General features: G+C 44.7%; 1 protein-coding gene across 1 annotated transcript; it reads left to right on the top strand.

Moving 5' to 3' along the window:
* The first annotated feature begins 14,900 nt into the window (after positions 1-14,900).
* CHP1 (calcineurin like EF-hand protein 1) lies at positions 14,901-71,676 on the top strand. The gene is given in 9 exon segments (XM_040333362.1): positions 14,901-15,074; positions 28,531-28,603; positions 58,246-58,326; positions 58,917-59,044; positions 66,881-66,942; positions 68,712-68,732; positions 68,735-68,747; positions 68,750-68,836; positions 71,443-71,676. Coding segments are annotated over 9 exon segments (564 nt in total). The 5' UTR covers positions 14,901-15,007; the 3' UTR covers positions 71,475-71,676.
* The last annotated feature ends 413 nt before the right edge of the window (positions 71,677-72,089 follow it).

The following is a 72,089-nucleotide window of genomic DNA, read 5'->3' as shown; positions in this document are numbered from 1 at the left end:
GTAAATGTATGGTATTCAACAATTGGAAGCATTCTCGCCTTATTAATCAATGACAGGGGTAACATGACAGATTTTATATCCTGCCATTTCGGTCGCCACCTTTTTTGCATAAATATAGCAGCCATTATGATTTGCATAATTATGTATATATGATTAACAACACAGGATACACGTATAGGGGAGATATGCGTTGCTATTCATCTGACCGCTATAATTTTTTTGGGACACTGTAATGGGCCTGTACAATAGATTATTTTTTTTCATCCCTATCTTTATATAGGAACAAGAATATGTTTGTTTCTTTGACTTTTTGATTAATTAATTTAGAATAAATAATGGAGTTGATGTTATTTAACAACTACAACTACCAGCATGCTCTGATACACCATGTAGCTCATCCGTCACCAGCTGTACAACAATTATACTTTAACTCCCAGCATGCCTGGACAGTTAATGGCTGTCCAGTAATAACGGGGAGTTGTTTTGCAACAGCTGTAGGCTCCGTTTAGGAAACAGTGCCGTACAAGATGTTTTCTTTTAATGTGGAGGTGAGGGTGGTTATGTAGGGGTATGTGTATATGTTATGTTTTTTCATTTATATTTAGTGTGGTGTAGTGTTTTTAAGGTACAGTCAGAGGGGCATGGGGTTCACAGTAGTTTCCCGCTGAGGGTTTGAGCTGCAGCGCCGAATTTGCTTCAGCTAGAAGCACACAGCCCATGTGAATATACCCTGTACATTCACATTGGGGGAGAGGGGGGGGGGGGTAATTGCAGCCAGTTGCATGCAGGGAGTTTTAGTTTTGCAACAGCTGGAGGCAGAATTATTTCACATTGGTCACTTTCCTCACTCTCCCATCTTCCTTTTCCCCACTTTCTTTTATTATTTTTCCATGTGTTCTGTTTTGTTTGTCACTCTTTTTGTTTTGGTGCTTGCACTTTATGTGTGGCGAGTAGGGTGCTGGTCCTCGGGCCGGTCTCTGAAAGTCTTGGAGTTGGTAGACTCGGCCTTCTGGTTAGGTTCACCGCTCTCATGGGGTCTCCCTTCGGGGGAGCCTCACCGAGGAGGGTTCTGTTTCGGCAGTCCCTCCGAGGATGTTGGGTCCTTGTGGCTTCGGCTGCTTGGACCGAGATGGGTCCATATGGCTTCGGCTGTATGGACCACAGTAACTCTTTTCCCTGTCAGGAGCCTAACGCCCCGGGGGGTCAGAGACGGGACCTTTTCGGAGGACCACTGACGTATGCAACCGTCGCAGTTTTTTGTGATGTCACTCTTTAGGTGTGTGCAAATTTTTCCCTGCACCGGGTGGAGTTTTTGGGTTGTGTTTTGCACGCCACAGGCTTTTCAACAGAAAAAAAACAGCTGGAGGCAGAATGGTTGCAAAACACTACGGGTTTGTTACCTAACTCAGGGTTTCAAGACCAGTCCACCTCCAGCTGTTGCAAAACTACTACTCCCCATCAGCCACGGTCTGTCAGTGCATGCTAAGAATTTTACTTTTGCTGCATCTAGGGTGCCACAGTTTAGAGACCCGTGCATAAAGGCCTGAAAAATGTGGGCCTGCAGAACTTACAATACTAGAAGTGCCAGCATTCCCAGGCATGCTGGAAGTTGTAGTTCTGCAACATCTAAAGGGCAATATGTATTCGAACGTCCTTGGGCCTTGAGGACCCTGAAGTCAGGACGTTCGCATACGTCCTATGTCCAAAAAAATGTTAAATTCATTATGCTAAATAACAAGGAAAAGTGCCTAAATACACATTTACCAACCAGGGTGTCTGCAGCTGTCCAGGCATGCTGGGACTTGTAGTTTTGTAAAAGCAGGAGACACATTGTTTGTGAAATACTAATATCTGATCATATATACTAACTTTTAAACTAGACTAAAATGCAGTTGAAGATAATGAAATAACAGTGGTCAAAATACTTACACAAATCAGCATCTTTTCCTCAGATACAGTGAAATTACTTCCAACCATCTTGCTCTGCGATTGCGTTGCGATCATAAAGTTTGAAACTGGCAAGGGTCCAGGAAATGGTCGCGTGTTGTTCGCGTGTTGTTCGCGCGATTGCGCTGCTTGGACCGAGATGGGTCCATATGGCTTCGGCTGTATGGACCACAGTAACTTTTTTCCCTGTCAGGAGCCTAACGCCCCGGGGGGTCAGAGACGGGACCTTTTCGGAGGACCACTGACGTATGCAACCGTCGCAGTTTTTTGTGATGTCACTCTTTAGGTGTGTGCAAATTTTTCCCTGCACCGGGTGGAGTTTTTGGGTTGTGTTTTGCACGCCACAGGCTTTTCAACAGAAAAAAAACAGCTGGAGGCAGAATGGTTGCAAAACACTACGGGTTTGTTACCTAACTCAGGGTTTCAAGACCAGTCCACCTCCAGCTGTTGCAAAACTACTACTCCCATCAGCCACGGTCTGTCAGTGCATGCTAAGAATTTTACTTTTGCTGCATCTAGGGTGCCACAGTTTAGAGACCCGTGCATAAACGCCTGAAAAATGTGGGCCTGCAGAACTTACAATACTAGAAGTGCCAGCATTCCCAGGCATGCTGGAAGTTGTAGTTCTGCAACATCTAAGGGCAATATGTATTCGAACGTCCTTGGGCCTTGAGGACCCTGAAGTCAGGACGTTCGCATATGTCCTATGTCCAAAAAAATGTTAAATTCATTATGCTAAATAACAAGGAAAAGTGCCTAAATACACATTTACCAACCAGGGTGTCTGCAGCTGTCCAGGCATGCTGGGACTTGTAGTTTTGTAAAATCAGGAGACACATTTTTTGTGAAATACTAATATCTGATCATATATACTAACTTTTAAACTAGACTAAAATGCAGTTGAAGATAATGAAATAACAGTGGTCAAAATACTTACACAAATCATCATCTTTTCCTCAGAGAGTGTGAAATTACTTCCAACCATCTTGCTCTTCGATTGCGATGCGATCATAAAGTTGGAAACTGGCAAGGGTCCAGGAAATGGTCGCGTGTTGGGCGCGTGTTGTTCGCGCGATTGCGCATGGGCGATCGAAAAATCGCAATATTTTTTGGCTAAAATATCACAAATATTCTATTTCAGAGTGCTCCTACAGCAGTTTTCGAAATATCTGCAAACAATTTCGCATTCGCATTTAGTGAATTGCGCTAAAATATCTCGAATATTCGATTTCAGAATGAGCCAATCAGAGCGCTCCTACAGCATTTGGGGAAATTCCGCAATAATCATCGCAATCGCAATATTGCGAAATTTCGATAAAATATAACGAATATTCTAGGCCAATCAGAGTGCTCCTACAGCATTTGTCGAAATTGCGCAATAAATATCGCATTCGCATTTTGCGAAATTTCGACAAAATATCACGAATATTCTGAGCCAATCAGAGTGCTCCTCCAGCATTTCTCGAAATTGCGCAATAAATATCGCATTCGCATTTTGCGAAATTTCGACAAAATATCAAGAATATTATGAGCCAATCAGAGTGCTCCTACCGCAGTTATTAAAAATTCGCAATTATTTTCGCATTCGCAATAGCGAAAAATCGCAATCATTTAATTTCGATAAAATATCACGAATATTCGAATTTAGCGAATATATCTCGAATATTCGAATATATATTCGAGATATATCGCGAAATCGAATATGGCATATTCTGCTCAACACTATATACCACTATGACATCACACCACTATGACATCACACCACTATGACATCACTATACCACTATGACACCACACCACTATGACATCACACCACTATGACATCACTATACCACTCATTTTTTCTCTAAAAAATATAGTTTATTTAGTTGTTATTGAGACTGCAGTATAACTGCCTATACAGCAGTAGACTGTCATTTGAAAATCTTTGTTTTCAAAACAGTCATTCAATTTTCTAATAGTTAGTGGAATCAAATCAACGATCATTCTTGACTGTAGCAATGGAACAGGATGGAATTTTTTTCTTGAAAGATCAAAATTCTAACAGTTAGCCGTGGTTCACATTGATGATGTGATAGACTTGTGATGTCATAGTGATGTGATGTCATAGTGATATAGTGGTGTGATGTCATAGTGGTATAGTGATGACAGTGGTATAGTGATGTCATAGTGGTGTGATGTCATAGTGGTGTGATGTCATAGTGGTATAGTGATGTCATAGTGGTGTGATGTCATAGTGGTATAGTGATGTCATAGTGATGTGATGTCACAGTGATATAGTGGTGTGATGTCATAGTGGTATAGTGATGTCATAGTGGTATAGTGATGTCATAGTGGTGTCATAGTTGTATAGTGGTGTGATGTCATAGTGGTGTGATGTCATAGTGGTATAGTGATGTCATAGTTGTATAGTGGTGTGATGTCATAGTGGGTATAGTGATGTCATAGTGATGTGATGTCATAGTGATATAGTGGTGTAATGTCATAGTGGTATAGTGATGTCATAGTGATATAGTGATGTCATAGTGGTATAGTGATGTCATAGTGGTGTCATAGTTGTATAGTGGTGTGATGTCATAGTGGTATAGTGATGTCATAGTGGTATAGTGATGTCATAGTGGTATAGTGATGTGATATCATAGTGATATAGTGGTATAATGTCATAGTGGTATAGTGATGACATAGTGGTATAGTGATGTCATAGTGGTGTGATGTCATAGTGGTACAGTGATGTCATAGTGGTGTGATGTCATAGTGGTATAGTGATGTCATAGTGGTATAATGTCATAGTGGTATAGTGATGTCATAGTGATGTGATGTCATAGTGATATAGTGGTGTGATGTCATAGTGGTGTGATGTCATAGTGATATAGTGATGTCATAGTGGTGTGATGTCATAGTGGTATAGTGATGTCATAGTGGTATAGTGATGTCATAGTGATATAGTGATGTCATAGTGGTATAGTGATGTCATAGTGGTATAGTTGTATAGTGGTGTGATGTCATAGTGGTATAGTGATGTCATAGTGGTGTGATGTCATAGTGGTATAGTGATGTAATAGTGGTGTCATAGTTGTATAGTGGTGTGATGTCATAGTGGTATAGTGATGTCATAGTGGTATAGTGAGGTCATAGTGGTATAGTGATGTCATAGTGGTGTGATGTCATAGTGGTGTGATGTCATAGTGGTATAGTGATGTCATAGTGGTATAGTGATGTCACATCACATGTCATAGTGATATAGTGGTGTGATGTCATAGTGGTGTGATGTCATAGTGGTATAGTGATGTCATAGTGGTGTGATGTCATAGTGGTATAGTGATGTCATAGTGGTATAATGTCATAGTGGTATAGTGATGTCATAGTGATGTGATGTCATAGTGATATAGTGGTGTGATGTCATAGTGGTATAGTGATGACATAGTGGTATAGTGATGTCATAGTGGTGTGATGTCATAGTGGTGTGATGTCATAGTGATATAGTGGTATAATGTCATAGTGGTATAGTGATGACATAGTGGTATAGTGATGTCATAGTGGTGTGATGTCATAGTGATATAGTGGTATAATGTCATAGTGGCATAGTGATGACATAGTGGTATAGTGATGTCATAGTGGTGTGATGTCATAGTGGTGTGATGTCATAGTGGTATAGTGATGTCATAGTGGTGTGATGTCATAGTGGTATAGTGATGTCATAGTGGTATAATGTCATAGTGGTATAGTGATGTCATAGTGATGTGATGTCATAGTGATATAGTGGTGTGATGTCATAGTGGTATAGTGATGACATAGTGGTATAGTGATGTCATAGTGGTGTGATGTCATAGTGGTATAGTGATGTCATAGTGGTATGATGTCATAGTGGTATAGTGATGTCATAGTGATGTGATGTCATAGTGATATAGTGATGACTATGCAGTCACTCAGTAGGTCTGCCTCAGACCTAAAGTAGAACTACAGGCAAAACGTTTTTGTATTTAATTTTGGATAGAGTAAGGGAGAGTTATAACCCTGGTCAGATATTTTTTCCCATCTGGGTCCCATTTGAGAGATTTCCCTTCACTTTTTGTCCCATAGCCAAACAGGAAGTGAGAGGAAATCCCAACAAATTAAGGGAATTCCTTGGGGATCCCCAGGTCACCAGAACTAGTGTCCCCAATGGAAGATCTCCCCCCTTTTACTTTTCAGGGTACAGACCTTTTTCTTTCAATTTAAATTATAATGGTAAACGGTATAAATAGGGTGAATCTAATGGGAGCACAGACAGCAATAAAAGCCTGACAGGGGTTCTAATCTCTCTCCACTCCATTTAAAACTAAAAAAAAAGTTGTGTCTTTGGTTATACTTTAAGCAAAGATTATGTGACCAATGATCTGTTAGTAGTTACATTATGGACACTGAAGGGTGCCTGGAGCTATTATTTCTGTATATTGGAAACCATTTATGAATTTTAAGGGGCAGAAAAGAAGATGCCACCAGACAATTGGTCTATGGTCTAGGATTTCTACCTGACTTAAAGAGGTTGTAACCCTAAAAAAAAAAAAAGTAAAAAGTATTCTGTTCCTATAACGCATGAATACAGTCTAAAATACCGGGTTGATCCCGCCTGGTGCTGCTGCCCTCCCCTCTGTAAACTGACCACGTCTATCATGGCTGCTGATTCATGATACCGTGGTCAGTTTATGTGCCTCCATCAGCCCACTGTCTCTCCTCTCCCCCTCCCTCCCTGCCTGTCAGCTAGTCTCAGTGCTGATCTGCTCCCCGCCCCTACCCTCCTGCTGCTATGATACGAAATCCTGCTAAAATAAATGTTTTATTCCTAGAATCCCATGTGCTAGATTAAGTTATGTGCCCTAGGGTATGTGCCATATAAAAAATATGCAGCTTCATACCTTATTTTAGAGCGCCGCTCTGTGCTCACGTGACTCCCCCCCCCCCCGCTCTCCTCCTCTCCTCGCAGACATCAGCGGGGGATTCTTAGCCCTTCCTGCTATAGTTCTTAGATCGGGGAAGGAGCGCGGCTGAATAAAGATATGAAGCTGCATATTTTTTTGTAAAGCACATACACTGGGGCACATAACTTAATCTAACACAGGGGATTCTATGAATAAGACAAAGTGGCTTTACAACCACTTTTAACATTCTTTATTTAGTTGGGGCCAATTCGCACCATTGCTGCATGTTAAAATGTATTTGATTAGGACAGCTAAGTTATTGAAATAGGGTGCTTAATGCACCAAAAAAGTACAAGTAGCACTTTTGGCAGCACACTGCACTACAATGCATGTTAGTGCTTGCACATCAATCAGCATTGTGTGTTGGGATGCCATTTAGGATGAACAGCACTGAATGGCATCTCCACGCATAATGCATGCTACCACATGCATGTGTGCATTACCGCAGAGCAATATTGTAAACAGGCCCTTAATGTGGGGTATAAACTGGTGAATATGTGAATTACTAAAGCTAGCAAAATACTTTCTGGTATTAAAAGAGGTATAGACTACAGAGAGAGCCTCATTTGCAATATGCAGTTCAGTTTTGGGCACTAGTTCACAAAAGGGATATTAGGGAACAGGAGAAAGTGCAAAGAAGGACAACCAAACTAATAAGAAACAAGGAGGAGCTCAGCTATGAGGAAAGATGAGCAGAATTGAATGTATTCTCTCTTGAGAAGACGCAATTAAGGGGGATGTAATAACAATTTATAATTATAAATACAAGTGGTCCATATAATGAACTGAAGATAAGGTTGGGACTAATGCCGCGTACACACGATCATTTTTCAGCATGAAGAAAAAACTATGTTTTTCCAACTTCATCATTAAAACGACGTTGCCCACACACCATCGTTTAAAAAAATTATCTAGCAAAGCGCGGTGACGTACAACACGTACGACGGCACTATAAAGGGGAAGTTCCATTCGCCTTTGGGCTGCTTTAGCTGATTCCGTGTTAGTAAAAGATGATTCACGCTTTTTTGTCTGTTACAGCGTGATGAATGTGCTTACTCCATTATGAACAGTAGTTTTACGAGCGCTCCCGTCTCATAACTTGCTTCTGAGCATGCGTGGGTTTTTAACATCCTTTTAGCCCACACACAATAATTTTTTACAACCCGAAAAACGACATGGTTTAAAACTACGTTAAAAAATGCAGCATGTTCGAATAATTTTTTTGTCGTTTTTCAGAACCTAAAAAATGATGTGAAGCCCACACACGATCATTTAAAATTACATTTTTTAAAAACAACGTTTTTTTCATGCCGAAAAATGATCGTGTGTACGCATCATTAGGTAGATTCAGGTACAATGGCTTAAAGTTACGGCGGCGTAGCGTAGCCTGTTTAGGCTACGCCGCGGTAAATTAGCTAGGCTAGTAATGATTCTCTATATACTTGCCTGCTTATATACGGCGGCGTAGCCTAAATCGAGCGGGCGTAAGGGCGCCTAATTCAAATGGGTTGGGGGGGTGTGTTTAATGGTAATGAGGCTTGACCTCACGTTTTTGAAATTTTTTTTCTCACTGCGCATGCGCCGGAGGCCTACATCTCCCAGTGCGCATTGCGGCTAAGTACGCCATACGGGCCTATTGATTTAGACGTGGACGTAAACAACGTAACTCCCGATTCGCGGACGACTTATGCAAACGACATAAAAAATTCGAACCTCGCGGCGGGAACGGCGGCCATTCTTTAACATTGTTATTCCACCTTATAGGTGGAATAACTTTAGGCCTGTAAAGGCCTTACGGAAACGGCGTAAATCGACTGCGGCGGCCGGGCGTACGTTCGTGAATCGGCGTACAAACTCATTTACATAATCTACGCCGGCCGCAATGGAAGAGCCACCTAGCGGCCATCCGAAAAATTGCAATCTAAGATAGGACGGCGCAAGTCGTCCTATCTTAGATATGTTTAAGTGTATCTCTGTTTGAGCATACGCTTAAACATACGTCGGCGTAGATTCTGAGTTAGGTCGACTTATCTACTGATAAGCCGGCCTAACTCTTACTGAATCTACATACATGAGTCTTCAACCGGCATGTAAGCCAACTCAGAGCACCAACACACTGCAGCTCTGAACCCAGAAGTGCTCAACTCTGAGTGAGTTCAATGTATACAGAGTTGATTGGTGAATGGCAGGGGAGGGGGAACAGAACATGGCAGAGGCCTGGAGTGGGCAAAACCTGAAAAACATTCAGTGTACATTTGTCTGTTACCAGTTTGCGGCAGCTTCTGGTTTTAGTTAATTTATACTGTATGTTCATGGCTACATGCACACTCCATTTCTAATTGTAGTAAATAAAATATTTTCAGTCAGCATCACATTAGATTTCTTTGTTCGTAAGGACCTTTAAGAAAATGCAAGTTTGTTAAGATTCAGTAAGGGACCGCCCTAGTATCTCTACTGAACAAAGGACTCAATAGCAGTTAATGATAAAAGTGTTGACCTAAGAAGTGTATACTAATTAAAGGATAGCTAATAGGATGTTTCAGGAAGTAGCATTATCATTGTATTACAAAATGTTCTATTTACATACAGTTGTGACAATGACTAGTGAAGTTAAACAGAATGTAAACTGACTAGTTGTTACAGTATGCATTTTTTGCCCATTGTATATGTGGCTTGCTTGGACTTGTATTTTGCTTGCAAAAAGTTCAGGTGGACATTTATATGATGGGTGAAATGTAGGGTTGTCCCGATACCACTTTTTTAAGACCGAGTAGAAGTACTGATACTTTTTTTCAAGTTCTTGCCAATACCGATTACCGATACATTTTTTTCAATGTCATGTGACAGTTTGACAGATGGGGACTTATAGGTGGCACTGACAGGTGGCTGGCACTGATAGGCGGCATTTATGGGCACTGATAGATGCCACTGATTTCACTGATAGGTGGCACTTGTGGACACTGATAGATGGCACTGATTGCACTGATAGGTGGCACTTGTGGGCACTGATAGACAGCACTCTCCATCCACAGACTCTGCCTGCCCTCTCCAGCCACTGACTCCACCCGCACTCTCCGGCCATTGACTCCACCCACCCTCTCCAGTCACTGACTCCTCCCGCCCTCTCCGGCCACTGACTCTACCCGCCAACCAGGTATCAGGTAAGGCATCGGGAGCATTTGCGCGCAAATGTACTCGCGCAAATGCTCAGTATCGGTCCCGATAACGATGCTAGTATCAGTATCGGGACAACCCTAGTACAGAGTGCAGGTGGGTGCAGGGTGCAGAGTGCAGGTGGGGGCAGAGTGCGGAGTGCAGGGGAGGAGCTCAGCGAAGTGGGTGCAGGTGGGTACAGGTTGCAGGTGGGCAGTGGGTGTAGGTGGGTGCAGGTGGGTGCAGGGTGCAGAATGCAGGTGGGTGGTGGATGCAGGGTGCAGGTGGGTGGTGGATGCAGGTGGGTGCAGGTGAATTCAGGGTGCAGGTGGATGCAGGGTGCAGGTGGGTACAGAGTGCAGGTGGGTGCAGTAATGTCTTCCCTCTCCCAGCTCAGACACACATCCCCCTTCCTGTAAAATAAGCACACTTAAAAAATCACCCCTCCAAACACAGACCTCATATACAGCGCTGCTCAATCCAGTGGGAGAGCTGCCCCTCCTCCCAGGCTCTTCCTCATGACCTGTAAGACACGTCAGAGCCGGGAAGGAGCCGCCTAGGAAAAGCTTTCCATCTCAGCTCTAGTATGATGCTCTAGTGAGCGATGCTGCGGGAGTGCGGGCGGGTGCAGAGAATCCGGCTGAACAGGAGCGCATTGCTGTGTCACTTCTAAATACAGAAGCCTGGTTTTCACCCACCCTCTCGAGCCACTGACTCCTCCCACCCTCTCCAGCCACTGACCCCTCCCGCCCTCTCCAGCCACTGACTCCTCCCGCCCTCTCCAGCCACTGACCCCTCCCGCCCTCTCCGGCCACTGACTTTACTCGCTAACCAGGTATCAGGTAAGGCATCGGGAGCATTTGTGCTAGTACAAGTACTCGCGCAAATGCTCAGTATCGGTCCCGATACCGATACTAGTATCGGTATCGGGACAACCCTAGTGAAATGTATTTATGTCTGGTGTCTTAGTGCATATTACATCTGAAAAAATCTGTACAATATTCGTTTCCTACAGGTATGTAGTACAAGGGCCTAATTTAGCAATAACATTTATATTCAATTAGGTATGTCCTTACACACATGGTGGTAAATAAAGGGCTTCAGTCACATGGGCATATGCATACTTTTTAAATCCAGCTTTAATTACACGCCTAAAGTACATGCGTTTGGACTCATATAGACACGTACAGTTCATCCAATGACTTTATGTCGCATCGGAGCCTTGTACTAAGGATGGAGAGATGGCGAAGGTATTACATTTATTCTTCTCCTCCGTCAATGTTAATCCTCATGAAGCGTCACAGGAAGCACCCTCATGGCTAACAGAGGACAGAATAAAAAATTTACTTGAAAAACGTAACTTTAATAAGTCACCGGGACCAGATGGCTTGCACCCAAGGGTCCTAATGGAACTCAGTCAAGTAATTGCCAGTTCCTAATTTTTACGAACAGTCTACTGACTGGAATGGTACCAGCTGATTGGAGAAAAGCCAATGTAGCACCAATTTTTTCAAAAAGGGCCCAAATTACATTCCTGGGAATTTCAGACCAGTTAGCCTAACATCAATTGTATGCAAGCTCTTAGAGGGGGTGATAAGGGACTATATACAAGAGTTTTCATTAGCAGTAATCAGCATGGATTCTTGAAGAATCGTTCTTGCCAAACCAATCTATTAATGTTCTATGAGGAGGTGAGCTGCTTTCTAGATAAAGGAAGGCCCGTAGATGTGCTGTATCTGGATTTTGCAAAAGCATTTGATACAATTCCCCATAAACGTTTACTGTACAAAGTAAGGTCTGTTGCCATGGACCATAGGGTGAGTACATGGATTGAAAACTGGCTACAGGGGTGAGTTAAAAAATTAGTGATAAATGAGGAATACTCAGAGTGGTCCGGGGTGGAAAGTGGGGTCCCCCAGGGTTCTGTCCTGGAACCAATCCTATTTAATTTATTCATAAATGACCTGAAGGATGGGATAAACAGCTCAATCTCTGTATTTGAGGACGATACTAAGCTAAGCAGGGCAATAACTTCTCCGCAGGATGTATGGGGTAGGCAACTACATGGCAAATGAGGTTTAATGTAAAATAATGCATTTGGGTGGCAAAAATATTGAATGCAATCTACTCAAAAAGGGGTGAACCTCTGGGGGAATCTAGGATGGAAAAAGACCTGGGGGTCCTAGTAGATGACAGACTCAGAAATGGCATGCGATGCCAAGCTGCTGCAAGCAAAGCAAATAGAATATTGGCATGCATTAAAAAGGAAATTACCTCTAGAGATAGAATGATAATTCTGCCACTCTACAGGACTCTGGTCCGGCTGCACCTGGAGTATGCCGTCCAGTTCTTGGCACCAGTCTTCAGGAAGGATGTGCTGGAACTGGAGAGGCCAGAGAATGACAACAAAACTAATAAAGGGACTGGAGGACATTAGTTATGAGGAAAGGTTACAAGCACTGAACTTATTCTCTCTGGAGAAGAGACGCTTGAGAGGGGATATGATTTCAATCTACAAATACCGTCATGGTAACCCCACAACAGGGATAAGACACGTGGCCATTCACTAAGATTAGAAGAAATGCGGTTTAACCTTAAACTGCGTAGAAGGTTCTTTACTGTAAGAGAAGTAAGGATGTGGAATTCTATCCACAGGCAGTGGTTTCAGCAGGGAGCATCGATAAATTAAAAAAACTTTTAGATAAGCACATAAATGACCACAACATACAGGGATATACAATGTAATACTGACATAAAATCACACACATAGTTTCAACCTCGCCTACTATGTACCGTAACTATTTATTTTCCTTAATAGCCACAAAGGATATAAATCCACTTTGTGTGCACCAAATGCCTTTGCAAACCCAGATACAAGACCAATCACTCTGCATAATGTGAGAGAGCAGCACTGACTGGTCTTTATAACCAGCACCGAGGCCAAGCTTCACAACGGATTACTGCACAGATCTGAAAGAAATACAAAAAGCACACCAAGATTTAGGAAAGAACACAAAAGCCTCTTGTATTTAGGCAAAAAAAAATTATTCCGGAGTTCATATTTAAAGCTTCAAATGCTTTTTATACTTTTCTGATGCTGAACACTCAATAAAACCTGTTTGCAGCCAGTTTGAAACCCTGCCTCCTGTGCTACCTGAACAAAAAAAAAAAAAGATTGGAACAATCTACCCCTAAATATGTCAAATGTGTTGCACCCTTTAGTGTGCTAGGTGTAATAGATAGGTTTCTTGTTAGTATAGGCAAATATATGCAGGCTTGGCTGGAAGCAGATGGCACCTTCCTACAACCAACGGAGGTGTCATGGACAGGAGGCAGAGGAGCGAGGAGAGGACAGCAGGAGAAGGCAAGTCTGCAAGTCTCCAGGAGGAACAACAAGGTGCAGCCAAGAGGGCTGGTGAGTGGCACGCTGTGAGGCATGTCTGAGAGGACTGGGTGCAAGCAGTCTGGGATGGGAGCAGAATCGGTAAAGAGGACTGTGGTGGCATGGGCAGTGGAAAGAGACAGCTGCAACAAGGAGGACTGGCAGGCCCTGAAGACGTGGTACTGGGATCAGTAGCCACGTGAGACAGCTAGAACCAGGACTTCCATTTTTGCTACACTATAGGGGCCCGCGGTCCCTGCCTGCCTCAAACTACAGTGCTAGCTGGTCCTGGGGAGTGATAGGCCCGGATTCGCAGAGGACCTACGACGGCGTAGCGCCATGTACACCGTCATAAGTCCGAATCCGACCCGTCGTATCTATGCGCCTGATTCTTAGAATCAGTTACGCATAGATATCCATTAGATCCGACAGGCGTAAGTCTCTTACGCCGTCGGATCTAAACTGCATTTATTTTTTGACCGCTAGGTGGCGCTTCCGTCGAATTCCGCGTTGAGTATGCAAATGAGCTAGATACGCGAATTCCCGAACGTACGCGCGGCCGACGCAGTAAAGTTACATCGTTTACGTTAGGCTTTTCCCGGCGCATAGTTGCCCCTGCTATATGAGGTGCAGCCAATGTTAAGTATGGCTGTCGTTCCCGCGTCGAAATTTGAAAAAGTTACGTTGTTTGCGTAAGTCGTCCGTGAATGGGGCTGGACGTCATTTACGTTCACGTCGAAACCAATACGTCCTTGCGGCGTACTTTGGAGCAATTCACACACAGGTTGGACTTGATGGACTTTTTCAAACTCACCTACTATGTAACTCTTGCACTGGTGTCAGTTGCCACAATAAAATCCCCTGGTTGCTGTCTGTCTACTGATTTCCAATTCCACTTTATTGTACAAACATTATAAAAAAATACAGCTAGAACACTTTTGTGTGTGTTTTTGCCACAATGTGCATAGAGCAGCCCCTTTACCTTCTTGGTCGGTGAGCTTCTCGCATTTTGTTGCGTGTCCGCTAGCTTTGTTTGGGGTGCCATGAAGAATGACACTGCAAGCGCGATTTTTCATGTGTTTCCAGAACACACAGATGTGAATGGGGTCTAAGAATGCTAGAATTACATATGGACTTTTCAACCAATGACAGTATCTGTTTTGGTGCAATCTAATCTAAATAAAAGTATCTGGAGATGCTACAAATGCAGAATAATTATTACAAGTGAAAACAGACGCCTACAGAGTGACTAACGTTATCAGAAACCTATTCCTAGTTCAATTGAACTTGTAATGTAAAATAAAGCTCTGTTAAAAAAAAAAAAAAAGTTATGAGCATAAATGGTGGGCGGGGCCCTAGTTAGAAGGCGGTTGGCACTTTGGGCGTGACCTGCAGTGTGGGCGGCATTATTACAGCCAATCGAAGCTGAAGAAAATGTCGCTGAGCCTGTTGTGGGTGTATTTGTACGGCTCGTCACTAGACACGCCTTCTGGATAAATAATAGAGGTTCAGCCTGTGTGTGGTATAGAGCGGGTGTCGCAGTGGTCGGGAAGGTCTATCTGTCAGCATGGGTTCCAGAGCGTCCACATTACTGAGGGATGAGGAGCTGGAAGAGATCAAGAAGGAGACTGGCTGTAAGTGGCGGGGGGAGCAGTAATGACAGTCCGGGCCTGACACGGTCCGTGTTATCAGCCTGTGCTATGTGTTTGTATGTCGTGTCTTCTGTGGTTCCGGGTCCTCCTGTCCCCGGGCAGAGTCTATAAGATAAGCCGGCTCTTATCTCCATATCGCTTCCGGAGTCCCGTGATGGCAGCTGCCGGCCCTGGAGGGGACAGATCCGAGTGTCTCACCTCCTATCTCCTTATCTCCAGCTAGGAAATCATTGTATTGGGCCAGCTTGGCACGGTGTATGGCACACCTGATCGGCCTCTGTGGAAGCTGGAGATTCCTGTACTAGCCTGAGATACTGGATCAGGGTCTCCAAACTACACAGAGGACCTGAGTACTGTCCTTCACACTTTATGGCAGGAGGAATAGTGTGCCCCCCCCCCCCCCAATGTTTGTGGGAGAAGTGCCCCCCCACCCCCATCAATGGTATTGTTGGGAGGAATAGTGCCCCCTCCCTGTCAATGGTGATGGCAGGAGCAATAGTGACCCCCCACCTCCCCGTCAATGGTGACGGCAGGAGGAATAGTGTGTCCCCCCATCAATGGTATTGTTGGGAGGAATAGTGCCCCCTCCCTGTCAATGGTGACGGCAGGAGAAATAGTGCCCCCCCCCGGTCAATGGTGATGGCAGGAGGAATAGTGCCCCCCCCTCCCCGTCAATGGTGATGGCAGGATGAATAGTGCCCCCCCCCCACCTCCCAGTCAATGGTGCCGGCGGCAGGAAGAATGGTGTCCCCCCTTGTTGACTGGTGTTGGCAAAATCAAAATCAAATTTATTTTAATAGATGTTTTACTCTAAAAGCATTTTATCTGAAGCGTTTTCTATTTAGGATCCATTAATTGGTTTATTTAGCATATAATGAAGCTTAGTTATGTAGCAGGAGGCTGTATTTTCTCCAGTATTTTGGTAAACTCATTCTATGAATCCAAGCTGAGATAACATGCACGGTGTTGATGCATGCACACAATTTCCCGGTAACTGTGATGAAACCAAGTTCAGGAATATTCCTTTATCCCATTGTTCTGAAAAATCTCTGTCCACTAAACTGTACGACTGAATGGGTTCTGACATCGCTGGTTTTCTAACCTGACAGCTTATTATTCTAAATGGGAAACCTTCATCTTGTTTGCAAATATTAAAGATTGTAATTACCAGCAACAACGAGTCCTTACATCTAAAGAGCACCTGTCATTTCAGGTCCATCCCGGCAGGACATCACTCACCAGCTGCCTTCATGCCCCTCACCTTGTTGTGTCTCTGCTGCATCACCAGCCGTCCCATTAAAGTGAATGGGACTGTCGGTGGGTCAGAGGAGAAGCCACTGCGGGACAGAGATGACAATGGTGGTTCTATAAAAATTCAGATTTAGCCTTTTTACTAAATTGGGCTTTAAATCAAATTCCCCCCCCCCCCCCCCCCTGTCAGGAATAGAGTGGTGCCCGCTGTCTTCAGGGTGCCATGTTGAGCAGCTGCCTAGTAACCACTGGAAATGGCATGAGGTAAACTCGGAGCTCCCGCTATTTTGTATTTTTACTCCTGTGAGCTGTGGGTAGGATTTTACCCTACAGCTCATGTAAGATAAGAGGTGAGAATGATCTGACCCAGAGCCCTCTGGAATAAAAGTGAGTGAGTTTCTCTGGCAGTGACTTTGGCGAACATTAGGGCTCATCTTTAGCAGCCGTAGGGGGCAGTTGCAAAGTACAGCTCCCATTCACAGGATGCTTTGTATCTTTCTCAAAAAATACAAAGGGCTACATTCAGCAAAGAATTACGCCGGCATATCCATATTTACGCCGCGTAAATTCAAAGCTGCGCCGGCATATCTACTTTCTGTATTCAGAAAGCTAGATACGCCGACATTAGCCTAAGATACGACTGGCATAAGTCTCTTAGGCCCCATACACACGAGAGGATTTATCCGCGGATACGGTCCACCGGACCGTTTCCGCGGATAAATCCTCTCAAGGATTTTCGAGGATTTTGATCCGATGGAGTGTACTCACCATCGGATCGAAATCCGCGCCGAAATCCCATCGCGATGACGTGTTGCGCCGTCGCCGCGATGATGACGCGGCGACGTGCGCGACGCTGTCATATAAGGAATTCCACGCATGCGTCGAATCATTACGATGCATGCGGGGGATTGATCCGGTGAGTCTGTACAGACCAGCGGATCAATCCGTTGGGATGGATTCAAGCGGATAGATTTGAAAGCATGTCATCAAATTTTTATCCGCTGGAAATCCATCCCAGGGGATAAAAATCCGCGGAAACAGATCCGCTGGAGCCGGTCCGCGGATCAATTCCAGCGGATGGATCCTCTCGTGTGTATGGGGCCTTACACCGTCGTATCTCAGGGTGCATTGTGACGCTGGCCGCTAGGTGGCGCTCCTGTCGTTTTTGGCGGAGAGTATGCAAATTACCTAGATACGCCGATTCACAAACGTACGTGCGCCCGGCGTTCGTTTTTTACGTTGTTTGCGTAAGGCTTTTTCGCCGTAACGTTGTGCCTGCTTCTATGAGGCGCACTCAATGTTGAGTATGGACGTCGTTCCCGCTTTGATTTTTAATTTTTTTACGTCGTTTGCGTAAGTCGTTCGCGTATAGGGCTGGATGTAATTTATGTTCAAGTCTAAACCAATGACGTCCTTGCGACGTCATTTGGAGCACACATTACCATAAAACACGCCCCCCCCTACACATTTGAATTGCGCGCGCCGCAGCAACATGCGGAGCAAGTGCTTTGTGAATACTGCACTTGCTCCTGTAACTTGCGGCGGCGTAGCGTAAATACGATACGCCGCCGTTAGATTGCGCGCCCCTACCTGAATCTAGCCCAAAGCGTTCTCTGGATGAGGTGGAGAGGAGCGGCGGTGACATCAGCCTCCAACTCATTTAAACAGAGAATGCATTGCGTTCAGAGAGGGGGGAAAAAAACAAGGTGTTCTGTGAATTGCAGCTGTGCCAGGCGTTCAACCCCCCCCCCCCCCCCCCCACACACACAGCACCTGGAAGATTGGGACCATTACTGTAGCAGTCCAGGCCACCTACGTTGTGACAAGCTTGACCAGTGTGAATATGCACAATGTATTATCCCTGGAGTTCAGATTTAAAGCAGGCCTAATGTTCCGCTGGTACCTACTGTGAAAGCAGGCTTCTTATTGCAGAAGAGGCCTGAAGTGTCTCCCACAACAAACTACACCTATTTGCAACCTACTACAGGCGCCGGTATCGTCACTTAGGGAAACCCAGCACTGAAGGCTTGCAGCTTTACAGCTGACTTCCAACTGCGCATTTCAGTGTCGCTGCGCTTTGTGATTGGTCCTGTAGTCCTCTGTGACCTGTGATGGTGTCCCAGAAGGTGGTGGAGGAAGGATGAGGGACACCGTGGCGATCTGACCGGAAGTGGGGGAGCGGGTACCTGCCAGCCCCCCCATAAAGTGCCAAATGTAAAAGCGGGAGGGGTAGAAGGAAGAACGGAACGTCCCCTTTTGAGTAAAGTTCAGCTTTAAGGGCCTATTCACACCAGTGTGCTGTGCTTAAAGCATTGGCTATCTAAACAGTATGAAATTGTGAGACCGTCGCATTACTTTTTTCCACAGAACTTTTATTGAAATTTCCTGAGTTATAATTCAATCAGGGCTGAAACAACTAATCGATTATGAAATTAATCGATTACAATTTTCATAATCGATTAATCGGCCAGTAACATAATGGGGTTTTAAAAAACTAAAATTAGCCCTATATAGTACAAAAGAGCAAATCGCTACTGTAAATATTACTTTCCCGAGGCGTCTTTCAGGACAGCACCTTGAGATATCATGATCCTCCCACTCCATCAGGAAACACCTTCTTTCATCCTTTTAAAAGGAGGCCCCTCCTTGCACTCCTCAGTTTTTGTGTTTCCTCCTCCGGAGGGAGCATCTTCTTGGGAAGGGTCTGATGTCTCAGGTGCTGCCTGAAAAAAACGGACCTTTCCTCTTACCTTTTTTTCAGGGACTGTCCGCTCTCCCGTACCACCCGAGCGGCGGTGATGGTAGTCGGGCTCCTCTCTCTCCCGGTGTTCAGTGGAACCAGCCTTCGGCGATCGTGAGGTGCCTCGTTTTTTTTGCGGGGCGTCGCCATTTTGGCGTAGCCTGGTCGCCGGAGAGGCGCGTCATTTCCGGCGCGCCAGGAGGAGGGGTAGGGCGGACGCTGGAGCCTACTTCCGCTTCCTGGTCCGGCGCAGCGGCGCTATTGGAGTCCGGGAAGCGCCGTGGATGCCACAGAGAACGCCGATTCCTGCGATGGAGACTGCAGATGCATCAGCGGTGGAGACAGGCACGGGCACCAGCAGGACCTCGGCGGGAAGCAGCAACGTAAGTCTGTTTTTCCCCAGGGGTGAGGGTTCTCTCCTTTTTGGGATTTCTCTCTCGGTCTCTTCACTTTTTCCCTCCAGTGGCATGGGGGCCTGTCAGGGCACGGGTGGACACCTTTTGTTCCTAAGTGCACCTAGGTGAGGGGGGGGGTCATGTTTGTTTATTGAGACCGGGTCTCATGCTGGATCCCCCTATATTTTTTTCTTCTCTCCCTGTTCCTTTTTTTTAGGTCAAACCTGAAAAAAAGAGATGTCCTTCTTGTAAGGAGAAAATGGGGGAAAGTTGGAAGAAGCCATGGTGTAAGGCATGTATAGCAGCCTTAGTACAGAAGGAGTCAGCCTCAGTCAGAGAGGAATTGATGGCTTCTGTCAAAGATGAGCTTTTAGCCACTTTTCAGACTATGAGAGAGTCATTAGCTCCTGTCACCATTTCTCAGCCCTCCACATCACAGTCTTCTCAGGAGACAGGGTGGGCCCCTAGGCCCTCTGATAACGAGGGGTCCAGGGAGAGTCAGCCTCAGGCCCCCTCTAGTGAGGACTCAGAAAATGAGGAATAGAGTCTCCCTCAAAATTTAAACTGTCCCTGGAGGATGTGGATGGCCTCCTCAGGGCTATTTATGCCACTTTAGGTCTCAGTGAGGAAAAGAGGGACTTAAGCCTGCACGATCGCATGTATGCCGGTCTCTGCGAGCCCAAGGGGCGTACATTTCCAGTTCACCCGGTCATCTCCGAAACAATCTTGCGGGAATGGCAGGATCCAGAAAAGAAACCATTTTTTTCAAAATCCCACAAAAGGAGGTTTCCCTTTGGAGAAGATCCATCAGTCGTGTGGAACAAAAGTCCTAAACTCGACGCAGCTTTTTCCCAGGTGTCTAGGTCCACAGATTTATCCTTTGAGGATATGGGGATCCTGAAGGACCCGATGGATAAGCGAATGGATCTTCTCCTTAAAAAAGCCTGGCAGTCTATTATGGTTAACCTCAAGCCTGCCATGGCTACCACCTGTGTGGCACGCAACTTAGAGTTCTGGTTAGACAAACTCAAAGCTCATATTGAGGCAGACTCCCCAAAACAGGACATTTTGGACTCTTTTTCTACCATTTCTGCAGCCGTAGCCTATATGGCAGATGCCTCGGCCGAGGCGATAAAAATGTCCGCTAGATCCGCTGCTTTAGCCAACTCAGCCAGAAGGGCTTTATGGCTCAAGACCTGGCCTGGTGACACAGCCTCCAAAAGCAAGCTGTGTGGAATCCCGTTCTCTGGGGATCTTCTCTTCGGCCCTGAACTGGATAGTATCCTGGACAGGACGGCCGACAAGAAAAAGGCCTTCCCGGTCAAAAATAAGAACCCCCCTCCCAAGCGTTTTTTTCGGACCTTTAAGCAGCAGGATAAGGGGAAAAGACCACAAGGTAAAAGGAACTGGGCAGCACAGAAAGGTAAAGGAAAGGGAGTCCTTTTCCATCCTCCTGCGCCGGCCAATAAGCCGCAATGACTCGACCCTGAGGGTAGGCGGGAGGTTACAGGGGTTCCTTCCGCAGTGGTCAGCTGTATCAAACAACCAGTACATACTGACCACTCTAGCTCAGGGTTACGCTATAGAATTCTCAGAAACCCCGCCAAAGAGATTTCTGGTCACCCAGGCCCCAAGGGATCCAGTGAAGTACATCGCACTAAAGTCCTCGTTGTTGGAACTTCAACAGCAGGGGGTATTGGTCAGGGTTCCCCTAGTAGAACAGGGCAGAGGGTTCTATTCCCATGTATTCCTAGTAAGGAAACCTACGGGGAAGTTCAGGCTGATATTAAACTTAAAGCCCTTAAACAAATGTGTCCTGTACAGGAGATTCAAAATGGATTCAATATTCTCAATCCGGAATCTACTGACACCAGATTGCTATATGGCGTCGATAGACCTGAGGGATGCGTACCTTCACGTACCTATCTCCCCTCAGTCCCAGACGTTTCTCAGGCTGGCGGTAGAGATGGGGGGTCAAGTTCAGCACTTCCAGTACAGGGCCCTCCCCTTCGGGCTGTCATCATCACCTCGGATCTTCACGAAGGTGCTGGCCGAAGCCTTAGCCCCGCTACGGCTACAAGGAATAGCAGTCATCCCTTACTTGGACGACCTTCTCTTCTTTGCCCCCTCAGAGGAAAAATTGTTGAGGGATCTTTCTCTGGCGCGAACCCATTTGGAATCCCTAGGATGGATTTTAAACCTTCAAAAATCCGCCCTGGTTCCTTCTCAAAAGATTCGTTTTCTGGGATACCAGGTGGATTCACGGAACCAGAGAATTTTTCTCCCCCCAGAAAAAGCATCCAAGGTCTTGGACACTGTTCGGTTGCTTCAGTCCCATCAGTCTTTGACGGTCAGGCAGGTAATGGCATCCCTAGGAATTTTGACCTCCACCATGCCGGCGGTTCAATGGGCGAGGTTACATTTCAGGCCCCTGCAGGCTTTTCTTTTAAAGACATGGGATCGGAAAACCAGTTCTCTGGACACCCGGGTAAAAATTCCGGCCCGGGTAGTAAGATCCCTTTACTGGTGGAAAAACCAGCGAGTGCTTGCAGAGGGTCTGGAGTGGTCCTTCCCCGTGGGACTAAGGCTCACCACGGATGCCAGCGCCTGGGGATGGGGAGCGCACCTAGAAGAGAAATTTTCACAGGGGAGGTGGTCAAGGGAGGAAGCCCTGCGTTCCTCAAATTGGAGGGAACTAAAGACGGTGGCCCTGGCACTAGTGGAGTTTGCTCCACGTCTCAGAGGCCATCATGTTCAGGTCCTATCGGACAACGCTACAACAGTAGCATACTTGAACAGGCAGGGGGGTACAAGAAGCCCTTCGCTTCTGTCCCTGGCCACAGAGATTCTCTCCTGGGTAGAGAGCAATTTACTCTCCTTGTCAGCCCTACACCTAAAGGGGTCCCTCAATACGGTGGCGGATTTCTTAAGCAGACACCAGATTCGGGAGTCAGAGTGGTCCCTGAATGCGGAGGTCTTCTCAGAGATCACCAGCAGGTGGGGTCTCCCAGAGGTAGACTTATTTGCCTCGAGGGAGAACTCCCAGGTAGGGAAATACTTTTCGCTGAGTCGGGGGGATGGGTCCCTAGGGGTAGACGCTCTGTCGCATCCCTGGGATTTCCGCCTCTGCTTTGCCTTTCCCCCGTTTCAGCTGATTCCCCTAGTTCTGAGGAAAGTTCAGAGAGAAAGTGTGCCAGTCATTCTCATCGCCCCATTCTGGCCCAAGAGGGCATGGTTTGCAACGCTTCTAGCCTTGTCAACCAGGCCTTACTGGCACCTGCCCCTCAGGCAGGACCTCCTAGTTCAGGGTCCAATTTCTCACCCAGATGTGGCACGGCTGTCCTTGACCGCGTGGCTTCTGAAAGGGAAATCCTGAGTGGAAAGGGGTTCTCCGACCGCTTGGTTTCCACCTTACTCAACAGCAGGAAGAAAGTAACCCGAGCCATTTACACCAAGGTTTGGAAAGTTTTTTCCTCTTGGTGTACCTCTTCGAGTCAGGACCCTAGGGAGCTAAAATCCATCCTGGAATTTTTACAGGAGGGGGCTGATAAGGGCTTGGCTGTTAGCACCCTTAAGGTACAGGTATCCGCACTTTCAGTTTTTTTGGAAAGATCTGTAGCCATAGAACCATTGGTGGTGAGATTTTTTAGATCTCTTTTGAGGTCTAGACCACCAAGGTTAAAGGGTTTCCCAAAGTGGGAACTCTCAGTGGTCTTGAGATCTTTGGCAAGCAAGCCTTTTGAACCCTTAGGGGAAGCTTCAGTTAGGAACCTTACCTTTAAAACTTTATTTTTAATCGCTATTACCTCAGCACGTAGGATCAGCGAGTTGCAGGCCCTGTCAGTGAAGGAGCCTTATTTATGTATATTCTCAGATAGGGTAGTGCTTAAAACTGACCCTAAATTTTTGCCCAAAGTGGCTTCTAACAGTAATCGTGTACAGGACATTGTACTTCCCACTTTTTGTTCTAACCCTTCGGGTGAAAAAGAGTTATTTTTTCATATGTTGGATGTCAAACGGGTCTTGTTGTATTATTTAGAAATAACAAACCCGTTTAGACGCTCGGATTCTTTATTTGTCCTTTTTGGGGGTAACAAAAGGGGTCAGCAGGCATCTAGGGGAACACTAGCTAGATGGCTGAAGCTGGCTATCAGGGAGGCTTATTTACAGTCAGGCCTGACTCCGCCAGAAGGTATCCGTGCCCATTCGACCAGAGCTCTCGCAACTTCCTGGGCAGAAAGAGCTGGTGCCACGCCGGAGCAAATCTGCAGGGCAGCGACGTGGTCAAGTTTCCACACGTTCGTGCGACACTATAGGTTGGACCTCGCCTCAGCTAGTGATCAGGCTTTTGGCAGGAAGGTCCTACAAGCTGTCGTCCCGCCCTAAGGTAGTAAGTCTCTGTGGTCCTCTCAAGGTGCTGTCCTGAAAGACGCCTCGGGAAAATACAAGTTAGGCTTACCGGTAACTTGTTTTCCAGAAGTCTTTCAGGACAGCAACGACCCGCCCTATTTTGTTTGTGATGTACTATGCTGTGACTAACATATATGCTTGTGTGTTCCAGCCGGGGCCGGAGGTTTTCTCTATAACAACTGAGGAGTGCAAGGAGGGGCCTCCTTTTAAAAGGATGAAAGAAGGTGTTTCCTGATGGAGTGGGAGGATCATGATATCTCAAGGTGCTGTCCTGAAAGACTTCTGGAAAACAAGTTACCGGTAAGCCTAACTTGTATTTTCGCTGTCCCACAGTAAAAAAAATGAACCCCTTGCAGTAGCGATTATTTGCTTTTTTGTACTTATTTTTGTTTTTTTAACCCCATTATGTTACTAAACATCTCAGGCCTGGGTCACACCTCTGTTTTTTGGTGCTTTTTGCAGAAACCCACTACAGTTCATTTACATGTTTTCCTATGGGACACGTTCACAACCATGATTTTTTTTTCAGCTGCTGCGTATTTGGAAAGGGCGAGGACTTTTTAACGCAAAACTGTGCCATTTTGTTTTTTTTTGGTTCAATATACTTCAATGGAGAAGCTGCAGAAAAGCATGTAATGTGTTTTTGTGGCAATTTGTGTTTTGTAATCTGCTCAACAACAAATTGGCCCCAAAAAAATTAAAAATAAAAATATTTTTTTTTATAGGCTATTTATCCGATTAATCGAAACAATAATCGACCAACTAATCGATTATGAAAATAATCGTTAGTTGCAGCCCTAAATTCAATAAGAGATTACTCACTGTAGTGGCACAATGTGCTGCAAGTGCTGCAAGCATTGACACAATTGGATACAAGGCTTTTTACCTGATATGGTATTGGGTGGGGGAGAAAAAAGGCGCCAAGCAAGGGATGATCATCACTTCATATATAGTATGAAATCTAAGTAATTGGGGGAGGGGGGAAGGTTGGGTATAGGAGCGGTGGGTGGGGATTAAACTTCAGCTTTAACTAGTCTTCACTAGAATAAGGTTTATCCAGTGTTCAAGGGTGGGAGTTCAGGTGGCTACACACAGAGTGCAGAGCTGTCACTTGTAAACACAGAAACCAGACTTCTGTGTTTACAAGTGATTGTGGTGAGCAGGCACCAAAAAGGGTCTGAGCCAAAGGTGGTGGAACTCAGTTCCCCCGGGAAAAAAGCCCTGGTTTTACTCCAATATCAACAAAGTGATAAAGTCTTCTTAAAATATATTTAGAAACTGTGTGCCTCTGTAACTACAGCCTTACCACTTCAATACTGGGCACTTGTACACCTTCCTGCCCAGACCAATTGTCAGATTTTTGGCGCTATGACATTTTGAATGACCATTGCACAATCATGTGACGCTGTACCCAAACAAAGTTTATCATTCCCCCCCCCCCCCCCCCCACAAATACAGCGTTCTTTTGGTGGCAGTTGAACACCGCTGGGGTTTTCCTTTGTAAATAAGTTTTCTCCTTCACTGATGAAGCAGTACTTCTTTTTTTTTTTTTTTTTTTTTTTTTTTTTTATCTTCATGTATTCCATGCATGAAGATATATATATATATATATATATATATATATATATATATATATATATATATATATATATATATATATATATATATATATATATATATATATATATATATATATATATATATATATATATATATAAAAAAAACTGTTAAGCAGCCTCCCCACCACCCATTAATGACTTGCCTGAGCCCCATCTCTCTTCAGCAATGTCTACGAGTGTAGCCATCCAGGACTCTCCTCCTGATTGGCTGAGACACGGCAGCAGTGCCACTGGCTCCTGCAGCTGTCAAAGTCAATCAGGGGACAAGGGGGCGGGGTCAGGACTGGGCTCTGTGTCTGAATGGACGCAGGGAGCTGTGACTCGGCTTGGGAGCCCCCATAGCAAGCTGCTTGCTGTGGGGACACTGGATAGGAGGGAGGGGCCACGAGCAGTGACAAGAGTCCCAAGAAGAGGAGGATCCAGGTGGCTCTGTACAAAACTAACTGCAGAGGTAAGTATAACATTATTATTATTATTATTATTATTATTATTATTATTATTATTATTATTATTATTATTATTATTATTATTATTATTATTATTATTATTAATAAAAATAAAATAAAAATTAAACTCAAGACTTTACGATCTCTTTAAGCTTTTGTGCAAGTTGTCAATTAAGGATGTTGCACAGATGCTCGCCTAAGTTTAGCAAAACGAAAAAAAAATCGATATAAAGAACAGTACTTTAGTCAGTTTGAAGTGTGAAATTCAATCTATGAATGGAGGAGGTGTACCTTTTTTTTTTTTTTTTTTTTTTTTTTTTTTGCCCATCATTCAACCATAAATTGTTTTTCATTTATGGAATCTGAAGAACAGCTTTCAATGAATGGAGGAAGGGCCAGAAAAAGACAGGCATAAGTATCTCTCGGGGAGGAAAAATATGTAGTTGTGGCGCTATTCCTGTGTTGTGAGTTGAGGATATGTCCATGAGACTCTCTCTCCTCACTAGGGTGATCATGTCTCAGACCCCAATCTAAAGTGGAAACATAACTCATGTGCAAAATGTAATTAAAATTGAAAATGCATAAATTCAAGTGTGCTCAAAGTGCCAAGTGGTGAGTGGTTCAGTAGTATAATCCAGTGCTGGTATCGCACATATTCATAACATTGTGAACAACTAAACGGTAATCGGATACTGTCCAATTGAAAAAACTAATTTATAAGATATAAAGTGACAGGTGCTCTTCAAGTTCGTGCCTTTGTGATCCTTATAGTGCCCCCTATAGGTATTGCACTCACCAGAACGACTCGCCCCTTGCAGGGGTACCTCGCTTTCACGGTATTTGCTACTGTAGCAATCTCCGAATCCGTGCTTTCAGTGTCAGTTTTTCCTTTCTATTTAGTTCTTGCACCGCATAACCTTAACAGGTGGAGCCACAATCCTCTCTCGGGATGTCTACTGACCCTGGTGTTAAGGTTATGCGGAGCAAGAACTAAATAGAATTTTTTTTTTTTTTTTTTAATTGGACAGACAGTATATGATCACGGTTTATTTAGTTCACAATGTTATGAATATGTGATGCCAGCACTGGCTTGTACTACTGAACCACTTGGCACTTTGAGCACACTTTATTTTACACATGTTCGATTTTTATTTAATTTTGCACATGAGTTATGTTTCCACTTTAGATTGGGATCTGAGACATGATCACCCTAGTGAGGAGAGAGTGTCTCACCAACATGTCCTCAACTCACACCGGAGTCGCAACACCTACCCTCTAATTTTTTTTGTTTACATTTACACTCCACCCAGATGGTTGTACGGCGTAGTGGCAGCAGTTAATTTCCAGTAATCACTACTGGCCATAAGCGCGGGATCACTTTATACCCATAGTTATCTCTCGACAAGTGGCTGTAACAGATCAATCAGCTCATATTACCACCGCTGCAACAGAAGACTGACTGCTGGGCAGGGGGCATCAAAGAATTTAGGCTTTTTCACACTGGCGGCGTCTGCCAGCAGGTCCACTGGCTCAGCAGGAGATCTCTCCACTAATCAGGCGGGTGACAGGTCTGTGTCTGCCTGCTAATGCAAAGCAGACACAGCCTCCTGTTCTCTATTGGCTGTCGGATGGAAACGGACTGCCTGTCTGTTTCCATCTGACTGTCATCCAATCCAGTTCACCAGACTGGTGGGGAATGAATTGTCTGTTGTTGGGGGGTCAACAGAAAAATGTCCCTGACATTGGCCGCTCCATAGTGAGCAATGGATGGTCCGATAGGGTCCAACTAAAAAACTGACAGGTGAACCTGATCGGTCCATCAGTGTGAAAGGGACCTTAGGATTCTAACTAAAACCATAGCCAGCAGCAGAAGGGACACCTCATTGACTGTCGTTCCTTGTCCCGATTTAAAAAAAATTGTATATGTATATGTATATGTGTATATATATATATATATATATATATATATATATATATATATATATATATATATATATATATATATATATTATGTTTTAGGCCCCTTTCACACGACAAGCCCGCTCAGATCCGCCAGGCCGTTTTTACAGGCATATCCAAGCGGGCCACCTATTGACTCCTATGGGCAGGTGGGTATCAGCTGAGATGTGTCTGCTGACACCTGCCTGCCATCCGATCTGCTCAAGACAAACTTGCATTCAGACATCCGTCAGCGGATTGGATGAGATATGATGAAAATGGACATGCTGTCTGCTTTCCCCATAGCAATCAGTGGGGCTCTGGCAGGTCCCTCCCCGCTCAGTGAGCAGAGACGGACCTGTCATCTGCTGGCTCAGCGGAGATCAAGGGAGCGCTCTCCCACTGAGCTGGTGGACTTTGTCCCCATGTTAAAGGGGCCTTAAAAAATGGTGCTTTGTGAACCTACATTTCAGAATTTGTTTAGAAATAACCAGTTTATTTAGTTCTCAAACTGAACTGGAAAAATTCTTTTGTCATTTTTGAATGCCAAGTGCAACACCTCCAAGCCTAAATTTAATAGTGCAAATATTTGTGTAAAACATAACTTTCTAACTTATGTTTTTTTTCTTTTTTCCTCAGTCTCTCACAGCCAAATAACACGTCTATACAGCCGGTTCACCAGCCTCGATAAGGGCGAAAATGGAACCTTAAGGTGGGTGTTTCATAATTGCAAGAATATCCACCCAAATCACTTGCCTACAAATGGAAATCACTTTGTCATTCTTCAAATCTACAAAACGGATTATCCTACAGTATATGTTTAATTACATGGGATCTCTTTCCACATTACATGACTTAACAGGGGATTATAAAAGCAGATCAGTCTTGGCTGCTTGTAGATTGCAGAGAAGTCTGATTGTGCGAGTTGAGCTGAACTCCTATGATTTCAAGCCTGCATTTCAGAGTGAGTTCGGGGCAGTTTGAGCCCGGGTTCACACTGAGTACGATTTCCTTCGATTTGAGATGCGATTTCACATGTGAAATCGCATCTCAAATCGGCGGCATTTGCCGGCAATAACACTGTCCTAATCGGTGCGACGCCGCATCTGCGGCGCTGCACTGATTTAAAAAAGTAGTTCCTGTACTACTTTTTGCGATTTCGGGCCGCGATTTACATAGACATCTGTGCAGAAACCTGCACAGATGTCTCTTAAATCGCGGGCGAAATCGGGACTGCCAGCGGGAGTGAAATCGTGCGAGTTCAGCTGAACTCGCACGGCTTCACTCCCGCAGCCCAGTGTGAACCAGGGCTTAAAGACATCTGTGTGGCTTCAGGGGCAATTTCAATAGACATCTGTGCATGAAGTCACCAAAAGTAGTGCAGGAACTACTTTTGGGAATCTGTGCAGTGCTGCAAAGTTAGTGTCACACCGATTCGGGCGTTGCCAACAATAGGCTCAGATTTGGCATGCGATTCGTGAACGGGGGCTCAATGAGTCAAGTGAGTTTCGGTACCTCCTTTCATTTTTTTTTTTTTTTTTTTTCCATTTTCCCACTCCTGGCTGCCAATGAAGGGTAGCTGAAATACTCATGCTTGCTTTTCCATATAGAAAAAGCTTATTTTTGCTGTAATGGTTAACTGAATGGTGGAAGAATTGTTCAGATACAAAGACTATTCATGAATGAAGGAAGCATGTGGAATGATTAACTCAAAGCCATGTACCTTCCATGTTTTAGGATCTGGGTTTTATTTGTACATCAAGGATACTGTCTGCATGGAGTTGGCACAGGAGATTTACTAAAACTGTGCATGGTAGCCAATCGGCTTCTAACTTCAGCTTGTTCAATTGAAGCTGTGACAAAAAACCCTGAAGATGATTGGTTTCTATGAAGACCTGCACCAGTTTTAGTAAACAACCCCAACATGTCCTTCCCTTGTTTTTATAGATTTCCTCCAGGTGACAAATGTGGTGTCTTCCTCCTAAGGGCCCTTTCACACGGAGCGGATCAGTAATGATCTGCTCCGTGTGTCCGTAAAATCCCCGCTGAGCTGGCAGCTGACAGGGCGATCCCCGCACACTGTGCAGGGACCGCCCTGTCTTTCCTCTGCTCTACCCTATGGGGGATCGGACGAACACGGACCGTATGTCCGTGTTCATCCGATCCGGCAGACGGAAAAAAAATAGGATTTCTTCTGTCTGCAAATGCGGATCTTTGTGGAGGCGGACAAATTACGGGTGTCAGCGGATGTTCATCCGCTGACACCCGTAATCACATAGGGACCCATGTATGTCCCGTTTTCATCCGCAAACAGGCGGATGAAAATGCGGACATACGTTCCGCACGTGTGAAAGGGCCCTTAATTGGTACTAGTAAACCTCTGGTAGGAATTTTAAGCTTCTACGTAAGCAAAGATTTATTAGTATTATATTGCATAAATCTTGTCTGTGCTTTAGATGTGAAATAAACATTCTGAAGCCTAACTTGCAGAGACTATGCAGTGTATGACCAGTTACCTGTAACGGCTAATTCCCTAAGGCGTGTGTGTGTGTGTGTGTGTTGTTTTTTTTTTTTTCCGTTCAGGTGTATAGAAATATGCTGCATTGATTCATAACAAAAAACAAAATTGTGCCACATAAATACAAATAATCCGTTCCAGGAGAATGCTCTTAATCCAAAGTACTTGCGTAGCAAAGTGAGTTTCCCCATAGAAGTCAATGGAAACTAAAATATCTTCCGCATTGACTTCAATTGCATGCAATACCACATGTGGCTAGAGCTGGGGGGGAGGGTGCCGGAGAGCCTCGGAAACACCCGGGAAGGCCCAGGGATAGCTTGGCTGAACTCTGAAAGGCTCAGGAACTGAGTATTTCTGAGGTTTTCCTATTGGCTCGGCCCCCCCCCCACACCTCAGGCCAAAACGCAGTACTGCACAGCGCTTTGACTTGAATCCTGCTCCTTTTGCGAGACAACACTTGCAAACCGAGTCGGGATTTTTCAAAATACAGTGCTCCTATTGCGAAACGCTCGTTAACCGCATTGCTCGCAATCCGAGGTTCCACTGCAAGTATATAATTTATAGATTGGAAGCTAACAAGCAGGGCCCTCTAATCCCTCCTGTATTGAATTGTATGGTAACTGTACTGTGTGTCCCCATGTTGTAAAGCACTGCACTTTTGGCGCTATATAAATCCTGAAGAAGAATAATACAAAATCGCCATGTAACAGTCCTAATACAATCCACCAATCCAGATAAAGTCCACATAAACCGTTCAATTCGGTGAAAACAGATTGTGTGATAGCAGACACCTCCAGCAATTCTCTTTTTGAGTTGGGCGCACACTCACCTTCTGGATTGACCCTCATTAGGAATGTCTTATTGCACCTTTAATAAAATGAATCGGACTCGAATAGAATAGGGAAAGGTGGGGCTTGGTGGAAAACATTGCTGCTTTTTAACCCCCCCTACCATTACCACCACATGTGCCTAGGCATATTTATAGTCGGGCATCGTAGCAGGCGGTCTTGCTGTCTGTGTAATGTTCATGCCTCCCAAAAGACCCACTAACCATCCATGCCCTGTAGGCTGCAAGCAGTGTCTGCTGCAACTGATGTGCTCTGTGTGGTACAGACAACTTCCATAGAGCCAGTTTTATCTGGATTTTAAAGAATTGGCTGCATAGCCCCTTTTTATTTATTTTTTATTATTTTTATACATGGAACCCAAAAGTTTTTTTGCAGCATTTCTTATGTTGCTCAGATTTGTCTGTACAGTGTGTCCCAAGCACAAAAAGAGCCCGTAGGTAGTTTGATTGGCAGAGGCGCCCAATGAGGTTGTTCAAAGGATAGACATGAGGAGTCTGCTTTAGTAAAACATCCAATTACTTTATTTCACCAAATAAAATGCGTTTTGTGGCTTTAAATTGCCACTTCCTCAGTTCAAGGTGATAAAATTGGTGTCTGGATAAAGTTTTCATTGGTTTCCATAGGTATTTAACAGAACCTTAAATGTTCTTTAACCACTTAAGGACCCGCTTACGTAAAAATATACGTCATAATTTTAAAGATGGATATCTCGGTAACGACAGCAGCCGCTGCCACAACCGAGATATCCATCTTTCCTGTGAGCGAGATCAGTTTTCGCCAAGGGTATAGGCTGCTCTCCCGTGCCCTCCGCCGCTTACTGGAGCTGTCGGCAGCGGCGAAGGCGATCATGTCCTGTCCCCTGCTCGGCTGGGATACGAGTGAGGGCAAGATGGCCCCCACCTGTCTCAATAGCGGGGCGGAAGCAAAGTCAAAACGTCACTTCCGCCCATGCTGCTTAAAGCGATTTTTTTTATTTATTTTTTTTTTATTTTTTTTTTTAAACCTGCAAGGCAAAAGGCATAATCGGCTAGTATGTACCGCATAATAGCTGATTATGAAATGCTTACCTCAGGACGAGGTGAAGAACACTTGCCTGGTCCACGCCGAGCGAGATGTCGTCTTGCTCAAGGCGTGTCTTCCGGGTATCGCCGCTCCAGCGCTGTGATTGGCTGGAGCGGCGATGACGTCACTCCCGCGCGTGGAAGATTTAAAATCGACAAGGTCCGGCGGCTGCTGGTCCTTTCGCCGTGGATTCCCCCTGCGCATGCGCTGCTGCAATCAGCGGTGCATTGCGAGGGGAATATCTCCTAAACCGTACAGGTTTAGGAGATATTCATACCTACAGGTAAGCCTTATTATAGACTTACCTGTAGGTAAAAGTGAAAAATAAGGGTTTACAACCACTTTAAAGGCATATTTTCTCGTCCTTTTTTCAAATGACACTTTTTTTTTTTTTTTTGCTCTTTAGTCTAAATATGAGATCTGAGGTCTTTTTGACCCCCAGATCTCATATTTAAGAGGACCTGTCATGCTTTTTTCTATTACAAGGGATGTTTACATTCCTTGTAATAGGAATAAAAGTGACCCTTTTTACACAAAAAAAAAGAAGAAAACAAAATAAAAAATATTTTTCTTTAAAGCTCCCGGTCCTGACGAGCTCGCGCGCAGAAGCGAACGCATACGTTCAAACCACACAAATGAGGTATAACCGTGATCGTTAGAGCGAGAGCAATAATTCTAGCCCTAGACCCCCTCTGTAGCTCAAAAGATGCAACCTGTAGAATTGTTTTTTAAATGTCGCCTATGGAGATTTTCAAGGGTAAAATTTTGAGGCCATTCCACGAGCGGGCGCAATTTTGAAGCGTGACATGTTGGCTATCATTTTACTTGGCGTAACATTAACTTTCACAATATATAAAATATCAAAAAAAATTGGCTAACTTTACTGTTTTTTTTTTTTTTTTTTTAATTAAAAAAAGTGAATTTTTTCCAAAAAAAGTGCGCTTGTAAGACCGCTGCGCAAATACGGTGTGACAAAAAGTATTGCAATGACCGCCATTTTATTCTCTAGGGTGTTAGAAAAAAAATATATATAATGTTTGGGGGTTTTAAGTAATTTTCTAGCAAAAAAAAGTTTTAATGTTGTAAACACCAAGTCTGAAAAACAGGCAAGATCCTTAAGTGGTTAATGTCAAAGCAATCAAATATGCAAAGTGTGCAACACTGCTACACTATAATATTTACATGTCAATCTTTTGTCTGATACATTTGATAGCTGAGGCACTCTCTGACAGCTAATTTTTTTTTATTTATTTTTTTGGACACTTCTCCACATAGTGTGTGTGTGTGTGTGTGTGTGTGTGTGTGTGTGTGTGTGTCTTTTAGTTATGTATCCTCTATAATCCGTAAACTGCTTTAGTCTGGTTTTCCTCAGTAGGAGTGGAACTTTATTTGCCTTTAAACCTTCAAGTAAAAGTTTGTGAGATGACGGGTGTATAGCCATATATTGAAACACTGGCAGAACCTCTTGTATATGCGTGGTCTTCAAGGAACCAAACTGCCTTTTTTTTTCTGGAGCATTGTCTTCCTATGGATAATGTGTAGGGGTCCTTGTGTGATTTTATATATATTTTTGAGAGAGATATTCTCTATCTCTCCATCCTATCTTTATGTGAGAAACGTTGCCCCAAATCTATACCCCCTCTTGCCCGTGTCCATTTATCTTTACTTTTGAGAGGGGAGAGCTTCCCATCTCTCTGTCCCATTACTATCCTTCAAATTGTGCAAAGAGAAAAAAAGGAAGGAGTTTCCTTCTTTCCTTTTCACCTTCTTATAGCTTTATGTGAACTACATTACCCCAATATAAACACATCTATACCCCTCTTACTAGGGTTGTCCCGATACTAGTATCGGTATCGGGACCGATACAGAGTATTTGCGGGAGTACTTGTACTCCCGCAAATACCGCCGATGCCTAAATAGAATACTCAGCCCCCCCGCTGCCGCCGCCGTCGCTGCCGCTACACCGCATCCCGTCGGCCGCCTGGTTAATACGAGCGGGGAACATTATAGCTTTCATTTGAATAGCTGTAATGTTCCCGCCGCGCCGCGTATAGACACTCCCCCTTGCTCGGGTGATCTGTCCAATCCCGAGCAAGGGGGAGTGTCTAGAAGCAGTGTGGCGCGAATCATTACAGCTATTCAAATGAAAGCGTAATGTTCCCCGCTCGTATTAGCGGCGCGGCAGCATGCAGGTAAGGGGGGGGGGGGGGGGACATGGCTGCTTATATGGGGGGACATGGCTGCATATATGGGGGGACATGGCTGCATATATGGGGGGACATGGCTGCATATATGGGGGGACATGGCTGCATATATGGGGGGACATGGCTGCTTATATGGGGGGACATGGCTGCATCTGTGGGGGGACATGGCTGCATCTGTGGGGGGACATGGCTGCATCTGTGGGGGGACATGGCTGCATCTGTGGGGGGACATGGCTGCATCTGTGGGGGGACATGGCTGCATCTGTGGGGGGACATGGCGGCATCTGTGGGGGGGACATGGCGGCATCTGTGGGGGGGACATGGCGGCATCTGTGGGGGGGACATGGCGGCATCTGTGGGGGGGAAATGGCTGCATATGGGGGGGGGGGCATGGCTGCATATGGGAGGACATGGCTGCATTTGGGGACACATTTAAAAAAAAGTATCTGTATTCGGTATCGGCGAGTACTTGAAAAAAAGCATCGGTACTTGTACTCAGTCTTAAAAAAGTGGTATCGGGACAACCCTACCTCTTACCCATGTCTTTTTCTCTTTACTTTCAAGGGGTATAGAGGAGAGATTCTCATCTCTCTATCCCCATTACTTTCCTCCTTCAAATTGTGCAAAGAAAAAAAGGGGGGGGGGGGATTAATTCCTTTCCTTCATGAGGGGGGGAGGTGGGCATCAGGGGACAAGCCCTAAGTACTCCCTCCATTCCCCATAATTCCCAGATAATTCGGGGAATGTTTAAATTCTAGCCATTTCTTCCAAGTATCCTAAAATCTTGTTTTCTGCGTCCCTTTGGAAACATATAAACCAGGGGTCTACAAACTGCGGCCCGCTGGAATGTCTTTTCCGGCCCGCAGCTTGAGTCCTCACTCACTGCAGGGATCGATCTCTTTAAACTTTATCGGGTTGCAGGACTTTCGCTGCGTACTCCGCTCCGCACTGTACAGAGCAGGTCCTGCAACCTGACACAGCCCACCCCTCCTGGTGCTGTACTGTGCTATTGGTTGCTAGGACCACCTAGCAACCAATGAAGTACTTCATTAGAGTCCTGTTACAACATCTTACTTAAGGTACCCAAGTAACAGCAGGACCGGAGCTGGGAGGAGCAGCAGATCTGCACTGAAGGTGGTGATACATAGGGATTTCTGATGGGGTTACAAATGTGCTAGGGGGGGGGGGGGGTTCTGAGGGGGATATAAATAAGGGGTAGGGGGCTGTAATGGGGACATGACTGTGCATGGGGGGGGGGGAGGCTCTGAAAGGGACATAAATGTGTGATTAAGGGGGCTTTGAAGGGGGACAGCAAAATAACATGGGGGGGGGGGGGGTGCTCTGAGGGGGACACAAATGTACATGAGGGCTGTGATTACATAAATGTGCCTGAGGGGGCTGTGATGGGGATATAAAAGTACATGGGGGGGGGGGGGGTCTGAGGGGATATAAAAGTACATGGGTGGGCTCTGAGGGGGACATAAATGTGCATGGGGGGGCTGTGATGGGGACATAAACGTGCCTGAGGGGGGGGGGGCTCTGAGGGGGACACAAATGTACAATGGGGGGTTGTGATGAGGACATAAATGTGCATGGGGGGGGGGGGATAAATTATTATTTTTTACATAACAGATTTTCCCCCTCACCTTGTTCCAATCTGCCAAAGCCACCAAAGGTTGCTCAGACTTGCGATTCTCATGGAAAACGGGCCGAGTCATTGGCAGTTCAATGCCCTTTCTTTCGGTCTCTTAGCAGCACCCAGAAACTGGGGTGGAAGGTCAACCAACAGAAGTCTTGTCTGGTGCCATACTTTTTCTGGGTTATCTAATAGACTCTGTTGCCCAGAAGATTTTTCTTCCAGAGGAGAACATTTTGAAACTTCTCTCCATGCAGGCCTTCAAATTTCTCCCGCAGACCTCTCTTCGGCGTATCATGCAGTTATTGGTTAATGACTGCAGCCATCCCAGGGGTGCCATGGGCCCAATTGCACTCCAGACCCTTTCAGGTGTTTCTCTTATGCCATTGGGATCGCAGGAGGGGTTCTCATCACTGGGCTTGTCTGAGTATTTCAAAAACTGCTGATCTACTGGGAGTTTCTTACACAACCATCTCTAGGGTTTACAGTGAATGGTGAGAAAATATCCAGTGAGCGGCAGTTGTGTTGGTGAAAATGCTTTGTTGATGTCAGAATGAGCAGACTGGTTTGAGAATATGGGCATGAATGCACAACACATCGCACATACGCATCATCTGAATGCACAATGTTGCAGCAGAAGACTACACTGGGTGCCGCTCCTGTCAGCTAAAAACGGGAAACCTGAGGCTGTGTTTTTTTTTTTTTTCTTTTTTCTTTTTTCTTCTCTTTTTCATTGGAGTTAAACAGAAAACCCTCACCTGACCTCTTGTCCTTATTGGGAGACACGGCTTACCTTTGTGCGCTCCTTAAAGCGGGGGTTCACCCTAAAATATCTATTGACTGTTTTATCCAGTATACTGCTGACATCAACAGTATGCTGGATTTTTTTATTTTTTTTGGTCTGTACTTACTTTTTCCGTCATTTTCACCCGGGTTCTCGCTCCCCCGGGGAGTAGGCGTTCCTAAGCTCTGCATAGATGATTGACGTGCGCGTCATCGCCTTCCGAAAATATCCGAGGGGGACTTGGCACTTTACGGCGCCTGCGCAGTCAGCTCTACACGGCAGGCGCCGTAAAGAGCCGAGTCCCCGTCGGATATTTTCGGAAGGCGATGACGCGCACGTCAATCATCTATGCAGAGCTCCCCCCATCTGGGGGAAAAGGAGCGACGCGCCCACTCCCCGCAAGGAAGAAGACCCGGAAGTGCGGCTGAAGACAGGTAAGTGTACACATTAAAAAATGACAATGCTACAAGCCTTTATTAAGGCTAGAGATAGGTTAGCAAAAAAGTTAATTTTGAGGGTGAACCTCCGCTTTAATAAAACTTGCCCTTTTGTATTGACTTTTTCGAAAATTATGTTTACAATTCAGATGTTGCCATACAAAGTGACCTGAAATCACTTTTAGGCATATTATGTTGCATAGAGGTCTAGGATAGTTATCTCCAAGGGAATAAAAACCTGCTTTAACGGGTCCGTGCTGGATGGTGCGTTTTTAATTACTTACAAAACGTAATTACGTACATAGTGACAGCAATTTTGCTTGCAACTTAATTGCAAACTGTGCCTCCATTAAAGGTTTAATTATAGTAAACTGCTGCTAAAAGGCATGTAATTGCCTTGAGAATGTTAACTTGGGTAAATGTTTAACTTTTTTGATGAGCAAGTAGTTAGGCACGTTCAATAAGATCGTGTCGGGTGATAAGGTCACATTTCTGATGCATTGTGTGGGGGTTTTCTTCTTACAGTACAATGTAGTTCATGCACATATTCAGATGAGAAGGCTCATGGACGCTGGCGCACCTTCAATTTTAGCTTTTTCTAAAAAGTCATCTGGGATTATTGTAATCACTTTTGCCTGCATTTTAGATGTTTCAGTTTTGCCAGGTTTAGAGATTCTAATTGGATCCTGGAAGCAAAGAATTGTCCTATAAATGCATGTTGGACCGTCCGCACCTAAACAGTGTGAATGGCGTAGTTGACAAAACAATACATATATCTCTGTGCGTTTTTACGTCCGCTAAATGCATACAGGTTTGACAATGCCTGTGTAAATGAGGCCGCAGTGTTTTTTTGGGCCAAAATGACTCTTCTGGCTGACAGGGGAAGGGGGTCTGATCACTAAAAATGTATTGAAATGTAAAATTCACCTGCAGGTTTGTGTGTGGGGTTTTTTCTGCACACAGTAAACTCCACTGAATGTTATGGGGCAGATCCACAAAAGGATTACGCCGGCGTATCTACTGATACGCCGGCGTAATTTTACATTTCCCGCGTCGTATCTTTGTTTTGTATCCACAAAACAAGATACGACGGCATCTGGGATCGATCCGACAGGCGTACGTCTTAGTACGCCATCGGATCTAAGCTGCAATTTTTCGCAGGCCGCTAGGTGGCGTTCCCGTCGAAATCCGCGTTGAGTATGCAAATGAGCTAGTTACGGCGATCCACGAACGTACGTCGGCCCGGCGCATTTTTTACGTCGTTTTCGTTCGGCTTTTTCCGACGTATAGTTAAAGCTGCTGTTATGAGGCGTACTCAATGTTAAGTATGGCGGTCGTTCCCGCGTACAATTATTTTTTTTTTACGCAAGTCGATCGTGAATAGGAATTTGCGTAGAATGACGTCACCGTCGTAAGCATTGGCTTCTTCCGGTCAAATTTCGAGCATGCGCACTGAGATACCCCCAGGGACGGCGCATGCGCAGTTTTAAAAAAAAAAACGTTGTTTACGTCGGGTCACGACGTATTTACATAAAACAAGCCCCCATTACATCCATTTGAATTCCGCGCTCTTACGCCGCAAGAGATACACTACGCCGCCGTAACTTCAGGCGCAAATTCATTGAGGATTCGAAGCAACAAAAAGTAAGTTACAGCGGCGTAGTGTATCTTGGATACGCTACGCCCGGCTCAATAATGCGCCGTTGTACGTGGATCTACCCCTTTGTGTCCATGCACGCATGGGCTGTTATCAGCGATTTTTGATGGGTGTTTTCTGGATGGGAAAAACACAGCAATGGGCTCGATTCACACCTATGCATGTTGCTTTTGAGCATTTTTGCGGTGCTTGCTGCGTTTTTTGACGTGTGTTTTTACCGCGATTTGCTTTTATTTTATTTATTTTTTTGCCATCAATTTAATTTTTTTTACATTTCCTTTAACAACCAGCTATAAACAGGTTAAAAAAAAAAAACGCAAATCGCGGTAAAAACGTGGTACTTGCGTTTTGGATGCGGGTCCATTGAATTTTTGTGGGGGAAAAAAAAGTCCCCGACCCTTTCCAAAAACGCAGAGGCACAAAAAAGCATTGATGTGAACATGTTCCATAGGAACCCATGTTAAAAAATTTCCCTGCTTTTCTGCGAAATGCACCAAAAAACGCATTAGTGTGAATGGGGCCTTAGTGGGTTTTAAAAGGAGTTTTTCAGCTGTAAAAAGTGGGTGAAGACAACGAGCTTGTACAACATATCTTGAAACCGGTCTGCTTTGAAATCTTTACCTGAAAGACCTTGATGATTCAGTATAAATGACTGTCTTGTTGCTGTGCTCAATCTTGCCAGGGTATGACTTGTAACGTGAAACTGTCTTTTACAACCTCGCCTTTTAATGGCACCAAGAGTCCCTTCTACACGGTTGTAAACCTGCGGATTTTTTATTTATTTTTTGTAAACTAAGGCAAAAGGCATAATGAGCTAGTATGCAATGCATACTAGCTCATTATGAGATAGTTGCCTTAGAACGAGGCGTCAGCAGGTGATCTTGGTCCAAACTGAGGGAGCTGACATTTTCCCTCGGTGTGTCTTCGGGGGTATTGCAGCTTCGTCGCTGTGAGTGGCCGGAGCCGCGATGTCGTCGCTCCCACGCATGTGTGAGGGAGACTTCTTTTCTGGCAGCATCTGCCGGCCCCTCAGCCGGGCACTCGGAGCGCATGCCTGTAGGTAAAAGTGAAAAAAGACTTAAAGCGGTAGTTCACACCCCCCCCCCCCCCCCCCCCCCGACACATTTTACCATCGAGACAGGCATTGTAGCGCGAGCTACAGTATGCCTGTCCCAATTTTTTTTTTTAACCCCGTACTCACCTTGTAGTCGTCCATCGTAGATTCCGGCTCCCGCGGGGAATGGGCGTGCCTATGGAGAGGGAGGATGATTGACGGCCGGCCCTGGCACGTCACTCTCCCCGAAGACAGCCGGAGTAGGTCTCGGCTCTTCACGGCGCCTGCGCACAGGCTATGCGCACGCGTCGTGAAGACCGAGCCTATTTCGGCTATTTCCGGAGAAGCGTGACGCGCCAGAGCCGGCCGTCAATCATCCTCCGTCTCCATAGGCACGCCCATTCCCCGGAATCTTCGATGGACGACTACAAGGTGAGTACGGCGGTAAAAAATTCGTGACAGGCATACTGTAGCTCGCGCTACAATGCCTGATTTTAAGGTAAAATAAAAAAAAAAAAAAAATTTCCCGTCGATAGGGTGAACCCCCGCTTTAACTACCGCTTTAAAACCGGAGTTTCAATAGAATACAAAACCGGGTATAGTTGACTCTAATTCCAAGAAACACTTGGCGAAAGTGTGTGTGTGTGTGTGTGCGTGTGTGTGTGTGCGTGTGTGTGTGTATTCACTCACTCACTATATTATACATTTTTTGTTTATCTGAGTGGGGATGTTAATGGAAATTTTCTATTCTCTGTCTCTATGTGTTTTGTGGTTCCAGGAAGCTTATTCAAGTCTCACACATTTGTTTTTCCATGCATTTAGTAAAACATTCAGATACTCTGTGTTCCAAAACAAACAGCGCACAGTATACAGGATGAATTGCCTAATACACTGTTTGCTTGCTGACTAGAATGCATTGGGGGTTTATTTACTAAAGGCAAGTGCATTTGGCAGTGCAGTCGCTGTAGATCTGAGGGGAATATGCAAGGGAAAGAAAAAAAAAAAAAACTGCATTTTTTGCTTGTACTTGATTGGATGATCAGCAGAACTTCCCCCCATTTCAGATCTTCCCCTCAGATTTACAGCGACTGCACTTCCAAGTGCACTTGTAGTGCAGAGTGGATTTGCCTTTAGTAAATCAACCCTCCATTGTGCTTTGTCTGTTTAGTTTTAGCCATTATAATTTGATAGAGAGAAAAAAAAATATATATATATATATATAATCTGTCTATTTTACACTGTAAAGTTTGCCTGGAAATTCGATTTCTGCTTTTCATGCAACACTGTACCCATATGAAATTTTTCTGTTTTTTTAACCACATAAGGTCCAGAAAAATTTGCCTCTTTAATGACCAGGCCATATTTTGCGATATAGCACTGCGTTGCTTTACCTGACAATTGCACGGTCATGCGACGTTGCACCCAAACAAAATTTCCCCCCCACAAACTTTTTTTTTTTTTTTTTTTGAGAAACTATTTTACTGTTTGCTATAATATCCCAATTAAAAAAACAAAATTCCTTTCTCAGTTTAGGCCAATATAGTCTGCTACATATTTTTGGTAAAAATCGCATTAGGAGCAAATTGATTGGTTTGCGCAAAAGTTACAGCGTCTATAAACTAAGATAGATTTATGGCTTTTTTTTTTTTTTTTGGGACCATTAACGGCAATCGGAGCTAAATGGCCACTGATTTACTGTATACATTTCACTGTCAGGGAAGGGGTTAACAATCGGGGGTGATGAAGGGGATAAGTGTGTTCCCTGGGAGATATTTCTAACTGTATGGGGGCTGGGCTGACTGGAGAAGGACAGTCTGTCAGTGGCTCAGCGTGAGGAAAGGAAAGCCGATAATTGTCTTGTGCTTACATCGTGATCAACTGTCATTGAATAGTTGATTACATGGTAAAGGGCTACTGTGATTGGCCCTTTACCCCGATCTGTGATTGATCACTGAACCCTTCGGACTCAGCTAGAGTGCGCTGTCCGTGCGCCGCAGGGGCAGTGTGATCACTGGAGGACATTATGTCACTCCCGGAAAAGTAAGCCCACGCTGTAGCAGTCTTTCGGCTATAGCGCAGGTCAGAAGTAGTTAAGGGCATACATACATACATACATACATGTTACAATCTAAACGTACAGCCAACTTTAGATTTACCAAAACTATTGTATGTAATATGAGGACCTACCTAGTATTGTATCTAATCAGGCAGACCCTTGCGTTGTTGGTAGATCTAAAAGATTGTACAATCAGATTGTGTGGTGAGCGTAACAGGTTTGAAATGGACCTTTGACCTAAATATAAACCTGTGCAATCAGGCTCTGATCTGTGGTATCAGTGTATCATGTAGGCACTACTATCACGATTAGACATGTTTCACAACTGGTTTGGTTCTTAAAGCGGAGGTCCACCGACTTTTTTAATTTATAGTTTATTTTTTCCCCAACCATTCAGACATGTACTTAAAGCGGAGTTCCACCTAAAAATGGAACTTCCGCTTAATCCACTCCTTGCCCCCTTACATGGCACATTTGGTGGCTTCAGGAGGAGTGGAACTTCCTGTCCCACTTCCTCCTTCCGCCGAGGGGCTGGTAAGGCGAATAGTTTAATCGCCTTATTGCAGACCCTCCCTGTAGGCGAGCGCCTGTCCAATCGGACGGCGCCGCTCGCTGTCACTGCCGGGTGCCCACACTAGGAATGAAGACGCTGGCCGACGAGGGGGGGCGAGGAGCTGGAACCGTGGAGCAGGTAAGTGTCTGTTTATTAATAAAAGCCAGCAGCTACACTTTTTGTAGCTGCTGACCCTTAATAAACTTTAAAAAAGTCTGGAACACCCCTTTAATCACAATGTTTCACTCCCTTTTTGAGTTGACTATCTCCCCCGATGTCCGGTTTCAATTTAAAAACAAACTCTTAAATTTGTGGTTCCATCTTGCTTGTGGGCATGTGAAGCCCACAAGCATTAACTTCCTGGATGCTGAGCTACCAGCATTCACCACTTGTTCCTGCGCATGCTCAGTGTTAACGGCACAGAGTTGTAAACTTCCAGGTTGCCATCACAATGGGCGGCGTCTAAGTTCCCGCCCAGTGTTATGGCAACAAAAAATACAGACCAAACACAGACCATGCAAAGCTCGGTACGGGGAGAAAGCGGCAGAGGAAAGGTAATAAAAACTAAGCAGTCTGCAGGTCAGATGGTGAACTTTTGAGCGTTTGCCTCGTGTGTTGAGGTAGTAATGGGAAAATGTACTTGCTTGCCCTCATTTAAAATAGCGGTTTTTGATACGCCCTCATAACGTGACCGGCGTAAATTCCAGTTTTGAAATCGCTCGAAATTTCGCAGTGGTGATCCGCACTAACTCCTATGAATGCTGACACTTAGCTCCCAGGAGACAGTGCGCCACTGGGAATGAAGAAGAAGATGCACGCCTACTCCCGCGGGGGTCAGACACAGGAAGTGCCACAATAAAGACTGCTAAAAAGGTAAACCCACAGCAAAAAAGTTTTTTCCATTTGCACATCGGTTCAATGCAATGATGAAGTTAAATTTGTGTGGACCTTCGCTTTAAAGTGAAACTTCACCCAAAAGGATGTGCGTGTGTGTGTCCATGCGCAAAGTGCATCATGTGCAGTGGAAGCCAGCTGTGAAGCTACAAGGAGTCAGCCTGCTTTCCTTGGTAAACCTGTTGACGTCGGGAACCCGAAGACTGGTGAGGAAGGCGCTGGATCCTTGAACTGTTGAGCGTCATTTTATCAAGTCAGCGGCTACAGTATTTGTAGATGAAATCCTGGGGAGACTGAGTAAGGGTTTTTTTTTATTTTTTTTTTATGTGTTTCTATGCAGGATAGTAATGTTCTATAGCAGGGCTCGACAAATCCCGGGCGCCAGGTCGCCATGGCGACTAGAAATAGTGTCCTGGCGACTTGGCTTGGAAGGTGGGCAAAAAATAAAAAACATTTTTTTGTGAGCTGGCGCCATCTGGTGGTGAGCCATTGGTATTACAAGTTAAGCATTACAAGTTAAACAGCAATTCTAATGTCATTTTTCACTATTTTCACTGCCATCTTCTTCCCTCTAATTGGAACCCCCAAACATTATATATATTTTTTATCCTAACACCCTAGAGAATAAAATGGCGATCATTGCAATACTTTCTGTCACGCCGTATTTGCGCAGCGGTCTTACAAGCGCACTTTTTGGGGAATAAATTATTTTTTTTAATTAAAAAAATAAGACAACAGTAAAATTATCCCCATTTTTTTTTTTTAATAATATGAAAGATAATGTTACGCCGAGTAAATTCATACCCAACCTGTCGCGCTTCAAAATTGCGTCCGCTCGTGGAATGCCGACAAACTTTTACCCTTTAAAATCTCCATAGGCGACGTTTAAAAAAATCTACAGGTTGCATGTTTTGAGTTACAGAGGAGGTCTAGGGCTAGAATTACTGCTCTCGCTCTACCAATCGCGGCAATACCTCACATGTGTGGTTTGAACACCGTTTACATATGCGGGCGCTGCTCACGTATATGTTCGCTTCTGCGCGCAAGCTCGTCGGGACGGGGTGCGTTTTCTGGCTCCTAACTTTTTTAGCTGGCTCCTAGATTCCAAGCAAATTTGTCAAACCCTGTTCTATAGATTAGTCTGTATCCCGGTACAGGAGAACAAATATACCTATGTAGGCTGGAGTTGGGCGATGTTGCCTGCCAGCATATTTTACAGGAAGCTGAGGTGTGTATGTGTTTATTTTGTATTATTGCTTTCTTGCACTACTGTGCATATTACCACTGACTGAAAACTTTGATAATATAAAGGTTTTTGCACCCCCTATCCTGCACATGCCATTCCTTCCTTCTAAAGAAGATCCTACTTGGATCAGAGCTTTCTTCTCCCTAATGCAACATTCCGACTTGGTAATTCTAAAATGTCATCCTTTCTGACTGTCTTCTCTGACCATGTTGTTAGACCATGGGGGGGGGGTTTAAATGAGGCAGCATCAATGGTAAATGGACACTCCCAAAATGGGAAAAGGCTATAACCTGCAAGAATGGAGTGGGCTGTGCTAGAGCATGGACTCATGGACATTTGTTAGAAACACAAGTATGTAGATGGAATGTGTGGGGGTTTCTTTTTTATTACTTGTACCTACATAATGGGGTTTACCTGTAGGTACAGTGACATCTCCCAAGCCCTCACGGTTTAGGAAATATTCACACTGCACGCAGCCGGTGATGTCACTGGGCACATTTGCTCAGAACAGACAGCATACCCATGCCATCCCTTCAGATGGAGTTCACCAGAGCTTCACAGGTTGCCACTGAAATATTTGCCTCTTCCACTCCTCTCTGATGATATCACGGATCTGGTGGATGTTGGAGACCCTGTGCTCCTCCAGCTTCAACTGGCCATTGACTTAGAGTTCTAAACATGGTTTATTTTGCTTGGACACCGGATACTCTGCTTCTATATTCCTCACCTGTCCTTAAAGGGGTTGTAAACCTTCGTGTTTTTTTTTACCTTCATGCATCCTATGCATTAAGGTGAAAAACCTTCGGTCATGCAGCAGACCCCCTGTTTTACTTACCTGAACCCGTTCTTTCTTGCCCCAGGGACGATCAGACCGGCTCTAGCCAGTGTCTCATGTCATGATTGGATAGATTGATGGCAGCGCAGCCATTGGCTCCCACTGTTGTCAATCAAATCCAATGACTTGGGGGGATGGGGCTGAGTCCTACTGTCTGTATCAATAGATGCGGGAGAGTGCGTCTCCGATTGGACAGTTGAGAAGAGGAGACACGAGCGCCACTAAGGGACCCCAGAAGAGGAGGATCGAAGGCCCCTCTGTGCAAGACCAACTGCACAGAGGAGGCAAGTATGACATGTAAGGAAAAGTGTTTAATTGACTAACATTAACCTGCAAATCATGAGCTTGGATTCCTTATACTGTAAGATCTTTTGAATGCATATCTTTGCCTGCTCAGATTGCCTCACCCTTTCCGCCTCTGATGTGGTTTATCTCGCTGACCTTTTTAATAAACTATTACGTTAGAAATGCAGTAAAGCACTGCCCTTTGCACAACTAAGTATGCAAAAGATAATCTCAATGTGACAAGATGTAGAGTAATACAGAATGAAAAATTTAGATCTGTTTGGACACGTTTTCTGATTCTTCAGAAATTACTAGTTACTCCTTGGCGGAAAGAGATTGAGAGTAGAGCAAGAGATCATGAAAGGTTAAGACCACTTTCACACTGAGGCGTTTTTCAGGCGGTACAGCGCTAAAAAAAGCACTGCTATACTGCCTGAAAAACTCCCGCACTGCATACTCAATGTGAAAGTCTGAGGGCTTTCACATTGAGGCAAAGCGCTGGCAGGAGAGAGAAAAATCTCCTGCCAGCAGCATCTTTGGAGCGGTGAGAGGAGCGGCATGTATACCGCTCCTTCCCATTTAAAACAATGGGAAACCGTGGCAATACCCTTTATCGACCGCTAGCGGGGGTTAATACCGCACCGCTAGCGGCCGAATCCCGCTGCAAGTCCGACGGTATAGTGCCGCTATTTTTGGCGGCGCTATACCGCCTCCCGCCCCAGTGTGAAAGGGGCCTAAAGGAAAGTTTATGTAGCGGTGGTATCATGATTTTATTAAAGTGTATGTCTGTGCAGAATTAAAGTTTCTCTCTGCAATGTAAGCAACTTTTCCCATGGTTTTTGTCTCTAGTGTTTGAGCTGCCAACTGATTTTTAAATAGGGAGTGTCTTGTAATGAAGTTGGTAAAACTCCTGAGCTTGAAACTGGCCGCACATAGTTACATAGTATTACATAGTTAGCCAGGTTGAAAAAAGACACAAGTCCATCCAGTTCAACCACAAAAAAAAATAAACGAACAAATTTAAAAAAACACAGTACAATCCCATACACCCAACTCCATACCCACAGTTGATCCAGAGGAAGGCAAAAAATCCCAGCAGAGCATGATCCAATTTGCTACAGCAGAGGAAACCATTCCTTCCTGATCCCCTATGAGGCAATTGGATTTACCCTGGATCAACTTCAAATCTTAGTACTCGGTTATATTATGTACATTTAGGAAAGTATCCAGGCCTTTCTTAAAGCAATCTACTGAGCTGGCCAGAACCAGCCTGTTCCACATTTTCACAGCTCTTACTGTGAAGAAACCATTCCATATTTGGAGATTAAATCTCTTTTCCTCTAGACGTAAAGAGTGCCCCCTTGTCCTCAGTGTTGACCATAAAGTGAATAACTCAACACCAAGTTCACTATATGGACCTCTTATATATTTGTACATGTTGATCATATCCCCCCTTATTCTCCTCTTCTCAAGAGTGAATAGATTTAGTTCTTCTAATCTTTCCTCATAGCTGAGCTCCTCCATGCCTCTTATCAGTTTGGTTGCCCTTCTCTGCACTTTCTCCAGTTCCCCGATATCCTTTTTGAGAACTGGAGCCCAAAACTGAACTGTATATTCCAGATGAGGTCTTACTAATGATTTGTACAGGGGCAAAATTATATCTCTGTCTCTGGAGTCCATACCTCTCTTATACAAGAAAGGACTTTGCTCGCTTTGGAAACCGCAGCTTGGCATTGCATGCCATTATTGAGCTTATGATCAACTAAAACCCCCAGATCCTTCTCCACTACAGATCCCCCCAGTTGTACTCCTCCTAGTATGTATGATGCATGCATATTCTTAGCCCCCAAGTGCATAACTTTACATTTATCAACATTAAACCTAATCTGCCACATAGTCGCCCAATTAGACAGAGCATTGAGGTCGGCTTGTAAATTGGAGACATCCTGTAAGGACGTTATTCCACTGCATAGCTTGGTGTCTGCAAAGACAGAAATGTTACTTTTGATCTCAAACCCAATATCATTTATAAATATATTAAAAAGTAAGAGTCCCAGCACTGAACCTTGGGGTACATCACTGATAACCTTGGACCATTCAGAGTAAGAATCATTAACCACGACTCTCTGAATTCTGTCTTTTAGCCAGTTTTCTATCCATTTACAAACTGATATTTCCAATCCTGTAGACTTTACCTTGCACATGAGCCGTGTGTGGAGAACTGTATCGAACGATTTTGTAAAATCCAAGTACTGTATACCACGTCCACAGCCACTCCTCTGTCCAGGGTTTTACTTACCTCTTCATAAAAGGAAATCAGGTTTGTCTGACAACTTCTGTCTTTCATGAATCCATGCTGTCTGTTGCTTAAATAGTTTTTTTTCCAGCAAGAACTCATCCATGTGGTCTTTTATTAAACGTTCCAGTATCTTCCCAACTATAAAAGTTAGACTAACAGGTCTATAGTTACTTGGTAAAGACTCTGTTCCCCTTTTTTTTTTTTTTTTTTTTTTAATATAATCTTTATTTAGTCATAAAGAAAAGATTTTCTATTGTACAACAGCAGAAAAAATAAAAGGATGGAAAGGGAACATACAATGCCGCCTAACCATACATTCAGGAATTACAAAGGAACAGAGGGCCCAATTGGACACCCCGCAGACTAAGTAACAGGGACAGAGGTTACAATTTCAAGGTTAGATATACATATAAACCAAAACAACTTGAAGTTGTCCCTAGTCATTCCGCTAGGTGCAAAGGACCAAAAATGGGTGAATCACCCTGGTTCAGACAGGCAAATGAAAATAAAACATAAAAAGAGACAAACAAAAATAAAGGGATGTACTCGTATGCATCGGAACAGTCCATCAGCAGATATGGTCACATGTACAGTGGTTCCGTGAGAAAGACAAAAGGGAGGGAAGAGAAGAAAAAGGAAAACGGACCCGGTCACTGCCCTCCATCCACCAGGAATTTAAGGTGAGGAAGGTGTAGCTACATCTCCCTCTCCCTCGCCCACATAGTGTATCCAGGTAGCCCAGATCCCATAACATTTGTTGTATTCATCCTTATGCCTCGCCATCCACTCCTCCGCCGACCTGACATTGTTTACCATCCAAATCCAGTCCAAACGGGACGGGACCCGGCTGGTTTTCCAAAAAATAGGAATTAATCTCCTAGCCGCGTTCAGGAGGTGCGGTAGCACTGATTTCCGGTACAGGCCAAGGGGGATGGCGGGAACATGTAAAAGGAAACTCATTGGGGAATCTGGCAGGTCTATATCAAGGATGGAATTGATTTGAGATCTAACATCCAGCCAAAAAGAGCGTAACTTAGGGCATTCCCACCAAATATGTATAAAGGTGCCCCTATGAGTCTAGTGGGAACCCTGTACCACCTGGTCAAAACCTTATACCCGTTTTCGTATCAACTGAGCTAGAATGTGTGAGGTGGTATAACTGGCTGAGCTGGGTATCAGTAAACGTATGCTGCAAATCTCTCTCCCACTCCCGGACATAAGCAGGCCTCCCAAGGGAACCCCGCTCCTGCAATAGGCCATAACGTACAGATATAGCATGGGGGACGGGGGAAGAGGACATACAGAGCCTCTCAAAAGGGGTAGCAGATGTGGGGGAGCGTATGGTATGGGGCAGGCCCCGTGCGAAATGTTGAAGCTGCCCATGCCTCCAGCTATCCATTGGGAACCCCCCATATTGGGCCCTAAGTTCCCCCAGGGAGAGCAGGCCCCGATCCTGGAAAAACCTGCCGCAACGCAGTTCGCCGACTGCTGTCCAGGAGCGTAAAAGACAGATGTTCCCTCGGCAGGAACCAGGGGAAGCCCCCTAGGGGCGCCAGAGGGGAAAAAGGGGGGGGCAAGGTCTCCCGTCTTATTCATAGTATCCCACAATTTCAGGGCGTGAGTGGACGTTAGGGAGACATGGTTAGACAGACCCCTCTGTGACTGGGGAAGCCAAGGGGCATGGGATAAGTTGCGGCCTGCCATGGACTTCTCCAAAGGGACCCACTTCTTAGAGGACACTCCATGGTGCCAGTCTAAAATTCTCTGAAGGGCAATAGCTTCGTAGTACTTTCGAATGTCTGGGACACCCATACCTCCCAGCCGTTTGGGCCTCTGCAGAATACGGAGGGCCAGACGGGGACTTCGTCCCTGCCAGATGTATCGGAGAAACGCACTGTTCAGGCTCAAGAAAAAAGACCTAGGCAGAGAGATGGGCACCATTTGGAGGAAAAACAAAATGCGAGGGAGCACATTCATTTTTAACACACTGACTCGGCCCATCCATGAGAAAACCTCCCTGTCCCAACGGTGTAGGTCCGCCTTAATGGTGGAGAGCAATTGGACATAGTTACTAGAGTATAATTGGGAGTAGAGGGGGGTGAGGTAAACCCCCAAATATTTCATGTGGGTAGCACACCATGTAAAGGGGAAGGAGGATTGCAACCGTGTACGCAGATCCGATGGGACATTTAACGATAGAATTTCGGACTTAGCAAAGTTAATTTTGAAGTTAGAAAGGGATCCAAAAGTCTGCAGTTCCATCATAATGTTGGGAAGGGAAAGCAGGGGGTTTGCTACATAAAAGAGAACATCATCCGCGTAGGCAGAGAGCTTGTGTTCATGAGAGCTAATGCAAAGGCCCTTAAAGCGGATCTCCCACGCCAAATCGTTTTTTTTTTAATTGGCTATTTCAATGTGTAATAGCACTGCTGTGCTAAACTCACGTTTCTGGTGTCCGACTGCCGCACCGCTGTAAATCCGTCCAGAATAAATACTTATATTCCTCGTTTCCTCCCGTCGCCATCTTTGCTTTGGGCGTTCGATTCCCACAAGCAGGCACTTCCTATTTGCGGTGGATGCTGGGAGCTCGATCTCGTATGTAATGAAAAGTTCCCGCCCTGTTGTGATGATAGCGTGAAGTTTAAAACGCCCACCCCCTCCTTTGTTTACATCCACGTCACGAAGTCGCGCGATGTTTGGTAACAGAGCGGAATGTTATAATTACGGAGCTCTGACACTGGCTCCCAGCAGACACAGCGCGGCACAGGAAACTGAAGAAAACCCATCGGAAACCCGAGGGAGGGCAGACCGGAAGGCAGGCTGATTAATAAGGTACACGATTAATAAATTAAATGAAAATAGCCGATTCATCATTTTGGAGAAGTAGGAATATGGAGCTGTAGTCGAATTGAGGGTGGAGATCCGCTTTAATGTCAGGGTTAGAACGTAACCTACTAAGCAGAGGCTCCAGGGCGAGGGCAAAAATGAGGGGCGGCAGCGGGCAACCCTGTCTTGTCCCATACCCAATAGGGAAAGGGTCAGAAAGGGTACCATTTACCTTAACCCGAGCCTCTGGTCTACTATATAAGGAGACCCAAGAAAGCATTTTCGGTCCAAGTCCCAATTTAGACAGCACCGCCCGCAGATACGTCCAATCCACCCTGTCGAGTGCCTTTTCGGCATCAGTGGACAGGAGGAGACAGGGTGGATGGTCCGCCTGCATTTGTACCCACTGAATCAGCTGAATGGCCTGATTCGAATTATCCCTCCCCTCTCGACCAGCAATGAACCCCGTTTGATCAGCGTGAACGAGGGAGGGAAGAAGGGGTTGCAATCGGTTCGCTAGTATTTTCGCTAGGATTTTAATATCGGTATTTAAGAGCGAAATCGGTCTGTAATTACCCGGAACCATGCAATCCTTCCCCCTCCTTGGGCAACACTGATATATGGGCCAGCAGACCCTCCTTAGGCATAGGGGTACCTGCGGCCAGCGCGTTAAAGTAGGTGCACATATGGCCCGAGAGCAAGGGAAGAAAGGCACGGTAGTAGGCATTTGTGTAGCCATCGGGGCCAGGACTTTTCCCCGACGGTAGGCCTTTTACGACAATTTCCAGCTCCTCCGAGGTGATCGGAGACTCTAGAACCTTACAAGTCTTGAGGGAGAGTTGGGGTGTTTGGGCCTCAGCTAGGTATTCACGGAGTGTGGCAGGCAGATGGTATAGTTGGGCATAATAGTCTCTAAAAACGGCCGCTATCTTAGAGGGGTGAACCACCGGGGGACCTGTCCCCATTTGGAGCTTATGTACATGGCCCGAATTGCGTTGCCTCCTCAGAGCCCTGGCGAGGAGACGCCCACACTTGTTACCATACTCGTAAAATTTATATGACGCACAACGCAAACGATCACGTATACGGGTGTCAAGTAGAGTAGCTAGCTCCACGCGGAGGGCTTCGAGGTTGGCCCTCAGCTCCGGCGTTAAGCGTCTCTTATGCAAGCAGCATTTTTGCCCATTGAAATTAATGTGCACCTCTGCCAAAGTGCCTGCAAAGCTAGTGACTATTGGCTCTGCCCCTCCAGTGCTCACTGGAGCAGCAGGCTGTGGAGGAGGCGGGAGCAGCTAGCTCAGGCTCTGTGGCAGAAAGAACATCTCCTGTGATCCATACAAGAAGTATAGCCATAAAAGCTTTGGTTATACTTAAAGTGGATGTAAACCCTCAATACACCCAGTGAGGTGAACAGGCTCAGATAGAGATGTACCAAATCTCCCCCTACATAGGTTTTACAACTATATATGCTGTCTTTACATTGTATTTACTGTTTAGAAAGTTCAGATCGTGTTTGGAAATGTTCTCTTCCTGTTTAACACAGAGTGTGATGTCTGGGCTTACAGCCAAGATGGCTAAAATTGCTAATTGGAGGAAAGGCGCGCACACACCCCCCTCTCATCATAGGCAGAGACTTTTGGCTTTTTTTTTTTTTTTTTTTTTTAATGCACATAGCAGCCCTCAAAATTTCCACTCGCCTACTAGCATTTGGCGAGTGATGACAGGGCTGCATGACCAATATTCCTCCAATCTGTGCCTACACTTAGAGCCCATTCACACCTAGGCGTTTTGTTGCCTGTAGTGTGACGCCCGCTGCCGCCCCGACACGCCAGAGGGATGATTTAACATTGCCCTCTATGGAGATGATTCACATCTCCACGCTGAACGCCTGTCGCCTGAAAAAAGTCCCGGACCTTTTTTTCAGGCGGCTTTCGGCGTTCGGCATAGGAGATGGGAACCATCTCCGTAGGGGGACAATCTAGGCGGACAATCGTTGCGTTTTGTCGCCGCAATTCGCGGGACAAAACGCCGCGATTTTGTCCGCCTAGATGTGAATGCAGCCTTGGAGTCCCGATGAGATTGGCGGCCGAAGAGGAAAGGTGCATGCTCGGAAAAAGTAATCTGTTGAGCCGCGCACAGGCAGAGCAGTACACAGGTGCTCTACTTACAATTCTCATTAAGCCATGGGACCCAACAGTATGACCTCTCTGAGCCAACCCCCGTCCCCGGGCCCCTACCAATGTAGCTGGAGAGCAGAAAGTAATGAGTGAGGTGGAGGATTGCAAAAATTACCACTCCGGTGCAGCGCTCACTGAAAGTTGCCCTGACATGAGAGCGGCAGCCTTCTAGTTTGTGCAGTTTTCTTCTCCTTGTGCTCTATGTAAGTGTCCAACAGTTCAGCCTGAGCACTGTGAACAGACTGGTCTCAATGTGTGCTGCGCGCTGTCAGTGTGCGCTGTGCTATGGTGTCAATGGCTGTGCAGTGTGGATCTCAGCGCTGGATTGTACTCCCTCCTGCTGTCCTGCAGCTCCTCTCCTCTCTGCCAGCCTGAATAAAAGGGGGAAGTGGGGACATGCAAGCGTGGAGCCGCACACACAGGCACCTGATGATGAGATGAATGGGAGAGAGAGGATGGATGGGAGTTGCAGAGAAGACAGCAAGAGAATGGGGAAGAGACCCAGTTCTAGTGCTTTGTCCCTCTGGTCTGCCCCCAGTGCCCTGTCCCTCTGGTCTGCCCCCAGTGCCCTGTCCCATTTTGTTAAAATTGTTGTTGGTAATATTGAATTTTGTAACTTGATTCTGCATAAAACATTGTCATTCCATGAGATAATCTATGAGGGCGTGTTTACGGGTGCAATTAGGTGGGGCAACTGGTGGCGAGTAACTCTTGAGGCCTGGCTAGTAGCTCAGGACTTGAAATTTTGAGCCCTGCACATAGTGTTTCTTCTTTAATTGCTTCAGAGGTCATCGTCTAATTGCAGGACATAAATTTATATTCTAGTGATCAACGGCACCCTTTCTGTTTTGACTTGCTGAATGTACTGTAAAGTAATGTGGTGTTATGTGTACTGTTTGTATTATGAGCCATACAGACCTCAGTAATTTAGCATCAAGTTTCCCTAAAGCTAATCCTCACCAGCACTTGCTGTTCTGTTCCTATTGAATGTTATTGGATAGTTGTCTGCTGTAATTTGTTTTACAGCTTTTCCAAAGTTGTGGAATTGGTTATCCTCAACGAACTGTGTCTGATGGCCGTTATGCAGATTATAGATTCAATTAGGGCAGCTTTTCATACAACAAACATGTCATAAAAGTCTTGATGGCTACACTAGAGAGAAAAAATTATATATGTAGCTCCTGGTTACTTCAAAGTACCGGTCCTAGTTTAAATTTTTAGAGGGGGATCAGAGAGTTTGTTGGCACTGATCCAGTTAATCTGTTCAAATTGGGTCTCTGTCTCAGCTTGGCTGTGCTGTGGGCTCATTCTATTGCTTCTGGGGTGCTATTCCCACCCCAGGACGATGGGTGGCAGCAGTGGAGTCGAGGTTTGGGTGCTTTTCCCCGGCAGCCTATCAGGAGGGTTTTTCCTCGCTGTGCATGCTGGGGAAGGGTTTTATGGGACAGACGTCCTTCTTCGAGTGTGGCACCCACCTTCACCTATGACTAAGCACTAGTTTCAGTGCGAAACGCGTCGGCATTCGGGTTTTATTTTGCTGTGACTTGTAGTGCTGTCTTTCTTTTAATAAAGGCTACAATTTGTTCAGAGTGCGGCTGTCCAGAGACAATTTGTTCCTGCTTTGCTAAGTGCATTGCCTGCACCTGAGTTATCTGTAGCAGAGGATATATATCTGGGTTCCCACCTGGAGCGGCTACTCCCTTCAGGGTGACTGCATCACGGCGCCCCGGCAAAATGGCCTTCCGGGCCGAGGGGCACGTGCCACACGGTATTCCTGGTTCTGGGACCATGTTGGTCCGGAACATTTTAGCTGTGGCTGGGCCCCAGTAATCAACTGGGTCCCTATCCTTAAGACGATCCCAAGCATTGTTCCCTTTTGAGATAGCTGTTCGGTGGGGAGTCATCTGAGGAGAGCCAAGAGAGGCTGGCGATCCAATAGGGTCTCGACAATCCACCGGGGATCAAGGTAACCGGTTACTGAAAGGCTGGATGTCGGTCACCTATCAGTCGAACCTGTAAACTGTCTGAAGGAGATCCAGGCTAAAGTCCATTAAGGAGGCTCACCTCCGCTATCTCAATTCTAAGGAGGGTCTGGGGCAGAGACTTCTCCTTTTCCAAGTGATACTCTGGTAGCCAGGTCAGTGAGAGAGGCCAGTCCATGTACACGAAATCCACTCAGGCAGGAGTGGCGCAAGAAGTGTTACACGTGGGAGCAGGACTGTTTCCCTATTACGCCTGAATCTGCTGTTCTCCTTCTTTCAACTCTACTCTCACCACAAGTTTTACTGTTTTTACCCGGCTGGGTACTAAAGGGCACAGAAAAAGACACCTGTCGTGGACATTCCTTTACTACCACATTCCCTATACACCCCATGAGGTAACATGCCACCCAAAACAAAGCAGCTCCTTCGGGGGTAGTAATTTTTTTATTAAAATTTGCCTTTCACCCCAAATTAAATTGGCCCTTTCTTATAAATTTCACAACCATTTCAGGTGACATAAAGCAAGTTTACCCAAATGCTGTACATAAAGCATTTACCTGGTCAGAGACTGCAGACGTGGTACAAGGGATGGTCAGAGACTGCAGACGTGGTACAAGGGATGGTCAGACTGCAGACGTGGTACAAGGGATCAATGCAGCCTCATCAGTGCCCATCAATGCAGCCTCATCAGTGCCCATCAATGCAGCCTCATCAGTGCCCATTAATGCAGCCCCACTTTTGTATATGAATGAAACCTCACTGTTCATGGCATTCACCATGGCATTGCCTCGATCACACACAGCAGGTATCTCCTCTCCCGACGTGTGTCATGGAACAAACGGGAGCTGTAGGTCTGTGTTCGGCAGGGCAGTGTGCTCTAGCAAGGTCCCCCCCCCCCCTAGACAGGCTTGTGTGATGGAACACTGATTGAATCAGTGTTTTGTCTATCTCCATCTACTATCACACAAGCAGGTCTAGCACAGGCAGCACAGCCGAACAGACCCAGCTCTCACACACAGCGAGAGATGCCCGGTGTCATACACGCAGGAGAGAGGGGGAGTGCTGCAGTCAGCTACAGCTCAAAGCAGCCTCAGGACAGGCAGCCTACCGGGCTGGGCAGTCCGGCCCTGGTGATGGGAGAGAGAGACTCGGTAGCGGCAGCTGCAGGCACCGCAAAGCAGTTTAAAAAAAAAATGATAAAAAAAATGTTTTTTTTTTTTTTTTTTTTAAAGCCAATGTGACATGATTGTCTCGGGGGGGGGGGGGGGAATTTCCCTGTTGCCCCCCTCTGGATCTGCCGTTGACTGGAGAGTTTAATAAAAGACCACATAGACGTGTCTTGCTGGGGTCTTTCACCTTACAGTGGTTAAGTGTGTGTGGGTTTGGTTTGGTTTGTAATTGGGTTGACTTGTAACTATGACTCATTTAGGCCCCTTTCACACTAGGGCTTTCACATTGAGAAGGCTGGGCAGGAGTTTTTCAGGCAGTATTTGGCGCTATTTTTAGTGATACACCGCCTGAAAATCTCCTCAGTGTGAAAGGGGCCTTGGCGTTTAAAATAGAAGATTATGCCGTGTCGAGTAAATGGATACCAAACATGTCAAGATTTAAAATTGTGCACGCCTGTGAAATGACGACAAACTAAAATCCCTGAAATTGTCCTTGGGTGACGCTTTGTCATGGCACCTCCTGATAAATGTTGTCTCCGACTCTAAACTATCAGTTTCCCAACTATGAGAACTGTGTGTGATTTTTTTTTTTTTTTTTATTATCTTTACTCTCTGACACCACAACTGTGGAAGAAAGTTCCACGTGCTTACCGCTCCAACAACGAATACTTTGTACAGTTTAAGATTGAACTGCTTCTCATGCAACCTGATTGTGTGTGGCTATGTGTCTTATTTATGCAACTTGGGTTAAAGTGGAGGTTCACCCAAAAAGTTAATTTTTAACATTAGATTGAGGCTCATTTTGTCTAGGGGAATCGGGTCGTTTTTTTTTTTAAAATCGACGCAGTACTTACCGTTTTAGAGAGCGATCTTCTCCGCCGCTTCCGGGTATGGGCTGCGGGGCTGGGCGTTCCTATTTGATTGACAGGCTTCCGACGGTCGCATGCATCGCGTCACGATTTTCCGAAAGTAGCCGAACGTCGGTGCACAGGCGCCGTATATCGCCGCACTGACGTTCGGCTTCTTTCGGCTACTTGTGACACGATGTATGCGACTGACGGAAGCCTGTCAATCAAATAGTAACGCCCAGCCCCGCAGCCCATACCCGGAAGCGGCGGAGAAGATCGCTCTCTAAAACAGTAAGTACTGCTTCAATTTAAAAAAATACCCGATTCCCCTTGACAAAATGAGCCTCAATCTAATGTTAAAAAAAAAAAAAAAAAAAAAAATTCGGGTGAACTCCCGCTTTAACCGCTTGCTGACGTATACTAGACCGCTGCTTGATCTTTGTCAAAACTGAAAGCTGATTGGTTTCTTTGCAGAGCTGCACCAGAGTTTGCACTCCAGTTAATAATTGTATGTATAGGTAAAAAAAAAATGAGTCCGTTGAATACATGAACAGTTCCGCTTTTTGTTGCAAGTATAGAAACCTACCTGTTAAAATTCCACAAAGCCAGTAAGCTCCTAACTTCCTGCCCTGAAATTCCAAGCAGTCCTCCCTGTCCAGTTTATTTCTGTGGGCTACAAATGTGATGCCAGCTGGTAACCATAGTGCCTCCTATTTGCTGTACAAAATGCACTGTCATCAGGGGGCTGGCTGCAGAAACCCAGACAACCAACCCCATGATAATCTACAATAGGAAGGTGGTGGTGCAGCATAGAAAGCGGACGAGATGTAAAGGGCACATTAACTGTTGGTAGGGTGTAGTTGCTTTTTACCATCTTGGCTGTGTCATTACCTTGCCCATGTATTTTGGGACGCATTATTCCTTTTAAATCTGTAAATGATTTTGAATTTCGCCTTACACTTTATTTTTTATTTTTTTCAATAGCCGTGAAGACTTTCAGCGAATACCAGAACTAGCGATAAACCCCTTGGGTGACCGAATTATTAATGCATTTTTCTCTGAAGGGTAAGTGTCAGTCCTTAACTTTTTAGTTTGTCCGTACCTTGGAAAGTGTGACTTATAATCATGTTTGTTATCAAACTAAGGAACGTGGAGCTTTAGCAATTGACACTATTGGTTGTGCTAATTTTTGTTTTCCTTAATGTTTTTTTCCATCCAAAGTTTATTAGCTTTAGTGCTTGCTACTCCACATTTACCAAAATCAAGGAAGAATATAAAGTATAGGCATCACTAGTTGCCCTCTAAAAATCTATATGCATTATTAAAAAATCAGAATTGAGGCATGAAATTACTTGTGTAAAGGTGATATTCTTACCCTGCACACACACACTGACAAAGTCAGGAAGCTAAGCCAATGTGTTTCAGGGGTCCAGAAATACCCGCTTCATTGTGTTATGAAGAACTCCCTAGGGACACATTTAAACCCTTCCTTGCCAGTGTCATTAGTACAGTGACAGTGCATATTTTTAGCACTGATTACTATATTGGTGTCATTGGTCCCCAAAAATTGTCGGTGCCCATATTTGTCTGCTACAGTATCGCAGTCCCACAAACCAATTAACAAAAACCTTCTTTTTTTTTTTTTTTGTATTCAGAGAGGACCAAGTTAATTTTCGAGGTTTTATGAGGACGCTGGCCCACTTCAGGCCAATTGAAGATAATGAGAAATCCAAAGATCTGAACAATCCAGAACCTCTGAACAGCAGAAGCAACAAACTCTTGTGTAAGAAATACACTTTGCCTAATTTATTCATTTTTTTTCTTTCCACTTTTCCGTTTTACTGTAATATATTGTCAGTCTGTACTAAAGAAAAATACTACGAAATTCTATTTTAAAGAAAATCGTCACAAACCTAGCCTAACTGATTTTAAGTTGAAATAATGAATTAACCGGGGCTATATGTGTTGAAACCTTGTACAGTATTTCTGTCATTTTACATGTGTGTTTTTTCTCAGTTGCCATAAGTGATCCAAGCAGTTCTTGTACATGCCTCTAGCCTGTGAGTGAACAGTTGGGGAGAAGCAGCACACTGATGGGTTCCTCTATCCATCTTTTCTCTCACTATCTGCATGTTCTTTTGCTTATGAGCACTGTATCAGAACTGATTGGCTTTGTATTACTTCTCCCATGGGCAGTCTGAGCTCTGCTATAAGGCTGATACCAGGTCAAGCTCAGGCATTTGGACTGTTTGAATTAAAACTGAGCTTTATTAAATTGTGTATTCTTTAATTTGCCTGAAGTTCAGCTTAAAATTAATCACAACCTTTCCTTTTTAAAAATGTGTGGTTGGCCAATGCCTCCCTGTTGGGCCATGAAGCCACCCAATGCATTACAGTACCAACAGGCCAAGCTCACCTTAAAGCCTAAGTTTACTTCTAAAAAATGAAACAAACAAAAAAATAAGCACAAGGGACATTATTTACCTTCGGTGGGATGTGCCCCTTGTGCTGCTGTGTCCTCATTTAGCAGAAATCTTCATCCTCTAATGGCCCCCCATTGCTGGTACTACAGCTTCTGCAAATGAAATTGGATCTATGAATGGAGAGGGTTCAATCTGCATGTCCTCATCTCCATTCATAGAGCTTTCACATTCACTGAGCTTCTAGTGGAAAAAATGGCATTTGAATATAATATTTATGCAGATAACGCTTGATTATTTTGACCTTCAAAGAAAGTCTACTCATTAATTTTATTCTATGCTAAGCTCAAACTTTTGAGATTCATGACAAACTTAATTGAAGCAGCTAACCCTTTGAAGGATAATGGTTTTCCAGTCTTCAGGGGGGGAAATCAAATTTTGAAGCCGATTATCTGGATAAACAGTTTTGCTGCATTGGCTTTTGTACAAAGGTCATGGTCTGAAACATAAGCTTTATAATAGCAAAAGTGAATATGTTGCTCAACCAAAAAGATTAAATTAAAGCTAAACCTCAGGCAAATTACATAAACGAACGCTGATTTATCTGCCAAAACTATTTGGATTTCAGTTAATCCAGTCCTGAGATTTGCACATCTCTGCCACACAGAACTGTCCTGCTTTTCTCTTCTGTAGTTTCACTTACAGGTCTCCTCCCCACCCCGTGACCAAACGGTGAAGGGGTCCTCCTGTCAACATGCTGTCGGGGGGATACAAGAGGCTGTAGTTCTTGAAGTCCAGCCAAAGCTTGTTTTTGGTCACCGGAGTGAAAGTTTTGCACTCCTGTGACCCGTTTATAGCGCAGAGTGGACTGAAGTCCGCTCTCTGCTGATGTCACGGATATCAGTCCAGGCACTGCGTCATCCTCAGAAAGAGGGAGACATTCATCCAGTGCTGCACTGACGTTTCTGAATTATAGGGAAACCAAAAGAATTGTCAAAGGATCTGCGGGAAAAGGTAGTTGAACTATAAAAACAGGAAAAGGATATAAAGATATCCAAGGAATTAAGAATGCCAAACGGCATCAGTGTTCAAACTCTAATCAAGAAGTGGAAAATGAGGGGTTCTGTTAAAACCAAACCACAGTCGGGTAGGCCAACTAAAATTTCAGCCACAATCGCCAGGAAAATTGTTCAGGTTGCAAAGAAAAACCTCACAAATAACTTCAGGTGAAATACAGGACTCTCTGAAAACATGTGGTGTGGCCGTTTCAAGATGCACAATAAGGAGGCACTTGAAGAAAGAATGGCTGTATAGTTGAGGTGTCAGACTATGCAAATGCCAGAGACGAGCCTCAAACCTTCTGTCACAAAGTCATTAGGAGTGATGAGACCAACATTTTTAGCTTTTTGGCCACAACCATAAACTCTACATTTGGAGAGGAGTCAACAAGGCCTATGATGACATTCCTATTGTGAAACAGAGGTGGATCGCTGATGTTTTGAGAATGTGTGAGCTGCAAAGGCACCGAAAATTTGATCAAAATTGATGGCAAGATGAATGCAGTTTGTTATCAAAAAATACTGAAGGAACATTTGCATTCATCAGCCAAGAAGCTGCGCGTGGGACGTACTTGGACATTACAACATGACAATGATCCAAAACACAAGGCCAAGTCTACTTGTCATTTGCTACAGCAGAATAAAGTGAAGGTTCTGGAGTGACCATCTCAGTCTCCTGACCTCAATATCATTGAGCCACTCTGTAGATCTCAAACGTGCAGTTCATGCAAGATGGCTCAAGAATTTACAGGAACTGGAGGATATTTGCCAAGAGGAATGGGCAGCTTTACCACCTGAGAATATAAAGAGCCTCATCCACAAATGCCACAAAACACTTCAAGCTGTCATTGATGTTCAAGGGGACAATACACGGTATTAAGAACTGGCCAAGAAATCAGGGTATGTAAACTTATGAGCACAACTGTGTGTGCCCAGCTCAAATTTCATGAATCCGGTTTACATCCACTTTAAGCAGTAGGAAGCATGGCTTACTTAAAGACCTAAGTTATCAAACAAATCTTTGTCTAAGGTTTCCTCCTCCCTAAAAAATAAAAAAATCGGGAATGGCTGTGGACTTGGTTTACTTGGATTTTGAAAAAGCGCTTTGACAGTTCCCTACACACGGGTCATGTGTAAGGTAGTGTCTACAGGCTTGGGGAAAAATCCATTTGTAAATGGATAGAAAATTGTCTTAAAGACAGAATTCGGAAAGTAGTGGTTAAAGCGGAGTTCCACCCAAAAATGGAACGTCCGCTTTTTGGACTACACCCCCCCCCCCCCCTCCATTGTCACATTTGGCACCTTTCTTGGGGGAGGAAGAAGCAGATACCTGTGTAATCCAGGTATCTGATCCCACTTCCGGGCATAGATCACCGCAGTGACCCACGCCACGTCCAGAACCTACTCTCTCCCCCCTGTCTTCTGGGAGATGCGCAGGGACCAGTGGGATTGCGCAGCGCGACTCGCGCATGTGCAGTAGGGAACCAGGAAGTAAAGCCGCCGGGTTGGGATCAGGAAGGAATGTTTTCCCTGCTGGAGCAAATCGGATCATGCTTTTGATTAGGGCTTTTTGCCTTTTCTCTGGATCGACTGTGGTTCTAGGATTGTATATATATATGTATGTATGTGTATGTATGTATATATATATATATATATATATATATATATATATATATATGTGTGTGTGTGTGTGTGTGTGTGTGTGTGTGTGTGTGTGTGTGTGTATGTATGTATGTGTGTATATATATATATATATATATATTATAAAAAAAAAAAATTCCCCATTCTATTGGTAAAACTGGATGGACTTTGTCTTCTACCAGACTAACTATGTAACATTTTACAGTTCACCAATTTAGTTACTGCAAATTATGGTCAATGTGCGCAGCCACTACCTATTATGTTACATGATCACTTTTTTTTTTTTTCTTTTCAATGGCTTTGCTTTAAAATATGTTTTTTCTAGAAGCCATTGTGCGAAACTACATTCCGCTTGACATGTTTTTATGGTCAAGTCAGGAGTCTAATAGATTAAAGGGTGTATTCTATTCCTAAATGTAAAAAATATACCTGGAACATGTATATGTAGGGATGCATAAATCGTATTGCCCAACACCTGGAACATGCAGTTCTATGCACCCATTCATGACGGAAAAGTAATTTGGGGCTAACTTGCTATACTGTCCTAGTCTTTTAGGGCCTCAAAAAAATTGGATCAGTCGTCAGTACATCAGAATGGGGGAAAAAAACAGCTACAGCGTGGGTTTACTTTTCCGGGAGGGCATACATGAACATCCTCCTGTGATCGTGCTGCCCGCTTGCCCTGGGTGGCACGCTCTGTGATCGCAGTGCTGGGTAAAGTGCCAGTCACACAGCCCTTTTCCACATGATCAACTGTGTACAGCGACAGCTGATCACAATGTAAACAGAAGCTGGTTATCGGCTTTTCTTTCAGCGTGAGGAGAAGAGAGACAATAAATGACTTGTGTTAAAGGGACATCTGCACTGATAAATGGGGCGCTGATTATCATTGCCTCCTCAGTGTCGCCTATCGGTGCCTTTTGGCGCACACTAGTGAAGGAGGAAAAATGTACCTGTGTTGCTTAAATGCCACCAAAACTTTGTGTGAAAAAAATTTAAGTGTCATATGGGTACAGTGTTGCATTACCGCGCAATTGTCATTCAAAGTGTGACAGTGCTGAAAATTGGTCCGGGCAGGAAGGGGTTGTATAACTTGTTTTATATTGGAAAAAATAAATGTGGTGGTCAAATACCACCAAAGCAAAAAATATAAAAAGTGTATTAGCATACAAAGTTGCATGACCATGCAATAGCCAGTTAAAGAAGCAGTGCTGAATAGCAAAAAATGTCCTGGTCATGACAGGGTTAAATCCTTCCAGAGCTCAAGTGGTTAACTAAGCAGACTCAAGAGCAGGGGTGGCGAACAAGTTCGACAAAGAGCCAAAATTTTAAACTGTGAGAGTCAGAGAGCCACACCACGCAGTGACCCATCAGAGACCCCCACACACATTAATGTCCCCATCAGAGACCCCCACACACATTAATGTCCCCATCAGAGACCCCCTTAGTGCACCCCTTCCACATTTGCATCCTTCATCAGAGCCACCTCTCCGCATTTAGGTCCTATCAGAGAGCCCCCTCCCCTCCTCACCTGCTGCTGTTGATATGCGCAGGGTCACGGATGGTCGTCGGATGGTCGGTGCTGCTGCCAGTGCACTCCAGTGCCTGCTGAGGCCGCCTCAGGGTGACTTGGGTACCTGGTTAGATAAGGTTAGATAGGGTTTTGCGGAGCCTCGGCGGGGAAGATGTCAGCGGGCGGCTGTCTCGGTCATGTCACGTGACAGGCGGCTGAGGCGGGAGGGAGACACACGGGTCCCCACGCTCTCTGGCCCGTGCAGTTGTTTCCGAGGGGAGATGTGATGACGCAGCCTGGGGGCGGGACTACGCGCTTGGAGATCTCTCCTCAGAGGTCCCGCAGCATAACAAACGAAACTTGGCAAAGAGCCACAGTATCCAAAATAATGAGAAGAGGCAAAGAGCCGCATTCATTTTGGCCGGGAGCCGCATGCGGCTCGAGAGCCGCGTGTTCGCCACCCCTGCTCAAGAGCTTGATTTGGCTGCTCAGTATTCACTTTTACTAAGCACCCAAGATCTTCAGTGTGCAAGGGTAACTTGAAGGGAAAATATATATAGAAAAAATTCTCATTCGGGCCTGCGCCTTTAGTCTCTTGGCAGATGCACTTCTGCTGAGCGTTGAGAGCCCAACACACCCGTTTTTTGTGATGAAGCCCCAATCTGTGCTCATCACACTGCCAAGGGGTTACCCCTCTGTGTCCCCATGTTCAGTGCTGGAGACAGGCAGGGAGGTAAGTAGGAGATGAATGGTACAATATTAAAACCTTAATTTATCCACCTCCCGCCTGTGCTATAGCCAAAAGACGGCTACAGTGCATGCTCACATTGCCGGAAGGGGAACCAATGGAGGTCCTCCAGTGAATGCGCTTCCCGTGTGCCCCCTGTGACATGCATTGGCAGAGATCTGTGATTTGGGGTAAAGGGCCAATCACAGCGGCTCTTTACCATGTGTCCAATCAGATGATCATAGTGTAAACAGTATTTGACGATTACTGGCACCCCTCTCCTCACACAGGAGACCTCTACACTGATAATCGGGGCATTGATTATCTGTCCTGATAAGTGCTGCCCATCAGTTCTGCTTGTCAGTGCCACATATCGGTGCTCATTAATGCAGCCTCATCAGCACACATATACTTGAAGGCGAAAAATTACTTTTTTCGAAAATTTTATAAGAAACGAACTGCAGCCATAACAACGGTATTCCATGTCAAAGTACTGACGACGGCTGGTCGTTAAGTGGGTAATTGGGTGAAATTTTTAATCGGGGAAAAGTAGTTTGGGGCCCCAATTTAGTCCCTTGGACAAGTAGTTTTTTTAAGACTGTCCACACGCCTGATATGAAATGACACCAGAGGTGCCATAGTTGCATAGTTGGTGAGGTTGAGACACAAGGCCATCTAGTTCAACTAATAGGAAAAGAAACAGCCAAGCATGGTATGATTTGCTCCAGTGGGGGGGGGAAAGAATCAATCATTCCTGATCCCACCCCCTCCCAAGGAGGCAATTTGATATTCAGTTTTCCATGTTAATATCCAGTTATATTTTGTTCATTTGTAGGTATGCATCCAGCTCTTTATTTTAAAAAAATGTAATCTACTGAGCTGGCCAGAATTCCTGAGGGGGTTTATGTTGCTAAATACCTGTCGGTTGCTAATAATGGCAACGTTAAGACTGCATTCACACTTCAGCGTTTTTCAAAGTGCCGATGTGTGAATGACAAATTGGAGGACTCGCATTTGAGATGCCATTCATCTGAATGACCCCTAAAATCGCAGTCTGCCGTGATAAATAGTGCTGCAGTCATGTGAAGCTTGTCGCCCAAAAGTTCAGAAGCTACTTTTAGGCGACGTGCTTTACGCAACGCAGGTTGCTGCAAAAGTACTGCGATTTTAGGTGCCATTCAAATGAATGACACCTCAAATGTAAGTCCTGCAATTTGTCACTCGCACATCAGTGCTTTGAAATTGAGGGCAGAATTGCAGTAAATCTGCCCCTGATTCAAAACACTGTGTGAATGCAGCCTAAAACCTGGCTGGAATCTATTTAATATTTTTGTAGTAATGGGGCATTAGGTTTAAATGTGTTGTGTTTTTAAAGGACAAGTGCCTTTTAAAAACAAGCAGTGAACCCTTCTATCCTCCTAAATATAAAAACTTAACCGCTATCATTTGCTCTTGAAATGTTACTGCACCTGTGCACCCGCACCAAGCTGAAGACCGGGAGGAAGGGTTTGTGGCAAACTGACGTTCATGGAAGATCCAGGGTAGTTTGCCATACACTGCCTCCTCTGTCTACATCTTGGAGAAGATTTTGAGCAGTTTGTAATGTTGGCGTCAGAAACGACTTTGCCATTCCGATAAAAGCTGGACTGTGGTAATGAATTTTACTTGAATACAGAAGTGTTGCTTTTTGTTGCAGAGGCCACCCAGGATCCAGAAACACGTTTTAAAACAAAATGCTTTAAAGTGGATGTAACCCAATTCATGAAATTTGAATTGGGCACATATATCTACAGTGTTTTCTTATCTCGCTTCAAAGCACCAAGTCCTGTAGCTTTCTCCTGCTCCGTTCTTCTGTTGTCTGCATGATGATAACTTTTGACAAGTTCTCAAACATGAGCTAAAACTAGCCTAAAAATTTGTGTGGGAGGTTGCTATAGATTAGCAGAGAACTGAAACGCTCTGCAAGTCTCTGCCTTTCCTCCAATGGGCTGTATGCCCAGACTTCACAGTCTGTGCTGAATAGGAAGAGAATCTAACAGGATCTGCACTGTCTAAAGAATATATAAAGCTGAAGACAACAGTTATACATGTAAAACTCTTATGTAGGATGATTTGTTTTGTCTCTGCATCATCTGAGGCTGTTAACTTGACTGGGTATATGTGTGGGTTTAGATCCACTTTAATCCTAAAGAAAATGTTGAAACTAGATGCCTTCCTTCAGTTGAATAAAATATTAATGTCATGTTTTGCATGTTTCAGGTTGCTTTCAGATTATATGACCTTGACAAAGATGACAAAATCTCACGGGATGAGCTTTTACAGGTAAGGCTGCTTCTCCAGACTCTAGAAATATTAAAGCAAGTGTTTAATTTTCTTCGAAAAATCGGATACTTGGGAATGTGCAATAAACAAATAGTCTACTTTACATTTCCTTTTAGTTAACATGGCAGGGATGGATCTTGGTAGGGTAAATTGCTACTTTTGAAAGTTGCCACTGAAATAAGTGTTCCCTGTTCTAGTGATGGCTCAGGATGTTCAGCAGTTTTGCCCTAATTTTCCAGTCCTAATGATGGTCACCAGTACACAAGGATGGGGTATACACAGACAATGGTAAAAAGCTTCCATGCTTTTCAAATTTCAAACGAACCCCTCTGCGCTCCCATCCTTTCAAAACTCCTAAACCTTGCGGACAGCCTTTCCAGAAGAGTTAAAGCTATTATATAAAGGGTGGGTTAACTCAATATTGAACCCTACGGACTAAGACTGGGATGTCATTTACATTCCACCTTCAAAGTATTCACAGCGCTTCACCTTTGCCACATTTTGTTATGTTGCAGCCTAATCTCAAAATGAATGAATTTAATTTCCTTAAATTCTACAAACCAGACCCCATAATGACAACATGAAGTTTGTTTGTTTGTCTTCATTTTTTTTTTATAAATTTGAAAAGATTTCAATCACATGTACAGAAGTATTCAGCCTTTACGCAATACTTTTGTTGAAGCGCCAATTACAGCTTCAAGTCTTTTTGAGTATGCTACATGCTTGGCACCCCTATTTTTGGGAAGTTTCTCCCATTCTTTGCAGGACATCTCAAACTTCATCAGGTTGGTTGGATGGGGTGCGTAGATACACAGCCCTTTTCAGATCTTTCCAGAGATGTTCAAGTTCAAGTCTGGGCTCTGGCTGGGCCACTCAAGGACATTCAGAGTTGTCCCGTAGCCACTCTTTTTTTGTTATCTTGGCTGTGTACTTTGGGGTCGTCTTCCTGTTGGAAGATGAACCTTCGCCCACAGTCTGAGTTCCATAACGCTCTAGATCAGGTTTTTCATCGAGGATGTTCTTTCCCTCAATCCTGACTAGTCCTCCCAAGTTTCTGCTGCTGAAATATGGTATTTGGCCAGGTGAAGAGCGATGCCTGGTTTCCTCTGGCCATGACTGCTTGCCATTCAGGCTAAGAGTTTAATGTTTGTTTTTTAATCATACCAGAGAATTGTTTCTCATGGTCTGAGAGTCCTTTGGCAAACTCCAGGTGGACTGTCATGTGCATTTACTGAGTGGCTTCAGTCTGGCCAATCTGCAGCACTCCACCAATCAGGCCTGTGTGGTAGAGATAGTGGTTCTTCTAGAAGGTTCACCTCTCCACAGAGAAACGCTGGATGTGACCATCGGATTCTTCGTCACCCACCCTAACTAAGGCCCTTCTCCCTCGATTGCTCAGTTTGGCCAGGCAGACTGCTCTAGAAGGAGTTCTGATGGTTCCGGACTTCCATTTACGGATGATGAAGTCCACTGTGCTCATTGGGACCTTCAATGGTGCAGAAAATTTTCTGTACCCTTCCCCAGATCTGTGCCTCTATACAATTCTGTCTCGGAGGTCAACAGCCAATTCCTTGGACTTCATGACTTGACCTTAAAATTTCAGGCCAAATACAGTATGCTAGTATTGCTTCAGTCCTTGGTTCTAATTAATAACTGTTCTGGTAGTGCCACCGCACACCTTTGCTGGTCTATAGGGGTTCTCTCAGGTCAGATGGCACAACTTCCCTGTTTTTTCTCCTGCTTGCATTAACTGTTTTGTTTTTTGGCAGGTCATGCGAATGATGGTTGGTGTGTGAACATTTCTGATGACAGCTGGGAAGTATTGCTGATCGTACAATTCAAGAGGCAGATCAAGATGAGAGACTGTGCCATTTCTTTTTCAGAGTTTGTAAAGGTAAGGATCTGTTAAATTTAAAAGTTGTAAAGAGTATAAATTCAGAACTATATGCATCTATATGTGAATAAAAATCTATGCGAAGACCGGAAGGCTAGTTATATATCGAATTTGTCATGACCTTACCAGGTCAAATAAGAGTTGGTCATAAAGGGCCAGATCCACCAAAGGGATACGCCGTCGTATCCCTGTTTCTATCTTTGGAACTGATCCACAGAATCAGTTTCCAATAGATAGGCAGAAGATCCGACATGTGTAAGGGACTTACACTGCGGATCTTAGGATGCAGTACCGCATCCGCCGCTGGGGGCATTTCGAGTCGAAATGCCGCGTCGGGTATGCAAATTAGCACTTACGGAGATCCACGAAGCTTTTCAGCTTCGTTTTTTCTCCGTAAGTATTAGTTTGCAATCGTAAAATTAGGGCTGCTTTTACAAGGCCTAAACTGTTTACACCTTGTAAAAGTAGACCCTTCTATCCGCGTCGCCTTGTTTTTTTTTTTTCCCGCCGCAACTCATATTTTTTTTTTTTACGCCCGCCGCGATTCTCAAATCCCGGCGCAACGTAAACCGCGCTAAGCACGTAGGAAAATGGACGTCGTGAGCATGCGCGGGAGCGTGCCTAATTAAATGGGACTCGCCCCATTTGAATAGGAACGCCTTGCGCCGGCCGGATTTAAGTTACGCAGCCGAAAATTTCTAGGTAAGTGCTTTGTGGATCGGGCACTTGGGTAGAAATTTTCCGGCAGTGTAACTTAAATGGGAATATTTAAGTTGCGGCTGGCTGTGGATCTGGCCCAAAGTTTTTTTTAAATGGTAACCTCAAGGACCAAAGAAAGGGAAGAGATCCTGTTCGCTTATAGCAGGTTAAATGGCTCAGTGCTTGTGCTGTCTAATCTGTCCCTATGCTGTGAAAAAACCTGATGAACACAGTAATCATGCCTCTGTCATCCCGCTGCTCTCCTCTCACCCCTCCGCCTGTCAGAGTGCGTGTGTGTGTGCTGATCTCTTCCCCCACATCTCCCCCTCTCCTGCCACTATTAGTAGCTGGCAGTAAAGTTGGAGAGATTACTGTCAGCCCCTCTGTTCTATAAAGCCAAACTACACTGTGTACTTGTTTAGTATAAAATTTATGCCTTGCGGTACCTTATTTCAGTTAGTTTCTGGCCCGTCAAGTGGCCTCTGGCCTCTTTCCTCCTTGATCTAAGAGCAAGATCTACATCAAAAAGATCATGTGGCACAAAATTCCATGGTCATTTATCATCAGTTAAAGCTTAATTTTGGTGAAATGCATTGACACGCGAGGATCTGTCATTAGAATTACCAAGCAAGAATACTGTAATTGGTTTATGTACAGTTGATCCATTAACCACTTAAGACCCGGACCATTATGCAGGTTAAGGACCTTGCCCCTTTTTGCGATTCGGCACTGCATCGCTTTAACTGATAATTGCGTGGTCGTGCGACGTGGCTCCCAAACAAAATTGGCGTTTTTCTTTTCCCCCCCCCACAAATGGAGCTTTCTTTTGGTGGTATTTGATCACCTCTGCGGTTTTATTTTTTTGCGCTATAAACGAAAATAGAGTGACAATTTTTAAAAAATGCAATATTTTTTACTTTTTGCTATAATAAATATCCCCCAAAAATATATTAAAAAAATGTCCTCAGTTTAGGCCGATACGTATTCTACCTATTTTGGTAAAAAATGCTTATTGCGATTTTATAGATTGGTTTGCGCAAATTTTATTAGTGTTTACAAAATAGGGGATAGTTTTATGGCATTTTTATGAATTTGAAATTACTAGTAATGGCGGCTATCAGCTTTTTTATTTTTATTTATTTTTTCGTGACTGCGACATTATGGTGGGCACATCTGACACTTTTGACACATTTATGGGACCATTGTCATTTTCACAGCGCAAAGTGCTATAAAAATTCAACGGCTTAACTGTGAAAATGGCAGTGAAGGGGTTAACCACTAGGTGGCACTAAAGGGTTAAGTGTGCCCTAAGGAGAGTGATTCTTACTGTAGGGGGGGGCCCCTGGCTGTAGGCGTGACATCCACTGATCGTTGTTCCATATATCGGAGGGAACAGTTCGATACCAGTGTCACTGCCACACCAGAAGAACGAGGAATGTGTGTTTACACACACCACTCCCGTTCTTACAGCTCATGTGACAGATTCGCGGGACCCGGCAGCGATCAGGTCCCGCTGGCGTGGTCACGGAGCCTTCGGACCGCAGAGTCGGAGCGTGGACGGCATGCTCCGCGACCCCGCGGCTGGGCTCTTAAGGCAAACGTACAGGTACTTGCCTGTGCTCAGCCGTACCATTCTGCCGACGTAAATTGATGGTGAAAGGGGGTTACTTAAGTGGTTAAGCCACATATTTGCTTTTTTGAAATTTTCAGGTTTTTAAAGACTATAATTTTTCTAAAAAAAAAAAGATTGAGACTCCTAGTGTTGCCTACATAGTCCCAACTTTTTCTCTAGTCTGGTTCACCTTATACAATACAGTTGTTGGCCCAAAGTCACATTTTAACATGTTATTTCAATGCTTCATAAAAAAAAAAATGTACATAATGTTTTTTTTATTTTTTCCCCCAGGGTTCTAGAGAAGTAGATGAGAGCAGAAAATGAGCATCAGGTTCCTTCACTGACAACTTGAATTGCAACTCTAGAAAATTCATCATGAACCATAGAAAAGTGTGTGCTTTACATCTCAAAGTGCCCTTCAGAAGACACTGACCCAACAAAGAATATATGTATCACACTACTGCCGACACTTGTAGATACTTTATATTTTATGTTTCCAGCCTGATCGCTTGTTCCTGTTGGATACTACAAGAATCTCACTTTTGATTCCGTTCCACAACTGACCGATCTATATAGCACAAACATTGCATATTATTAACCAATTAAATTGCTGCAGAGATTTGGGTCATGCTATTTTACCAGGAGCCTGGAAAATGTTTGCAGTAGTAGTAAAGCGGTATTTAACCCAAAAGCAAACCTTTATATATTGCAGCTTGACAATTTTTACATGTGATGGCTGCAATTGGTTTCCCTTTTTTAGGCTTCCTTTCTTCCTTTTTATTTTCATTGTGGTGATCTGTTAGCAAGGTCTGTTTTGCAAAAGAACAAGCTTTCTTGCAAATGTTTTCAGTTACAGGTATGAGACAAACTGACCATGCAGGAGTGTGTTTTACTGGGCCAGATCATCGGGGCTTTGAAACGGAGGGAGGAAAAGCTTAA

The sequence above is a fragment of the Rana temporaria genome, chromosome 13, assembly GCF_905171775.1.
Source record: "Rana temporaria chromosome 13, aRanTem1.1, whole genome shotgun sequence".
NCBI classification, from domain to species: domain Eukaryota; kingdom Metazoa; phylum Chordata; class Amphibia; order Anura; family Ranidae; genus Rana; species Rana temporaria.
Note: the sequence above shows the minus strand (reverse complement) of the source record. Positions and strands in the feature narration are given on the sequence as shown.